Source organism: Perognathus longimembris, chromosome 25 (genome assembly GCF_023159225.1).
Source record: "Perognathus longimembris pacificus isolate PPM17 chromosome 25, ASM2315922v1, whole genome shotgun sequence".
Classification (NCBI taxonomy): domain Eukaryota; kingdom Metazoa; phylum Chordata; class Mammalia; order Rodentia; family Heteromyidae; genus Perognathus; species Perognathus longimembris.
In genome coordinates this window covers 3,189,008-3,260,331 of record NC_063185.1, presented here as the reverse complement: position 1 = coordinate 3,260,331, position 71,324 = coordinate 3,189,008, and the positions used below count along the sequence as shown (strand labels likewise).

The following is a 71,324-nucleotide window of genomic DNA, read 5'->3' as shown; positions in this document are numbered from 1 at the left end:
TTTCCTTGCCATACACCAGGTGGGCAACATGTGAGGCAGAAAGCCGAGTTCAGGTGAGTCAGATCGCCCAAAGGAAGGCGTTGGTGTCTGGCAGGGATCTGCAGAGTGGGCGTGGAATGGCAAAGCCTGAAGATGCACAGTTAATGCAGCTCCACTCCCAGTGAAAGATGGATACTGGAGCTAACTAGCACCATCTTGCCATCTTGGTGGGTGCCGAGTACTTTCTGAGAACTCTGGAGGGGATCTAGGACATCCTTTGATCTACAGACATGTTATGAATTGTTAAGCTCCAGGAAAGCCTTGCTCCAGAGAATACTTACTCTGCTTGTCCTTGATTACTCCTCCCCTAGATAATTGGTCCTTGAGTCCCTGATTGTTCTCCTAGATGGTTTGCTCTGCTTAGGTAGAACACTTTCCACGTTTAATTCTTCAGAAGGTTGTAAGGGAACTCGGTCTTGAGAAACAGAGAAGCCACCATTTTGAGAGGCTGAATTGGGAATCCTTGTTGGAAAGCTGGTGACTGCAGGTGGGCTCCTGTCCCAAAGACCTGCAGTCCCTCAAATACACATCACCCAGTCAGAAAACTGAGCCATGTGAGTGAGAGAGGAAAGAAAGAGCAGAAACACAATACCAACACACCAGATCAGCCCCAATGGGGAGCTGAAGTGGGATGCCCTGTTGATCAGGAGACACAACACAGGAACACGAGGTTTGGCGTCATGGCATCTGAGCTGGGCTAGGCTTAAATAGGGTCAGCATCAGAGGGCAGGGTCACAGGAAACTCAAGAGTCTCACAAGTTCAAAGGACAGGACTGACAGGTCCAGTAACCTATCACCCAATACCCCACTCCTGCCTCTAGGAATTAAGGACTGCACATCACCTGGGGTGGGACTTCCCCTTCCTCCTCCATGAAGACAAGATGGTGCCAGTTAGGCTGAGCCAAACCACTTCAACACTGGATGTGATTTGGGCCTACGTAAACTGTGTGCTGGCTGCATTTGGGGCTGCAAGTTCTTTGGGACCAGAGTCCACTTGTAGATGCTGGCATTTTAATAAAGGCTCCCAATTCCATCTCCGAAAGCGTGGCTTCTGTACCTGGCTAATCCAGTTCCCCCATCCTATCAGGCAATGTCAGCAGCGTCATGGTGAACCACGATGGCTGGCACAGAGGGGATTAGAATACACTCCTCAGTGTGTGGGAGAGGGCCTGGGGGGGGGAGCCCCCCCACAGGCTGGCTGCTCGCTCTCTGGTGTGTCTGCCTCTCTGTCTCTCTGTGTCTCTTACTCTGCCTTTCTGTCTCTGTCTTTCTCTCCCTCTTGCTATGTGGTGTGTCTTCCAGCTGTCTCTGTTTCTGTCTGTATTTCTGTCTGTCTCTCTTTTTATCTCACTCTGTATCTCTTACTCTTTCTTTCTGTCCCTGTCTCCCTCCCTCCCTCTCTCCCCCTGTCTGTCTGTCTCTGTCTCTCTCTGTCTCTCTGCCTCTCTGTCTCTGTCTCTCTCTCTGTTTTGTCTGCCTCTGTGTGTCTGTCTCTGTCTCTGTCTCTCTGTCTCTGTCTCTGTCTCTCTCTCTCTCTGGTTTGTCTGCCTCTGTGTGTCTGTCTCTGTCTCTGTCTCTGTCTCTCTGTCTCTGTCTCTGTCTCTGTCTCTCTCTCTCTCTGGTTTGTCTGCCTCTGTGTGTCTGTTTCTGTCTCTGTCCCTCCTCTCTTTGCAGCTCCAGGTTTGGAGATGGCTTTTCCAAAGGAAGTGCCTTCCCAGCAGAACCGTCCCCCCACCCCCCCCCCATGGCCCTGGCACCCAACATTGGCTTAAGGAAGCAGCCATTAGTGCAGATGAAATGAGCAGTTGCATATGGGCAGAGAGGCCCTAATGGGCATCGGATGCCTTAATTACACCCTTTCCAGCACCCTGGACAGCTCAGTGATGAATACAACAGATGGACAGACTTAGCATGAGCGGCTTCCTCACTCTCCTCTCTCCAGACCCACATGCTTCTCCTGGCACCACCCTCCCCCCCTTCCCGGTCACCACAGAACACCAACAGGCCTTCGATGTCACAGAGACACAGGTGACAAAAGATGAGTCTCTAAATTCCATTATCTGGAAAAGCCGCATAGCTAGAGTTATGTAAGTGGGAAATCATTGACGTGTGTGTGTGTGTGTGTGTGTGTGTGTGTGTGTGTGTGTGCGCACACACGCCAGTACTGGGATTTGCATTCCACATAAGCTTCACACGCTTGCTTAGCCTTTTCTGTTTAAGGCTGGTGCTCTAGCCCTTGGGCCACAGATCCACTTCCAGCTTTTTTGTTTTGCAGGTCCATGGGAGATAAGAGTCTCGTGGACTTTCCTGCCCTGGCTGGCTTTGAACCACGATCCTCAATCCCAGCTCACCTGTGTAGCTGGCATTCCAGGCATGAGTCACTGGTGTCCAGTTGAAGCATTTGGAGAAGGGATGAGTTGATGATTGCTGGAATGACCCAGCACTCTGGAGAGATCCTTGGGTTTCTTGTGAGAAAGGGTGAGAGTTCAGCTCACCCCATCCTGGTGACAAACACCCAGAAACCTGGCTGGACAAGCAGGCCCAGGGATCTTTGGGGCCCCAGAGTCCATGCAGAAAGGGCTCAATGTGCTTAAATCCTAGGATTCCAGCTCTGCCTTCCCATACCCATTGGGTTTTCTCCTTTATAAACCTTTTTACTGAGCGTATTCACAAAAAATAGAAAGCCTCCACAGTTTGAAGTCCATTGGAGACCCAAGCAGGTTATTGACTTCTGACCTGGCCCTGGGAAATCTTTTTTAAGTTTGTGAAGCAGGTGGTGGAGCAGAACCTATTTTTAAATATTTCACTAGGCTTACTATGGCTTCTCTTCTCGCAGAAATGTCAGGCCACGTCTCCACTCTCCCAAGTCACTTCGCGTCTCCATGGTGGTGAATTACCAGCTCCTGCTGCCCTTCCACCAGCCAAGTCCATGTCCAAAAGGTATCTCCTTTCAAAGATGGGCACTGGTGCTCACGCTTGTAATTCCAGCTACTCAGAAGGCTCAGATCTGAGGATTATGGTTCAAAGCCAGCTCCAGGCAGCAAATTCCCTGCGATTCTTGTCGCTGATGAGCCACCAATAAAGCAGAAGTGCAGCTGTGGTTCTAGTGGTAGAGCACTTGCCTTGAGCAAAAAGTGAAGGGACAGTGCCCAGGCCCCGAGTTCAAGCCCCAGAATCTGCATTAAAGTAACAACAAAAAATAATGAAGTACTGGTTACGTCTGCTAAGCAGGAAGAGTCTCTCATAAAGAAGAGGTGAGCAGTGTTGAATGACATCATGGATGGGATGAGTTTGTCAGACTTATGTCACCTCACGCTTTGGGCTTTTATTCTCTCCTCCTGCCCCTGAGCAGAACACCTGTTGACCGTGTGGCCTCTTCTTGGCATTATTTTACCTAATTCTCCCAATAACTTCAACTATAGGTATTTGATCCATTTTTTTTTCTGTAATTGGGGAAATCGAGGCTCAGAGAGGTGACGTAACCTGCTCTAGGGCACATAGCAAGAGGGTCAGCGCTCTTGGTCTTTCCCCAAGTAGAATATCTATGGAAGTGGGTCAGCTGGTTCAAGGTTTCACAAAAGAATGAACTAATTGTGTAGCACTATGATCTGACTGAGGGCAACCCTCCAAACCCCGTGGGCTTGGAACTGAGTTTCCCAGAGAGGCAGTGTTGAGTGAGGCTTCATGGTAAGCAGGATCTGGGTTCCAATCCTGATTTTTGTTCTTGATGATTTTTTTGTGCCATTCTTGGGGCTTGAACTCAGAACCTGGGAGCTGTCCTTGAACTTTATTCATTCCAGGCTGGTGCATCTGCCCCACGTCTAGCTTTTTGGTGGTTCATTGGACATAAGAGCCTCACAAACTTTCCTGCCCAGGCTGGCTTTGAGCCTTGATCCTCAGATATCAGCTTCCCGAGTAACTAGGATGAGAGGTGTGAGCCCCAGCAATCAGCTTCCAATCCTGGCTACACACACACACACACACACACACACACACACACACACACAGCGCACTCCTTTGAACTGCAGATCTTGTTACAAATAAACATCATGTGTGCACATTCCTCACAGTCCATGAACATTTCACTGTCAAAAATTCCCTCAAGGGGCTGGGGATATAGCCTAGTGGCAAGAGTGCCTGCCTCGGATACACGAGGCCCTAGGTTCGATTCCCCAGCACCACATATACAGAAAACGGCCAGAAGCAGCGCTGTGGCTCAAGTGGCAGAGTGCTAGCCTTGAGCGGGAAGAAGCCAGGGACAGTGCTCAGGCCCTGAGTCCAAGGCCCAGGACTGGCCAAAAAAAAAAAAAAAAAAAAATCCCTCAAGAAATGAGAATGGCCAAGAGACATATGAAAAAGTGCTCTAATCACTGGCCATAAAAGAAATGCAAATCAAAACAACATTGAGATTCCATCTCACCCCAGTAAGAATGTCCTATATCAAGAAAACTAACAATAACAACTGTTGGAGGGGATGTGGCCAAAAGGGAACCCTACTTCATTGTTGGTGGGAATGTAAACTGGTTCAGCCACTCTGGCAAGCGGTATGGAGATTCCTCAGAAGGCTAAACATAGAACTCCCCTATGACCCAGCAGCCCCACTATTGGGTATCTATCCAAAAGACCACAAACATAATCACACTAAAGCCACCAGCACAACAATGTTCATCACAGTGCAATTTGTCATAGCGAGAATCTGGAACCAACCCAGATGCCCCTCAGTAGACGAATGGATCAGGAAAATGTGGTACATATACCCAATGGAATTTTATGCCTCTATCAGAAAGAATGACATTGCCCCATTTGTAAGGAAATGGAAGGACTTGGAAAAAGTTATACTAAGTGAAGTGAGCCAGACCCAAAGAAACATGGACTCTATGGTCTCCCTTACAGGGAATAATTAGCACAGGTTTAGGCAAGTCACAGCAGAGGATCACAGGAGCCCAATAGCTATACCCTTATGAACACATAAGATGATGCTAAGTGAAATGAACTCCATGTTATGGAAACAATTGTTATATCACAGTTGTAAATACTTTCAACGTGCCATATGTAACTGTAGCCTCTATTATTGATGATATTCCTGTATCACCTTCCTGTGGTTGTACCTACACTATCTCTGTATCTTATCTGAGTATGTTGGAAACAGTGTATACAGGTATTAGAACCAGGAAATTGGAAGGGAATCCCAAAATCGAGAGACACAGGGTAAAAAAAGACAACTACAAAAGCAATACTTACAAACTGTTTGATGAAAATGAACTGAACAACTGAACAACTTGTGGGGGGAGGGGGAAGGGAAAGAGGGAGATGGAGGGGGGGGGGGGAATGAGGGACAAGGTAACAGTACAAGAAATGTATCCAATGCCTAATGTATGAAACTGTAACCTCTCTGTAATTCAGTTTGATAATAAAAATATATTTTAAAAAATTCCTCAACCAGAGACTCCAGTAGCTTACTTATGACAGCCATCCTAGCTACTCAGGAGGCTGAGATCTGAGGATCACTGTTTGAAGTCAGTCAGGACAGGAAAGTCTGAGAGGCTCTTAATGCCAATGAATCCACAATCAATCAATCAATCAATAGATCCAGGAGCAGAGCTATGGCTCAAATGGTAGAGTGCCAGCCTCAAGCAGAAAAGCTCAAGGACAGTGCCTAGGCTCTGAGTTCAAACCCCAGGACAGGAACACACACACACACACACACACACACACACACACACACACACACACTTCTACCAAGTTTTCAACCTGAACTGAACTTCAAGAAAGAACTGTCCACTGTAATCCATGTATTGTCTGAAACAGAGTCAGAGTCCAGCTGAGAGAGGGATCCTAGAGCACCAATCACCAAAATAACAGCTACACCTCACCTCTCAGTTGACATAACAAAGCAAGAGTTATTTCTCGTTGCTGGAGGCAAGGAACAGAGGACTGGGAGAGTCATGTTTTGTCCCCAGCTCACATGTGCAGAGCAGCTCAGGTGAGAACTTCAGCCCCATTGCATGGGGAAGATGTCCAGTAACCAGCGCTGTGTGGCCCCCAGGCCTACAGGGCCCCAGACAGATGGCCTGGCCCACCACAGAGAGGAAGAGGGGTCAGCATGCTCTGCCAGCAATGGGCACTGGGCGGTCATTTCCTACAGATGCCAGGAAACTCGTGTCTTACTCATCAGTACAACCTTTCTCTGTTTCTATCTCTCTAACTCAGTGTGTACTTATTTGTTTGCCAGTCCTGGAACTTGAACTTAGGTCCCTGAGCTTCTCTGTGCTCAAGGCTAGTGCTCTACCACTTGAGCCACAGTGCCACTTCCAGCTTCTTCTGTGAATGTGGTACTGAGAAATGGAACCCAGGACTTCATGCCTCCTAGGCAAGCACTCTACCACTAAGCCACATTCCCAGCCCTCTCTGTGTGTCTTTTTATCTGTATATCTCTGTGTCTGTCTCTGTGTCTTTTTCCGTTTCTATGTATGTTTCTTCCTGTGTCACTTTCTGTCTCTGTCATCTCTCTGTCTCTCTATCTCTGTGTCTGTCTGTCTCTCCCCTCCCCTCCCTCTCAATTTCTCCAGATTGGCTTGTCTAAAAATCTGCCAGGTATCCACAGAACTCCAGCTGTTACTATTTCGGGAGTGGGCAGTGGGCAGGAGAAGCCCTTCTGCAGAATGAGACATTGTGCCCTGAGAATTGAAATATTCCTTTAAAGTGAAATGTGATGGAGATTTTATGGACACATTTAAAAAAATAAAAGTCACTGAGTTTATGAGTACAACAATATCAAACTGAAAGATAGAAGCAGAGAGGGCTGGGAATATGGCCTAGTGGCAAGAGTGCTCGTCTCATATACATTGAAGCCCTGGGTTCAATTCCTCAGCACCACATATATAGAAAATGGCCAGAAGTAGAGCTGTGGCTCAAGTGGTAGAGTGCTAGCCTTGAGCAAAAAGGAACCAGAGACAGTGCTCAGAACCTGAGTTCAAGCCCCAGGACTGGCAAAAAAACAAAAAGATAGAAGCAGAGAGACAAAGGATGTGTATTATCCTCTATACATTCTCTACTCGGCTATCTCTGCATTACATACCTAGTAAATGAAAGTGATCCTCACTTATGTCTGTCTGTCCATGCATTCATCTATTTATCCATCTACTCATCCACCCACCCAACATCCATTGATCTATCATCTACACTTCCATTCAATCATCAATTATTCATCTATCAATCAGCTTACTCACCCATCTACCTACCCAACCATCCAACCACCCATCGTCCATCCATGCTTCAATCCATCCACTCATCCACCTACCCAACCATCCATCATCCATCCATCATCTTTCCATCCATCCATCATCCACCTATCATCCACCCATCTATCCTCCATCCACCATCTATTCATCACCTATCCATCATCCATTGTCATCCATCCATCGATCCATCCATCCATTATCCAACCATCTGTCATTAATCCTTCATCATCGGCTATCCATTCATCATCATCCATCCATCCATTCACTCACCACCCACCTAACCTTCCAACATCCATCATCCATCCATCATTCACCATCCATCTGTTATCCAACCGTCTACCCATCATCCATCTATCCATCCATTCAACCAACCATCTCTTTATCATTCAACCATCCTCCAGCCAGCCAGCCATGTAATCACACCACCACTTGTCTCCTTGGGTATCTGTTGGCTGGACTCCAGGCAGCACTTGACTTCTGAGGAGAGGGCTACCCACACGCCAAACCACCACCGTGAAGGAAGTGTTCCTGAAAGCCCCCTTCGTGGAAGGCTTGGTCCTACTGTGTTAGCCTGAGCAGGCCTCGGAACCTTTCAGAGGAGGGGCCTAGCAGAAGGAAGTCAGGTTGCCCCCTTGAGGGGGAACCTGGGTCCCAGCCCCTCCTCTTCCTGTCTCTTCACATCCAGGCCTCGGACCACCCGCCTGCCTCCTGAATGAGCTCCCTCCATGACATACAGCCTTGCCACAAACCCCAGCGCAGCGAACCTGGGGCACAGAGGAAGCCCCCCAAAACCACCAGCCACGAAGTCTTTCGTGGCCGATGCCTTGTTACCATACAGGAACGTTGACTGACACGCTGGATTAACCAACAATCGGTGGAGGTCTTGCCAGCCTCCTCACTGGGGTGCACAGCTTGCATTTGCCATCACGTACCCCCCACCCAGGTCTTCTCTCCCAGGCCTGTGGTCACAGGGCTCTTGAAAAGCAGCAACTAATTGCTTGGACACCCAACTGCACCATTGCCATGGCAACGACAGGCCGTCCGGTGACGCATCCCTGTTGCTAAGCAACGCAGATCTGCTCCTGCATCCCAGGGCACCGGAGCTGATGAGGAGGAAGTTCATCTTTGTCTCTCCGCCAAGAAGGAAGTGATAATAGGATGACAGCCATTTATTCGGTAACCTAGAATGGACTCGTGGGTTCTGCCATTAGGGCTATTAATACATAAGAATGCATAATCCAATCTGAGAAGCTTCCTGCACTTTGAGCCCCAAACACAGTGGGGCCAGTAAGGTCTAAGCTTGTTTTTTCTTAATTCCTGTGGCCAGCTACCTTTGTCCAAGAGGCAGGGACAGCATGGGGACACGAGATACCGGCAGGGAGAGCCATAGTGAGGTCCACACAGAGAGAACTGGAGGAGAATGACTAGGCTCCTTTACAGAATCCAAATCACAAAGGAAATAAACCCCACCAAAAGAACATTTAGAAGATATGGAAGTATTCATCATGACTCCATGCTTCACGGCTATTTCAAGAAGTTGTGATCATTCCACGGGCTGCGGTGGCTCAAACCTGTAATCCCAGCTATGTTGAGGGTGGAGATTGGGAGGATCAAGGTTTCAAGCCAGCTGGACAGAAAAGTGCATGAGACTCCATGTCAAGGGAAGAAGCAGGGTGTGGTGGCGCCTGCCTGTCATTCTGGTGACAGTGGGAAGCAAAAAAGAAAATTATGAGAGGAGATTGTGGCCCAACAGCAGGTCTGGACAAGGAGTGAGACTCAAAAATAACTAAAGCAAGCCAAGTGTTGATTGTCTCACACCTGTCATCCTAGCTACTCAGGAAGCTGAGATCTGAGGATCATGATTGGAAGCCAGTCCAGGCAGGAAAGGCCATGAGATCTGGTCTCCAATAAACCACCCAAAAGCAAGAAATGGAGCTGTGGCTCAAGTTGGTAGAGCACTAGCCTTGGACACAAAAGCTCAGGGACAGTTCCCAGACCCTAAGTTCAAATCCTCCCAGTACCAGCACACACGCGTGTGTACACACACACACACACAAAGTTGGACAATAATTGGGAACTGAATACATTATTCTTTCTACTAGTCTACATCTGAAATAGACCATGATATTTTTTTTAAGATCTTGAAGAGGGCTGGGAATATGACCTAGTGGTAGAGTGCTTGCTTCATATACATGAAGCCCTGGATTTGATTCCTCAGCACCACATATATAGAAAAAAGCAGAAGGGGCGCTGTGGCTCAAGTGGTAGAGTGCTAGCCTTGAGCAAAAAGAAGCCAGGGACAGTGCTCAGGCCCTGAGTTCAAGTCCCAGGACTCACAAAAAAAATCTTGAAGAACACACCCTAACAAAACGAAACCCTAGTATACACCTTGAATATGCATTGGACACACTTTCCATTAGCTTGAAACAGTCACAGAAGATTCCTTGACTGTGTGGAGCTTCCATTTGAGCAAGGAGAAAAGGACTTAAGACACAGTTCAAGTGGTAGAGCGTCAGCTATGAACAATAGCAAAAAACAATAAAGCTAAAGGACCATGCCCAGGCCCAGTTCAGGCCCCTAGTATTGGCATCCAAAGGAGAAAGAGAGAGGGAGGGAGGAAGAAGAGAGGACAAAAGGAGAGAGGAGAATAAGGAAGAGAAGGGAGGAAAGAGAAAAGGACAGGACAGTAAGGCCTTTGGTGTGGTGGCGGGAGGGGCTTGCAGGGGGCAATGGCAGGGTGGGAAGTGTGTGGAGTTGGTTTCCGGGTGGCTCCACTGGTGACGGAGCTGGTGGATTCTGGGTAAGTGCTGCTGCCCAGCTCGCCGGCAGGTGGGATGTGCAGGTGTGTGGAGAAGCCACCCGGGCCTGGGGTACGCCACCCGAGCGGCCAGAGACGGGCTCTGTGCCATGGGCGATGCTGGCACAGAGCTGACACTTCTCCCTCACGTCTGGTGAGTCCCGAAAGGCTGTCCAGGATGAGGACGGTGGCACTTAAACACCGCCCCTTGAATTCCAGTGCCTCTGACTGCACAGTGCTCCAGAGCCCTGGTATTCCTCTCATTAAGCTCTGTGTTAGTTGTGGGAAATGTAATGACCTGAGAGCGAGAAAAATCCACAGAGGCACGGCTAATGGTGGGAGAGGAGTTTTATTTACAAAGGAGCTCTATTTACAACCCAGAACCAGAACCTTATCCTGGACTAATTACCCAGAACCCAGAATCCAGAGAAGCCTGGATCTCCAAACCTCCCACAGCCTCAACCTCTAAACCTCTGAAGGACTAAGCAAGCTTCCTTATATTTCTCGTTCTTGCAGGCCTCATCTGAGCCTCTCACCTCTCACCTATCCGCAGGCCTCAGACACCTCCACAGGTGCCAGGCCTCTCCTAAGGCCTCAGACACTTCTATAGACCCCAGGCTTCTCCTCAGGCCCCAGACCCCTACTCAGGCCCCAGGCCTCTCCCCAGGCCCCAAGCCTCTCCTCGGGCCCCAGCCCTTTCCTCTGGACCCAGGCCTCTCACCTCTCCCATTCCCCGGGCCTCTCCTCGGGCCTCAGGCACCTCCGCAGGGCCCAGGCCTCGCCCCAGGCCCCAGGTGCCTTTCAGGCCCAGGCCTCCCCTCAGTCCCCAGGCCTCTTCTTGGGCCCCTGGCACCTCGGCAGGGCCTCAGGCCTCTCCTCAGGCACCTCCGCAGCCCCAGCCCTCTCTGCAGGTCACAGGCACCTCAGCAGCCCCAGCCCTCTCTGCAGGTCACAGGCACCTCCGCAGGCCCCAGGCCTCTGCTCCCCACAGACCTCTCGGCTGGCTGAGCTCCGCTCAGGCCAGCCCTGTTCCTCTGCTCAACTCCTCCTGCAGACATCTCCCCTTGCTTCTTTCTCTCCTTCCCCACTCCCTACACACCATGTCTCTCCCTCTCCACACACACAACCCATCTGCCGCACACCTACACACACACTCACACACCCCACACCAACGCTGGCGCACACCTCGCACACCTCCCCACACTGCTGTCCCCGTCCTCACAACCGAGCCCATTACATAGGATCCCTCACCCGCCCCGCCCCCATCCCCGTGCGCCAACTGCTCTCTGATGCCCCGCCCCAAGCCTCTCACTGACCAACCACCTAAGACTGCTCCTGGGTGCCACGCCCCTCCCTGATGCCACACCCTCCCTGGAGGTACAACCCCTCCCAGGTGCCACGCCCCCTCCCAGGTGCCACGCCCCCTCCCAGGTGCCACGCCCCCTCCCGCGCCTGATCCCAGGGGCAGTGACGTCGGCGGCGTCGCGGGCGGGCTGGCTATCACAGCAGGCTCCCGCCGTGGCGGCCTCCCCGGGCGCCATATTGGAGCCCCTCTGATGATAGCTGTGGCGCTTTGGAGCCTCAGCGTGTGCCCACCCATGCTCTGAGCCCCAAGCCTGGGTGACGACGGTTCGAGGCCAGCCCGGGGAGGACGGCCACACTCCGTGGGACTCCTGTCTCTAATGCATCGCCAGGAAGCTGGAAGTGGAGCTGTGGCTCCAGCATCAGGGCACCAGCCTTGGGTGGACAGAGCCCGGCCCTGAGTTCAAGCCCCGGGACCACCACTACAGCCACATCAGTCAGCACAGCCTGTGTTAGGGACAGGGGCGGAGGAGGAGCTGATGGGATTGTCACAGAGGGCACGGGGAGAATCCTGGGCAATGCTTAGAACCCGTAAGTGCCACCATTCATTATAGCACCCAAGACCGGGTCAGCTGGGCATGAGATCTCAGCCTAGTAACTGGTCCCTGCCTTTCTAGAATGCTCCAGAACTTTCTAGAAGGCCTAGAATGTTCCAGAACTGTAGGAGGCGTGGTGGTAACTAACCAGTGCCCTGCCCACCGGCGGCAGGGTGTCTAGGCACTTCACCTAGGGGTGCTGATTTCTACTGCTGTCTGAACTGTCACCAGGTCCTAGAAGTGAAGACCCCACCCCCACCCCACCCCCCGCCATGTCTGAGTCCCACCGTGTGGAAAATGGTTCTCCGAGATTGGGAGTGACCACCAGAGCCCAGACATGGTCCTGGGTTGGTTCTGATCCGACTGTCTTGGCCTGAAGATTTGAGAGTCCACCCTTCAGCCGCCTCACCAGCAAGGGGGGCTGGGAGCTGGGGGTTAGGGGCCAGTGGACACTGAGGCTGGCCCTCTCCTCCCACCTCAAGAGTCATTCCCTAAGACCGAGGGCAGGTGGTCCCCAGAATATAATAAGGAGATTTATTTATTTATTTTTGCCTGAAATAGGGTACCTGAATGCTGGCCAGGCAAATAATATAATTCTTCTCAAATGTTATTTGAACAATAGATTTCTTTTTTTTTCCTTTTTAGCCAGTCCTGGGGTTTGAACTCAGGGCCTGGGCATTGTCCCTGAGAGTATTTGTGTTCAAGGTTAGCACTCTACCACTTGAGTCACAGCACCACTGTGGCTTTTTCTGAGTCGTTTATTGGAGATAGGAATCTCATGGACTTTCCTGTCTGGGCTGGATTTGAACCACGATCCTCAGATATCAGCCTCCTGAGTAGCGAGGATTATAGGCATGAGCCACCAAGACGCCAGCCTTTTCTTTTCTTCTTCTTGTCTTTCCTCCTCTTCTCTTTTTTCTTTTTTGTTGTACTGAGGTTTGAACTCAGCGTCCCATGTTTGCTTGGCTCACTTGTTCAGTTGGAGCTCTACCACTTGAGCCAGGCTTCCAGCTCCACTTTTTTGCTGGTTATTTTATTTTTAGAGAGAAGAAGTCTCGTGAATCTTTCTTCTTCCCAGTTTGGCTTCGAACTTTGATCCCCCAGACCTTGGCCTCCTCAGTAGCTAAGGTTGCAGGCGTGAGCCTCCAATGCCAGGCTCCTGTGCATCTAAATAGCCAGTCAGTCCTCTCACCGCCGAAGGAGCTCTACACACTGCTTGAGACCTGTCTCTCTTTGGAGGTGCAAGTGGCCTTTATCTCCGTACCTCAGGCCTTTGGCAGGCAGTCTGCACCCCAGTTTTACAGCAAGCTCCTCGCTGTGCCTAGAATCCCATCTATTGAAGCCTGAATGTATTCCCTGGGCTCATCACGAAAATCTCCTCTTTGCTAAATATGGCCTGGTAACCGTAGCAACAAGAATTATCTTCTTTCCAGAAAGGGAGCAAGATGGCAATAGTGAAGAACAATTTCTCTAACAGATGAAGGGTTTTGTGCCGTTTCTTTTTTGTTGCTTTATTTTTCTTCTTTGTTTTTCCAGTCCAAGTCCCAGGACCTGAGCACTGTTCTCTGAGCTTTTTGCCTCAAGGTCAACACTCTACCACTTAACCCACAGCTCCAATTCCCGAATCTTGGTAGTTCCTGGGAAATAAGAGCCTTGCAGACTTTCTTACCTAGACTGGCTTTGAAACTGGATTCTCAAATCTCAGCTTCCTGAGCAGCTGGGATGACAGGTGTGAGCCGCTAGTGCCCAGCTTATGCTGAGTCTTTCTCTAGGCCTGAGATCAGTGTTCTGTATAGAGATGAATTGAAGACAGGACATTCATTGCCCGCCAGCACCCTGCCATTAGCTAAGCTCATTACAGTTCAAGCCCGAAGTCAGGCATTGTGGCTCATACCTGTAATCCTATCTACCCGGGAGGCTGAGATCTGAGGATCCTAGCTCAAAGCCTGCACAGGCAGGAAAGTCTACATGACACTTGGTTCATGAACTATCTCTCAGAAAAAGCCAGAAGTAAATCTGTGGCTTAAGTAGTGGAGCACTATGAACTAAAAAAGCTCAAGGACAGTGCCCAGGGCCTGAGTTCATGCCCCAGGACTGGCGCACACAAAAAACAAAATCACACCAAGTCAGCTGTGCCCAGACGGTCTCCTGCTGTCAGTACCAATGCTTGTGACCCCAGTCCTCCTGGTGTTGACGCCTGCCTTTCCTCTCTGGGGTCGTAAGAGCCGGAAGCTGCCAGGCGGAGGCACAGAGGTGGGTTGCTGGCTTGCCTTCATTGCCTGTCCCATGCCAACCTTTTCTCACTTGGTTCCTTGGCTTTTGCAAATGGTCACTCCCCAAGGCCCTTTGTGGAATTACTAGATAGAACCACAGTTGCTCTGTGTTGGACCCGGGTAACTGCAACCGTAGTCAGCACACGGGGGATGCAGAGGCGAGTGGACCAATGCACGCTTTATTTTAGGAGGGCCAGGGTTTATATAGGGTTAGAGATCCATTCACAACTTCAAGAGTAAAATTAATACAGAAAGATATCCATTTCAATACAAAAGTCGGGGATGTGGCTATTACAAAGGTTTTCGCTACTACAAAGGGTGTCTACTACAAAGAGCTTAGCTACTACAGAGATTGTTGATACTAAAACAAAGGATTAAACCAGTCAAAGCAGAACTCTATCACCTAGCTACTATTTATCTTTGACCATGACTTCTTTATTTACTATGAGGAGACTTCCCTATTTACTGTGAAAAGCTTTCACTAAAGCAGCTGGGCAAGCAAGTCTCCCCAGGGAGGCTCTGTACAGAGGAGGAGAGTCTCATGACAAAGGTGGCTTCCTCTGGCCAACAAACACAGGAGACTTCTTTAATGGAGATTTTTCCCCATAAGCCTATTAGTTTGCTAATAAGGCATCAGAACTTCTGTGCCAAGACTTAAGTTTCCCACTGGTCAGAGAAGTTATTCTCCCACAGCTCTGGGTGGCACCCAGCCTGCAGGGAGCTCATTCCAGCAGGAGCCAGAAGTAGAGGACAGCATTTCATGACCACCATCACGGCCTTCTCTATCATGGGGGCCCAGGCCTAGAGAACCCCCGCAAGGCTGTCCACATTCGAACCCTGAACCCCACCAAATCTGATCAAGTCTCAGTGGGAGGGGTGGTGTCTCAAGACCCTAGGGAGAGAAGCCAGTAGCTTCCTGTCATCCTAGCTACTCCAGAGGCTGAGATCTGAGGATCGTGACTCAAAGCCAGCCTGGGCAGGAAAGCGTGTGAGACGCTTATCCCCAAGGAGACACCAAGAAAGTGGGAAGTGGGGCCGTGGCTCAAGTGGTAGAGTGCCAGACTTGAGCAAAGAAAACAGGACAATGCTCAGGCCTTGAGTTTGAACCCCAACCCTGGCTGGCACACACACACACACGCACACGTGCATGCATGCAAGCCCATATGCACACACACACGCACTATAACAAGGTCTGGAGAACAAGTCATCTTACAGTAGAGAAGGCTCGTTTGGGCTGCCAGTTTTCCGTTGTGATCGTGGGCTCCATTCCTTTGCTGGAGGCTGGGTAAGGCAGGCCGGGGTCGTGGAGGAGGAAACCCACCCACCCACCCACGGGGGGGGGGGGCAGAGGCGGGCAGACAGACGCCCCTCATCCTGGCCTTCACCCCTGGCGGTGTCCAGACCCGTGGGCGCCGCTGTCGGGCACTGGGATCCGGCGGACAAGCCTGGAAAACCCAGACCTAGACGACGGGAAGCCAGCGCGGACGCAGGCGCCACAGACACACACCGGGTGGGCCGCCATAGCGCGGAGGACGCGCCGAAGACGTAGAGGACCAAGCGGGCAGTTTGCGCGTAGACGTAGATGACGCAGGAGACGTAGGTCACGACGTGGGCGGAGTTTGCACATAGGGGACGTAGGCGAAGTGGGCGGGGTCAGGCGGAGCGGCTGGCGGAAACGACGTAGCCGGGGCCCACCCAGGCCCAGGTGTAGCCGTGGACGTGGACCGTAGATGCCGAGGGCGCCGGCGTCGTAGGGCACGTGCGCACGAACGTAGTTGACGGCGACGTAGGCGGGGTCGTCTGTGTAGGCACCGTCGAGGCAGAAGGAAGCGACGTAGAGGACCACGACGCAGGCCACGGTGTAGACGTAGACGACCACGAGGGCCGGTAAGCACTGAGGCCAAGGACCGAGGCCTAGACGAGGTAGTCCGGCGCGGACATCCATGGGCGTCGGCGTCGTGGACGCAGAGGACGTTGACGTAGACGACGCTGTAGGCGTAGGTGGCGTAGATGATGGCGTGGATGGCACGGGCGCATGCGTGGACGGTGCGGCCCCGGGCTCCCCTGTTCCTGCGATGCAAAGCGAGGCGGAGGCGCAGCGGTAGGCGCGGGTGCGCAGACGAAGCCATCCATCCATCCACGGATCGGGTGGCGTCGATGTGGACAAAGGAAGAAGGGTGAACGTTGGCATCGACACAGATAGCCACATTGGCACAGACACGGGAACACACGCAGGCCATGGGGGGAAGGCGCAGCCGTGGACGTATCTGTAGGCCTAGGCCTACCTGTAGATGTAGGCACAGCTGTAGGCCGGGCTGGGGCTGGGGCCCGGGGCATTGCTGTAGACATAGACATAGCTGTGGGACTAGCCTAAGCCTGGGCTGGAGCTGGAGGCATCACTGTAGATGTAGACACAGCTGTAGGAGGAGATGAAGCTGAAGCTAGAGGCCTAGCCGTAGACGTAGACACAGCTGTAGGAGGAGCTGCAGCTGGGGCTGGGGCTGGAGGCATAGCTGTTGGATGAGCTGGAGCTGAGGCTGGGGCAGAAAGCAGAGCTGTAGACGTATACAAAGCTGTAAGAGGAGCTGCAGTTACAGCTGTTGACATAGACATCGCTGTAGGAAGAGCTAGAAGAGCTAGAGCTGGGGCTGAAGTCCTAGTTGTAGATGTAGATACAGCTGTAGGACAGCCTGGGGCTGGGGGCATAGATATAGATGTTGACATAGCTTAGGAGAAGCTGGAGCTTAAGTTGGAGCTGGGCCTGGGGCTGGAGACATAGCTATAGGCCGAGCTGGAGGCATAGCTGTAGAGGTGGAGACAGCTGTTGGATGAGCTGGGGCTGGGACTTGAGGCATAGCTGTAGATGTAGACAGAGCTGTAGGACAAGCTGGATCTAGGGCTGGAGGCATAGCTGTAGATGGAGACATACCTTTTGGATGAGCTGGAGTTGGAGATGGAGACATAGCTGTAGGTCGAGCCGGAGCTGGAGCTGTAAGCAGAGCTGTAGAGATCCTGCTAAACCCAGAGATGCAGAGGCAGTAGCTGGTGAGGGCGATTGCTCAGGAGGGCTGAAGGCTATATATATATATATATATATATATATATATACATATATATATATATATACACTTAGATGTAGATGTGGAGCTGGGTGTGAACAAAGGCGTGCACAGGGCGTCACTGTAGGCATGCACTTAGGAAAGAGGTGTTGCCTAAGGAATAGAGCTGAGGCCCCGAGTTCCAGCCTTAGTGTAGGTAGGGAGGAGAGGGGTGGGGGGAGACCTGAGGGAAGAGAGTGAAGAGGGGATGCAGAAGGAGGAGGGGGGAAAACAGACACAGACAGACATGTGTTCACCAGGAACCAGCAGAGAAAAAGACTTCTGAATGGCAACCTGGCGTGTGTGGGCGTGGCTTTTTCCAAAAGCAGACATCTTTCTTTTTAGTTTTGTTTTTCTACCCTCCTGAGCTGGCCTTGAACTCACAATCCTTTCTCCACCTTCTAAGTGGTGCTGGGATTATAGGCGTGTGCCACCACACCCAGATAGAAAACCCATTTCTAAACCTTTCATAGTGACTGAGGAACTGGAGCCCACAGGGTCAGCAGAGGGTTGGAGGGGACCCCACTTCCACTAGTGACCTTGAGACTCACAGTCTCACAGATTCCTCCCTTCCTCCCTCCCTCCCTTCCTCTCTCCCTCCCTCCTTCCCTTCCTTCCTTCCATTCTTATGCTGGTACTTGGGCAGGGAGGGCTTCACATTTGCATCGTCACTCAAGACTGGGGCTCCACCATTTTCAGCTGCATCCCGGGACTTTCGTGGGCTTTCCTGCCCAGTCAGTCAGGCTTTGAACTGACATCTTCAGCTCTCGGCCAGCTGAATGTCTGGGATTACAGGTGTGAGTCACCAGCTCCTGGCTTCACCGTGGCCATTTTTTATTCTATCACAACAGGCTCAGAATTCAAGAACAATTGCTACCAGTGCAACAGCTGGTCATACATAGTGGATTTTTAGGCAGAATTGTTGAATCTGGTGGTAGAGCCGTTCATGGGTTTCCCCATTCCAAACCCTCCCACTGGGAATCACTTTCCCGGGGAAGGACAGCATTAGGAACACTTGATGAGCTTTTGTTTGATGAGTTTTATTGTCGGCAGAGGATGAAAACATCTGTCTGAATATCTTTTTCTTCAGAGCACACGAGGACACATCAGGATCCATGCTTCCTTAGAGAACATTGAATCCACCCCCTCTCCTCAGTGCCCTGATGAGAAAAATGATGCCCAGAGAGCCTCAAGGCCTCTCACTTGATGGCCAAGGTGGGGGGGGGGACCCCTTGCTGATGGCCTTGGGTGTGGAACATGCTGGCAGATCTTCCCAGGGGATCTGACTTGTTGAAGAGCTCCCCTATCTCACACTGGATGCCCGGAACACCGGACATGAGCTAGCCCTTGCTGTCATCTGTAAGGTTGAGAGATAGCCCCCCATTTCATAGGCAGGAAACACCCCTTCCTTGTCTGTGATGACAAACCCCTCCCTTCAGGACCCCAGGGCCTTCATAGGTGTCTGAATCGGGTCTAGCTACAGACTCTCAAAGCTCGGATGGGGCTTTTTTTCATGCCAGTCCTAGGTCTTGAACTCAGGGCCTGGGCACTGCCCCATGTTTGTTTTGCTCAAGGCTAGTGTTCTACCATTTGAGCCACAAGCTCCACTGCTGGCTTTTTGTTGGTCCATTGGAGATGGGTCTCATGGACTTTACTGCCCATGCTGGTTTCCAACCGTGATCCTCCGATCTCAGCCTCCTGAGTAGCTAGGATACCAGGCATGAGCCACCAGCAGAAATCTATTGCCTTTTAGTTCCAAAGGCAACTAACCACAAGCTGTCATCATATTGTCCAGGGGTCAGAAGGAAAGGACAAGCTGCCCCAGGTCCTTTGCCTGGGCTTGCTGCTTGCCATCCGCCTGAGAAGGAGATCAGGGCAAAATGCCCACTGATCGATGTCTGGAATAAATTGTGGTAAGTGTGGCATGATGCGAAACAACAAGAAAATTATTTCAAAGCCAATAGGACCAAAGATTGTGGCAAAGAAGAATACTAAGTAAAACAGATGACAAAACACATGCTCACTTGTGAGGAATACTCACTATATTTATTTACTTTCAAGCAAAAGGAACACCCAGGGTGGTTTCTACAAACAGTGCCAAGAAGCGAGGGGGAGTGGAAGAGAGTCAAGAAAGCAATTGTGTGTGTGTGTGTGTGTGTGCGTGTGTGTGCGCGCGTACGTGCGTGCCAGTCCTAGGGCTCAAACTCAGAGCCTGGGCACTATCCCCAATCTTTTTGTTGTTGTTGTTCAAGACTAGCATTCTACCACGTTGAGCCACAACTCCACTTCTGGCTTTTTTGGTGGCTCATTGGAGATAAGAGTCTCATGGGTTTCCTGCTCAGGCTGGCTTTGAACTGTGATCCTCCCATCTCAGCCTCCTGAGTAGCTGGGATGACAGGCATGAGCCACCAGCACCCAGCACAATTCTCACTTGGGCTCACACACTGGCTGGTTCAGGTCAGCAAGATCAAAGCCAGGATAGATCTTTTCCCCTCTGAAATTGTGGAGAGAGGACACTTGCTTTCTTAGATTTCACTTAAAGGCAGTACTTAAAATAAGCAGGTCAGAGCGACCAAATGGAGTTCAGTGCTAATTGGCAAGCTGAGGGGTGAGTAATTAATTAATCTCTTCTCAGTGTGAGCCAGGCAGGCAGCCTGCCTACTCTGTGAACCGTTTGTTGATTCCCCTGAAGCTGGCTGCTGACTTCTGTCACGCCTCCTTACTGCTTTCCTAGGGCGACAAGTGCCTTCTTGTCTTTCCTCCTTAGACTGTTTGCTCCTGTGTGCACTCCAGGCAGGAACTGATCCCTCCCCGTGCTTGGCTCAAGGTCAAGGGCACAGTCTTATGTACCTCTGGCAGCCAGGGCGTCCCCACTGCTTTGATAAACATTCCACCATTACTGTGCAGAATAGAATCTCCAGATTCTCCGTTTATCTGGTGCGGAGATTGTGTCGGTCTGCTTTCTACGGCCATAACAAAACACCCAAGACAATCTATTTAGCAAAGAAAAAAAAATGCTTGCCACGCTCCAGTGGCTCACGCCTGTCATCCTAGCTACTCAGGAGGCTGAGAGCTGAGGACCATTGTTCAAAGTCGGCCCAGTTAGGAAAGTCTGTGAGATGCTTAGCAAAATGTCAGAAGCAGAGGTATGGCTCAAGTGGTAGAGTGCAAGCCTTGAGTGAAAAAACTTGAGAGAGCACTCAGACCCTGGGTTCAAGCCCTGGTATTGGGTAAGCAGAGGAGAGGTATCAAGAGCAGGTACCGTCATTGTAAGAACTTAATTATTGGATCTTTGGAAGGATAAAATAAGACAGGATAAACTCATAAACCCAAACCTGCCAGACAGTGAAATGAGGGCAAAGAAATAAAAAGGAGGAAAGAATGAGGGCTCTGGGCGCTGACTGCTCACACCTGTCATTCTAACGACTCAGGGGGCTGAGATCTGAGGATCACGGTTCAAAACCAGCCTGGGCAGGAAAGGCTTTGAGACGTTTATCTCCAATGAATCACCAGAAAACCAGAAATGGTGCTGTGGCTCAAGTGGTAGAGAACTAGCCTTGAGCTGAAGAGCTCAGAGACAGTGCCCCGGCCCCAGGATTGACCCTCAAAAAACCCAAAAACAACAACCAAGATCCATTTCTGCCCGGTGTCAAACAACAAACAACACACCTCTCCACCCTCCCCACCTGTACCCCTAACAGTGGCTGCCCCCCCAAGATGGAGAAAGGGATCGCTGGTCCCTCTTGCATTAATGTCCCCAGCAGGGGGTCATGGATCTGAGTCTGGCTTTCTTCCCACAGCCTCTCCTCTGCAAATCACAGGAGACATTTTCCTCCAGGCCCCACAGGGAAGCTGTTTGCTCCTCTCTTAGAAAGGCCACCTTGTCAGCAGGAGTCACACAAGGACCAGTGCCCCCCACTGGGCAAGTCTCTGCTGGACTTTTTCTAAGCGCATGGGTTCATGGGAAGGGCAGCTGCGAATTCAGTGGGAATGAAGAGGGAAGAGGAGCAGGGGGTGGGGGTGGGGGGCGGAATCCTACTAGGACAACCAGTCAGACATTTTGTAAGACTCGTTCCTGGTCTAAACCCCATGGGGCACCGTTGAAAAGAAATGCCTTCTCCTGGTTATAAAAGCTCATTTCTAAGCTGCAGTGTGGATACGTCCCTTTGCCTTGTAGAACAAATCACCACAAGTTCAGTGATTTGCCAGCGGGCCGGTAGCTCACACCTGTTCTCCTAGTGGCTCAAGAAGCTGAGGTCTGAGGGTTGCACTTCAGAGCCAGCATGGGCAAGAAAGTCTAATAAACCACCAAAAAGCTGAATGTGGAGATGTGGCTCCAGTGGTAGAGTGTTGGCCTTCAGTTAAAAAAATGTGCAGGGGACAAAACTCAGGTCCTGAGTTCAAACCCCAGGACTAGCATTAAAAAGGAAAAAAAAAAATCCAGGTGCTGGGGGCTCACTCCTGTCATCCCAGATACGCAGGAGGCTGAGATCTGAGGATCACAGTTGAAAACTAGTCAAGGCAGGAAAAGTCCGCGAGACTCTCATCTCCATTCAATCACAGGAAAGCCGGAAGTGGTGCTGTACCTCAAGTGGTAGAGCACTAACCTTGAGTAAAAGGAGCTTAGGGACAGACAGCAGGGGGTGTCCAGAGTTCTAGGCCCAAGAGTTCTAGGCCCAAGAGAGGCAAAATAACTAATAAATAAGCACACACACCTGCAATCACTGATAGCTGCTTGTATGACTCATGAAGGGTGGATTGCGTGCCTTTTTGTGTTCTCTGCCCTGTCTCCCATGCCTGCTGTCTCCAAAGCCTGCAGTGCTGTCTGGGCCCAAGAAGGTGCCCATCAGGTGTGAATGAATGAAACTGGTAACTGAACCGGTGAGTGAGCAGGAAAAGCACCCTCAAGACCTGGCACTCTCACTGTCTGAACCAGGATGGAAATTCATCCCTGTTTATTCATGAATCAGGCTTCACTGGTTGCCTTCAGGGCTATCACTCAGCTGGTGATTGTAGCAGGGGGGAATAAAAGAAGAACACTTAAAACATTTTTTTTTCCAGTCCTAGGACTTGACTTGAGGGCTTGGGCTCTGTCTCTCATCCTCTTTTTGCTCAGGGCTTAGTGCTCTACCACTTGAGCCACAGCTCCACTTCTGGCATTCTCTGAGTAGTCTATTGGAGATAAGAGTCTCATTGATTTTTTTCCTGCCTGGGCTGGCTTTGAACCGAGATCCTCAGATCTCATCCCCCTGAGTAGCTAGGATGACAGGCATGAACCACTGGCACCTGGCTGAGCTCTCTACTTGTGCAGTAGCTCTTCTCAGCTCAAGAGAAGGGAAATGACAACGCCCCTCACACCAAAATAAAATTTAAAAATCCCCAGAGTGAAGCCATTTGCCACTTTCCCATAGATTGACAGGACATGGTCCCAGGTTCAAATCCTTATGCTAGGTCTGGGAAGCCAGGATCAGATGGGCTCCTGGGGGCTGCATGTGCTAACAGAGCAGAAGCAGAGGGGCTGGGGATATGGCCTAGTGGCAAGAGTGCCTACCTCATATACATGAGGCCCTGGGTTCAATTCCTCAGCACCACATATACAGAAAATGGCCAGAAGTGGCGCTGTGGCTCAAGTGGCAGAGTGCTAGCCTTGAGCAAAAAGAAGCCAGGGACAGTGCTCAGGCCCTGAGTCCAAGCCCCAGGACTGGCAAAAAAAAAAAAAAAAAAGAAGCAGAGAGAGGCACCCCCAGACTTCCCCATCCAGGACCTGCATCACCCCAGGGAGGGAAAGAAGCCATCTGATTGGCCAGCAGGACAAAGCTGCTTTGCATAAAATGGTCCAGCTGGCTCCTCTGAAGAGATGACCTTTCAGCGGAAAATTAGAATGAACCGTGTGACCAGTCCAGCAAAATGACAAACTACCTTGTTGTGGTGGGGTTTTTTTTTCCCCCTGTAGCAATTATTTATGCTGAGTACTGTGCTTAAGTTAAATGAATGCTGTGCTCACATTTGAAGTAATTTGCAGTTGGCCTTCTAAGTCTGCAATTTCCAAAGCCAGGATTTCAGCCAATGCTAGATCAAAAAAAAAAAAAAAAAAAAAAGTTAAAAAAAAAAAAAACACATCAGAACTGAACATACCCAGGCCTTTTCTCTCTCCCCATTCTTCCCTAAAGGATGCGGTGTAACCAGTATTTCTGCCACAGTTACATTACAGAGGGCATTTTTATAATGGATGTCAATAAGATAGAATCGAGTGTTATGCCATTTCATTCCTGAGCCTTGAGCAGCCTGGATGTGGGGCTTCATTAGGGGCTTTGGAGCCAAGCTCCCGCCGACACCAAGAGATAAGTCTGTTCCCATTTCATTGATCAAGAAACCGACGCTTGCTATGTACAGATAATCTGCGTCCTTTGCATTTGGAACGTTGGGGTCTCTGAGGGGTCTGTAAGGGGCCATGAGGTCACACACGTTATGGAGTAGTGGGCATATAAAAGGGGGGGCCAGGGAGCCCCTCGTCTGCAAGGCGGAGACTCAGCCACAGATAATGGTGGATTACATGGCTGGGGGGTCCCAGCACAGCTCTGCTATGCTTGCAGTGCTGGGCTTTGGGCCCGGCTGCTCCCGGCTGAGGAGAGGGCTCCCTTGTTCCCCTCATCCCCTCACTCACCTCCCATTACTTAGGGCACCATTGATCCCAGAAGTGATTCAAAAGAAGGGGGGGGTAAGCCAGGCCTCAGGGGCTCAGGCCTGTCATCCCAGCTACTCAGGAGGCTGAGATCCGAGGATCAGGGTTCAACGCCAGCTTGAGCAGGAAGGTCGGTGAGACTCTTTATCTTTGGCGAACCACCAAAATGTGGAAGTGGAGGTGTGGCTCAAGTGGTAGAGCACCAGCCTTGAGTTAAAACAAAAGAAGGCAAGGGACAGCACCCAGGCCCTGAGTTCTAGCCCCAGTATGGGCACAGAACAGGGGGTATGCCCCTAGGCAGTAGCCATGTAACCCCTGTACCTTCTGAACCCCCAGTACTTCTTTGTCTCTGATCCGTCTGTAAATCTTCAACCCCCCCCATCGCCCCTCCCCCCTCAGCCCTCGCCACCGGCTCTACTCCCTGAACAGCCCGAGAATAAAGCCTGGTAGGCCTGGAAGAACAGCTCTTCTCCCGATTCTTGCTGACACCAGCTTCCAAGGCAGCCTGAAGCCCTCCCTGCCGCCTTGAGGAATGTCACAAACAAGGCTGCCACAGGTCAGGCCCTGGCAGACTTTGAAGGGGCCAGCACTGCAGGGCAGGGGCCTTTCTGTACCAGGAATGTGCTTCTTTTGTTTTCCTTGCCTCTTCAATGAAAGTGCACAAACCATTTATTTAATTTAATTTAATTTATTTATTTTATTGCCAGTCCTGGGCCTTGAACTCAGGACCTGGGCACTGTCCCTGAGCTTCTTTGTGCTCAAGGCTAGTGCTTTACCACTTGAGCCACAGTGCCACCTCTGGCTTTTTCTGAGTAGTTTATTGGAGATAAGAGTCTCAGGGACATTCCTTTCCCGGCTGGCTTCAAACTGTGATCCTCAGATCTCAGCCTCCAGAGTAGCTAGGATGACAGGCGTGAGCCACTGGCACCCAGCTACAAAGCATTTCTCTACAGCCAGTCAACAAAGATTTTTTCCTTTGTAAGGAAGGAAAATGGAAAAACAACATCATCAACAAAAACCCACCAAAACTAATAAAAAATATATGTTGCTGTGCAGTAAAGGAATCATAAAGGAGATATAACAATGATTGAAAACAGAGCCAGCATGGGCAGGAAAGTCATTGAGACTGTTATCTTTAATGAACCACCAAAAACCCCTCCCTCCCTTCCACACACAGGGCCTGGGCCACTGTCACTGAGCTTTTTTGCTCAAGGTACACCACTTGAACAACAGCTCTACTTCTAGGTTTTTTTGGTGGTTCATTGGAGATAAGAGTCTCACAGACTTTCCTGCCTGAACTGGCTCTCAGATCACAGCCTCCTGAGTAGCTAGGATTACAGGCATGAGCCACCAGTGTCCAAATGATTGATTAATTGATTGGTGCCAGTCCTGGGGCTTGAACTTAGAGCCTGAGCCCTGTCCCTGAGCTTTTTTGCTCAAGGCTAGCACTCTACCACTCACACCACAGCTCCATTTCTGGCCATTTTTGTGGTTATTGGAAATAAGAATCTCATTCGGGACTTTCCTGCCGGGTGTGGCTTTGAACCACAACCCTCCGATCTCAGCCTCCTGGGTAGCTAGGATGACAGGCGTGAGCCACTCTGGGACCCAGCTCAACAATGGGATCACCCATTTTGTTGGCCTTGTGCTCTTTATCTCCTCTGAGCATTTGTATTTCCTGAATAATGAAATCCCCAGTTGTCTCTCTGATGACAAGCTGAGACTTGGCAGCCAATTCTAGCTGTGGCTTTGGGGACTGTTGGCATAAGAGTTGCATTTTTTTCCCCTACAAACTTGACCTCATAAATTCTCCCTGCACAGCTGGCTGAGAACTATGGGATGACAGGTTTTCTTTTTCTTTTTTTGCCAGTCCTGGGCCTTGGACTCAGGGCCTGAGCACTGTCCCTGGCTTCTCTTTGCTCAAGGCTAGCACTCTGCCACTTGAGCCACAGCGCCACTTCTGGCCATTTTCTATATATGTGGTGCTGAGGAATCGAACCCAGGGCTTCGTATACGAGGCAAGCACTCTTGCCACTTGGCCATATTCCTGGACGACAGATTTTCTATATCTCCTTTCTATCACCAAACTCAAGGAGAATTCCTGATGCTCTGCCCAGCCCCGGGGCTCCGGGAGGGCTAGGGGAAGCCCTTTTAGTTTTGCTTCTGCCAAAATTTGATTCCCTGAAGAAAAAGACAGCACCGTTGCAGATTTCCCAGAGATGATTAGGAAGAGGGACCTGTCCGCCAAACCATTGTGAGTTCAGTCCCAGCAGGAATTTAGAAAGACTCTGTTTGTCTAATGACAGAAAGTGGCTCACACCTGTCATCCTAGCTACTCAGGAGGCTGAGATCTGAGGATCATGGTTCAAAGCCAACCCCAAGCAGGAAAGTCTAAGATACTTTTATCTCTAACGAACCACCAAAAAAGGCCAGAGGTGGGATTGTGGCTCAAGTAGTAGAGCTCCTGCCTCCAGGAGAAAACACACACACACCAAAAACCTCAGGGACAGTCCCCAAACCTTGAGTTCAAGCCCCAGGACTGGCAATGAACATAAAAAAACAGAACAAGAAAACCAGAGAAGAGCAATTATTTTTAAACTGTTGATATTGAGTTTACTGCTAGGCTGTATCTGGATATATTAACATATTTGTGTATATGCCATGGCAGTATGCAAGAAATCTTAAGGAGACAGAAAAACCGATCTATTTCTTTTTGTAGTTGTTGTTGCCAATACTGGGGCTTGAACTCAGGGCCTGAGCACTGTCCCTGAGCTTCTTTTGCTCAAGGCTAGCACTCTACCACCTGAGCCACAGCACCACTTCCTGCTTTTTCTGTGTATGTGGTACTGAGGAATCGAACCCAGGGCTTCATGCATGCTAGGCGAGCACTCTGCCACTAAGCCACGTTCCCAGCCCTGATCTGTTCCCTTTGACAAGCGCCAAAAATGCAAATGCCAGAAATCAGTGTCTGGAACCTAGCCTCAAGCAATGCGCACAAAGCACGTCATCATTCTGCAGCACTGCTAGCTGAAGGGCTGTGTTTAAGAGCTAGTGTGGTGATTTGGGCTATATTTAGAAAGACAAGTTTAAAATACTCAATTTCTCACTGCTTCTCTCCGGGGAGAAAACACCAGCTGGTAAGGAAGGCCAACCACCATATTTGTGTGTGTTTGCAAGCTCGATCTTTTATATAGTCATTGAAAAGAAAGCTACGACACTGGGAACTGTAGTTTATAGCATTGCTTCCTACGTTTCTGCCTTTCACTTGTTAATTTATTCCCTTTCCAGTGAGTGCTCTGTCCCCTGTTTCTACATAAAGAACATCTTTAAAATGCAGCTTTGTTTAAGAGTCTGAGATCGGAGTATTGTGGCTTGAAGCCAGCCCAGGCAAGAAAGTCTATGACACTCTTATCTCTAATGAATGATCAGAAAACTGGAAGTGGCACTGTGGCGCACGTGGTAGAATGCTAGCCTTGAGCAGAAGAGCTCAGGGACAGCGCCCCTGTCCTGAGTTCAAGTCCCATGACCGACAGAAAAACAAACTCAGCTTTGTAGCCAGACACTGGTGGCTCACACCTGTCATCCTAGCTACTTAGGAGGGTGAGATTTGAGGATCATGGCTTAAAGCCAGCCCAGGCAAGAAAGCCCATGTGACTTTTATCTCCAATGAATTCCCCTCTCCCCCCACCAAAAAAAGCCAAAAGTGGAGTTGTGGCTCAAATGCTAGAGCACTAGTTTTAAGCACCAAAGCTCAGGGACAGCACCCAGGCCCTGAGTTCAAGCCCCAGGACTGATACACAAAGTTTAAAAAAAAAATAATTTTAAAAATAAGTATGGCGATGAAAAGTTATCTTACACATTCTGAATGATTCCACTCATTTAAAATTCAAGGAAGATCAGATTAAGATGTTTGCACAAAAGCTGGGCACTGGTAGGCAGCTCACCCCTTCATCTTAGCTGCTCAGGAGGCCGAGATCTGAGGATCGTGGTTCGAAGCCAGCCCAGGCAGGAAACTCCATGAGACTCTAATCTTCAAGTAGCGCTGTGGCTCAGTTGGCAAAACACCTCAGGGACAGAACCCGGGCCCTGAGTTCAAGCCCCATGACCAACCACCACCACCATCAGCAACAAAACGATGTTTGCACAGCATTTCATTATTGCCTAGCAATGCATATCTTCAAGCATGGCCCCATGACTCCTTTGGTGGGGGGAGGGGTGCCACAGTTGTGGGTGTTGGTTGTGATGCGACCCCAACAGAAGGAGCTGGTCTGGGCTCCTGCCTCATCTTCCCTCTTTCTCCTGCCTCTCCATCTCATCCTCCACCGCTCCTTCTCCCAGTGTTTCTTGCTTCATTTTCTGAGAAGAACTGTTCCACCCAGAGAGGCTGTGGCCTGGGCAGGACAATGCCCACTTCTGGGGGATGGGGGAGGAGGAGGCAAGAGCAGAAAGCAGCTGGCACCTAGGTGATGAGGTACAGGGTCCAATGGCAGCCATGCTAGGACCCAGAGTCACAATCAAGTGAAGGATCACAGGAGCCTGGTGAGAGAAGAAGAATGCTTCCGGCAGGTCTGGTGTCCCCAGCAGCCTGAGGGGGCAGCCTGGATCTGGTGTGGGTGCTGGGTGGGGCTGCCTGCCTGGCCCAACACCTCAGCCTGCAGTTCCCCATCGCCCCCCCTCATCCCGCCTGCTCCTTGGTCTTTTTTTCTTCTTTGGCAGGTATTTGTCTCCACGCGGAAGATGTCTGTGAGCACTGAGCAGTGAGCAATGTCATAGGAGCTCTTCTGTCTGTGCTCTTTCATATATTTGTTTGTTTTTGTCAGTCTTGGGGCTTGAACTCAGGGCCTGGGCGCTGTTCCTGAGCTCTTTGCTCAAGGCTGGCGCGCTACCACTTTGAGCCACAGCGTCACTTCTGGTTTTCTGGTGGTTTATTGGAGATCAGAGTCTCATGGATTTTCCTGTCCTGGCTGGCTTCAAGCCTCAATCCTCAGATCTCAGCCTCCTGAGTAACGAGGATGACAGGCGTGAGCCACGGATGCCCAGCTTTTGTGCAAACATTTTAATCTGAACTTCCTTGAATCTTCCATGAAGGAAATGATGCAGAACGTGTAAGAGAACGCTCATGACCACTGGCTTCGAACCCTGATCTACTTCAGAGTAGAGTTGTGCACCCAGATTGTCTCTTGCTTGCACCCCTACACCCTGAGTCGCCCTGGGCAAGTGTCTTTCTGTCTCGAAGCGTCAACTTCCTCATCTCTACAAAATGGGCGATTGGCAAGGAAGTGGGACTCGGTCCTTGGAGGTTGTAGTTAGTTCCCAGCGCCATCACTGACTCAGAACAGAGGCAGGTTGACTATGCATACAGCACTTCTCTGGATCAGAATTGACTTAGAAGAGCCTAGAAGGCTCGTGTCATTTGTTCATTCAGTCATTCATTCATTCACTGAGATTTTCCCATGCACTGCAGTGGAACCCAGGTGTCACAGTAAATAAAGGTCTGCAAGGTACAGAATCCCAGCACCCAGTGGACAAGGCTGTGTGAATGTGAATGGACAGGGAGGGCTGCCAGGGTGACAGCCATTGCCGCGCATATCCCTGATGGAATTTTACTTATCCATCTGAAAGAAGGATATTGCACCATCCGTCAGGAAACGGAGAGACTTGGGGAACAATTATATTATAGTGAAGGAAGTCAAACCAAGAGAACCCAAAGTTGCATGGCTTCCCTCATGTGTGGCAGCTACATTGTGCCTACAGATCCACACAAGTGAGTACGCACACTGGGTGGTGACAAATGTATGTGCTGAAGTCTGGGGGACTCTAGGGGACCTCAAATAATGTCATTCCCTAGAAAGACAAAGTCAAAAAAAGCTCAACAAAGTAAGTACCAGGAAATGTTACTTGTGTGGGGCGTGGCTAAGGGGAGAGGGCAGATGAATGAAGGGGGAAAGGGGAGAATGCGGTGAAGAATTTATTGTATGTATCATAAAATTATGGAAAGTAGGATTGGGATTGTGGCCTAGCAGTAGAGCGCTTGGCTAGCATGCGTGAAGCCCTGGGTTCGATTCCTCAGTACCATGTAAACAGAAAAAGCCGGAAGTGATACTGTGGCCCAAGTCGTAGAGTGCTAGCCTTGAGCAGAAGAAGCCAGGGACAGTGCCCAGCCTTGAGTTCAAGCCCCAGGACTGGCAAAAGAAAAAGAAAAGAAAGAGCTGGGTGTTGGTGGCCTGTCATGCCAGCTACTCAGGAGGCTGAGATCTGAGGACTGAGGTTCAAAGCCAGTCCAGGCAGGCAAGACTCTTACTCTAAACACAGCCTAAATTCACCGTGGACCACATGGGCACAGCAAAGGCACACAGGTGAGAAGCTAGCTGACCCCCTCCCTCCTTCTAGACTGGGGTGTGGGGTTCCCCCATCCTGCTTTGTGCAGCCCTTCTCCCCAGCTCCTTGCTTTCCAGGACCTCCAAGCCTGCCCTCCACCTATCCAATGGCGGCCTCTTCCTTCCCTTGCAGGCTGCCGTCCTCCATTCCTCCACCACAAGCAGGGCACCCTCCCCACAATCTCCCAAGTCAGAACCCATGCCGTGTCTCCCCCCCCAACCCCCAAGTCCTGACACCTGTTGAATAGAAGCTCCCCAAGAATGGAGGCCCTAGGCTGGGTGTCATCCCAACTACTCAGGAGACTGAGAGCTGAGGATCACAGTTCAAAGCCAGCCCTAGAAGGAAAGTCCATGAGGCTCTTCTGTCCAATAAACTATACCCCCAAAAAATCCAGAAGTAGAGCTGTGGGTCAGGTGGTAGAGCGCCAGTCAGTGAGTGAAAGCATCAGATATCAAGTTGGAATCCCGATCTCAGATTTAAAAAGAAGAATAAACAAAAACAAATCTGAATATAAAATACCTGGATGTTAAGAATTAGTTGGGCAGGGTGCTGGTGGCCCATCCCTGTCATCCCAGCTACTCAGGAGGTTGAGATCTGAGGATCATGGTTCAAAGCCAGCCCAGGCAGGAAAAGCCTGTGTTACTCTTTTTTTTTTTTTTTTTTTTTTTGGCCAGTCCTGGGCCTTGGACTCAGGGCCTGAGCACTGTCCCTGGCTTCTTCCCGCTCAAGGCTAGCACTCCGCCACTTGAGCCACAGCGCAGCTTCTGGCTGTTTTCCGTATATGTGGTGCTGGGGAATCGAACCTAGGGCCTCGTGTATCTGAGGCAGGCACTCTTGCCACTAGGCTATATCCCCAGTCCCTGTGTTACTCTTATCTCTAATGAAACACCAAAAACAAATCTCAAAGTGGAGCTGTGGTTTAAGCAGTAGAGCACCAGCCTTGAACACAAAAGCTCAAGGACCGTTCAAGTCCTGAGTTCAAATGTCAGGAACAGCAAAGTGACACATACACAAAGTAATTGGTTGAATTGTTTATTAATTTCCTGAGGCTTCCAGGACAAATAAGCACAGAATTGGGTGGCTTAAGCATTCTCGAATGGCTGGGAATGTGGCTTAGTGGTAGAGTGCTTGCCTCGTATACATGAAACCCCGGGTTCGATTCCTCAGCACCACATACACAGAAAACTGCCAGAAGTGGCGCTGTGGCTCAAGAGGTAGAGTGCTAGCCTTGAGCAAAAAGAAGCTCAGGGACAGTGGCCAGGCCCTGAGTCCAAGCCCCAGGACTGGCAAAAAATAAAAATAAGAAAATTCTAGAACTATAGTGTCTTGGAGCCCACGGTGCAGATGCTGGCATTCTAGCTGTTGGTAACAGAGGTGGGCTGTTTCCAAATCCGGACTTCCATGGAAAAAGGTGTGTTATTTTAGCCTCCCGGAACCCTGGATTCTCATCATCCCAGGGTGAGTCATAGCTCACAAAATTATTATGACTCAAGGAGCCAAATGCATTTAAGTATTGTGTGTGTGTGCGTGTGTGTGTGCGCACGTACACACATGTATGCACATGTGCTGATCCTGGGATTTGAACTCCGGGCCTGGACACTATCCTTGAGTTGAGTCTCTATGCTCAAGGCTGGCGCTCTACCACTTGAGCCACAGCTCCACTTCCAGCTTTTTACTGGTTCATTGGAGATAAACGGCTCACAGATTTTCCTGCCCAGGCTGGCTTCGAACCGTCATCCTCATATCTCGGCCTCCTGAGTAGCTGGGATGACAGGTGTGAACCACCAGTGCCAGGTGCTTTTCAACAATGTCTGAACCCCCATTTGAGAGTAGTGTTCTTTTGCATTAGGAGGTGCCTGACCCCCACAGCAGCCCTCCCTTATTTTCTCAGGACTTGTGTCCAAGAGGTGGGAAATAGACTTCAGGGCTGGCTTTAGGCCCACACAAGCAGCTTACATCTATATTGTCCAGAAAAAAAAAATGGGTCAGAGAAACAAGAACTCAGTAAAAATACTACTTCTCAGGCACAGAAATGCAATAGCGACTTTCAAAGATTTCCCCTCCGCCTTCTGTTTTTTGTTTGTTAGTTTTTGTGTTCCAGATGCAGTTAAAGACCTTCGTTGGGTCCTGTTTGATGGCTCATGCTTGTAGTCCTAGCTATTCTGGAGGCTGAGATCTGAAGATTGCAGTTCAAAGCCAGCCTGGTCTGAAAAGTCCCAGGGACATTCTTATGTCCAATGAACCACCCCCAAACTGGAAGTGGCCCTGCTGCTCAAGTGGTAGAGCGCTAGCTTTGAGGACAAAGAGACTCAAGGCCAGCACCCAGGCCCTGAGTTCAAGCCCCTTCACCACCACCACCAATGACAACAAAAGATCTCTCCTCTTGTCCAGCCCAAATTGCTGCGTCAACTCATCATTACAGAAGAGGAGATGGAAAGCCAGCAGCAAATTTGTAAAGGTATTTTGTGTTCCAGATCACGGAGTTTCTCTCCAATTTTCACTTGTTTATATTCTCTGGTCCCATTCAGAGTTGTGGGCGTGGGGACGGTCCACATATGTGTGGAATCTCACTTCCTTCCCTGGGTCCTGCCGGAGCTGTGGGTATCCCCAGTCCCGTCTCCTAAGGTCATCCCACTAACTTCTCCGGTGGGGTGAAGTCCTCCCCAGGGACTACCCTGAGGCCCGTGGACCCAAATGAAGATGATGGAATCACAGACTTGTGACACAGCTGGCTGTGGAAGCGCATGCCTATAATCCTGGCCCTTGGGAGGCAAAGGCCTGGAGGACTGGGAAGTTCAAGGCCAGCCTGGATAATAGAGTGAATTCTAGGCTAGGATTTTTGTGAGACCTTGTTTCCAAGAGAAGGAAATGGACCAAGGAAGGGTGGGAGGGGCGGAGGCGGGAGAGAGAGCCAGGAGGAGGGGGAAGCAACTTGGAGTAATGACTCTTAGGATCTAGGTCTTGAGACAGATCAATTCTATAGCAGGACAATTCAGCTGGAGGCAAGCAGCATGTGTTGCCATGGAAACCAACCTTTTCCAACAGCTGCTCAAAGGGTGATTTTTTTTTCCCCCTTAAAGAATGGAAATGTAGGGCTGGGAAAATAGCCTAGTGGCAAGAGTGCTTGCCTCATATACATGAGGCTCTGGGTTCGATTCCTCAGCACCACATATAAAGAAAAGGCTGGAAGTGGCGCTGTGGCTCACATGGTAGAGTGCTAGCCTTGAGCAAAAGGAAGCCAGGGACAGTGCTCAGGCCCTGAGCCCAAGGCCCAGGACTGGCAAAAAAAAAAAAAAGAATGAAAATGTAGCTGGGCACCAGTGGCTCATGCCTGTCATCATAGATACTCAAAAAGCTGAAGCCTGGGGATCCTGGTTCAAAGCCAACCCAGGTGGGAAAGACTGTGAAACTCTTATTTCCAATGAACCACCAAAAAAAAAAAATCTATAAGTGAAGCTGTAGCTCAAGTGGTGGAGTGCTAGCCTTGAGAGAAAAAGAAGACAGCACCCAGGCTCTGAGTTCAAGCCCCAGGGCCAGCAGGTGCGTGCATGCATGAGCATACACACACACACACACACACACACACACACACACACACACTCAGCCTATTCATTGCAGAAAAAAAAAGATTTTTTTTTCTTTTGTTCCAGTCCTGGGGCTTGAACTCACGGCCTGAGCACTGTCCCTGGCTTCTTTTTTGCTCAAGGCTAGCACTCTACCACTTGAGCCACAGCGCCCCTTCTGGCCTTTTTTTGTATATGTGGTGCTGAGGAATCGAACCCAGGGCTTCATGCATGCTAGGCAAGCTAGGCCACATTCCCAGCGCCCCCCCCATCCCAAATAGCTTTGATCTTTTTTACTTTCAATTCTTTTGTGGATCCTGGGGCTTTAAACTCAGGGCCTCTCACTCAGATTTTTACTTTTATTTTTATTTTTCTGAAGACTAATACTGTACCACTTGAGTCACACTTATTTGGCTTTTTCCTTTTTTTTACTGGGTTCACTGGAAATAAAGAGTCTCATAGACTTTCCTGATCAGGCTGACTTGGAACCATGATCCTCAGATCTCAGCCTCCTTAGTAGCTGGGGTGACAAGCATGAGACCAGAATGTTTAAACATGTGTTCACTGAGACTTTGACTTTGTGTAATTAAAAATGCCCCGTATATAATTTACATGTTCGCCATGTGGATCAGGTGGTGGGCCCTGCCCCATTTCCAGCTCACCGTCCCTAAAGTGGCGGGCTGTCCCGGCTGCATGAATGCGAGCACATGTGCAGTCTACTCATCAGCTGGGAGCTAATTCTTCCAACTGTATCCCAAGTCATTCCTGGCCTCCAATAGCAAATGGCCAGCCAGCCAAGGTGCACAAGGTGCCTGGCCCCAACTACCAATGGGACGGAATGAGGAGAGGCTAAGTGCTTAGGGATGGCAGCCTGGAGACTAAGGGGGGGGGGAAGGGGGGAGACAGCCTGCGGGTCAGAATCGGAGCTCCGCCGAGTGCTATGAAGCTAGCTGCTCCTCTCGTCCCTTCCCCTTCCTTCCCTTCTTCCTCCTTCTCCTTCTCCTCCCCCCTCCCTCTTTCCTGTCAGTCCTGGGGCTTGAATTTAGGGCCTGGGCACTGTCACGGAGCTTTTCCACTTGAGGCCAGCACTCTACCACTTGAACCACAGCTCCACTTGTGGCTTTTTGGTGGTGCACTCTGTTCTAGCAGTGCAGACTAAGACTGTGACTCACTGAACACATTCTTCATCATACACAGGTCCATCCAGCTATCAGAATGGGGGAACCAGAAGGTGCAAAAAAAAAAAAAAAAAGTGGGGAATATTGGGTTGCAGTTGACCCAACAATGGTGGGTAAAAGAAGAGGCTCTAAAAATCATGTCGGGACCTAAGATGACACAAGCTCCTTGTCAGAACCATTTTAGCCTCATGACCCAAGTCTAGTTCAACCCTAACAATCCTCTGTGCTGCACCCCCACCCCCCGCCACAGTTCCTTTAAGCTCTCCCCCCACCCCCTCACACACACACCTCTACCACCCCAGCATTCTCCTCAGGCCCCACAGAGCAGAAAATAGAAGACATTTGCAGTTCACACCTGCCATCCTAGCTACTCAGGAGGCTGAGATGTAAGGATCATGGTTCAAAGCCAACCTGGGCAGGAAAGCGCATGAGACTCTTATCTCCAGTGAACCACCAGAAAACCAGAATGCCACTGTGGCTCTATGTGGTAGAGCACTATCCTTGAGCAAAAGAGTTCAGAGACAAGGAGTTCAAGCCCCATTACCGACCAACAAGAAAAAAAAAATAGCTGAGGAAAGTCAAGGTTCTCAGACACATCTATCTTTATTTGTTTTCCTGTCAGAAAAAAAAAATCAAGAACAACAACCTCCTCCCCCCAAAAAAGAGAAAAAAAAATACTTCAGCCTCTGCTACCTACAGACAAAAATAAATAAGTACACCACAAAATTATAAAGCGCTCAGCGGTTTTGCAAGGGACAATTTGTTACTCGGCGTCAGAAGACGGATGAATTTACAGGTGAGTCAAAGTGATGGGAGAAAAGGGGGAAGAAAGAGGGGAAAATCACGTGGGAGCATCTGAGCTATTCTAGTCTGTTCCCTAGCTGGGGTGTATGATGATTTAGGCAATGTAGCAAGCCACGGTGGGGGCGGGAGGGGGGGATACCCATTAAATGGCCTGTGAGAGACTCAATAGGAAATATTTAACACTTGTCCAATAAGCAATTCTTCAAGCCAGTTGGGCCAAGGGCTAGAATGTTCTAGGCATGGTAGTGGCTGGCTGAGGCCAGTCACTAGAGACAAGAGATTCTGGTCAATGCGGGGTGCCACTTTCTTGTCAAGACTTTCTAGAGCTTTCTTGGGAGTTCAGACACCTGTCCCCTGATGAACGGGCTGCCTGCTTTAGGGTTTGTGGGTGTGGTAGGCCCCATCTCAACGCTGACCCCCCCCAGGTCCCTGTCTAGAATCCAAATTGTTCCTATGGGTTTAGATTTTGTTTTGTTTATTGTTCTGGGTAACAAGTAGGCCAAAGGTTTCATCTTGCAGCCTCTTCTCCTCCCCCATCCCCTTATCCCCCTCCTCCTTCCATCTCCTCTTCCTCCCTCTCCTCTTTCCCACCTTCTTCTCCCCCCTGCACCTCCTCCTTCCCACCTTCTTCTCCCCCCTGCACCTCCTCCTTCCCACCTTCTTCTCCCCCCTGCACCTCCTCCTTCCCACCTTCTTCTCCCCCCTGCACCTCCTCCTTCCCACCTTCTCCCCCCTGCACCTCCTCCTTCCCACCTTCTTCTCCCCCCTGCACCTCCTCCTTCCCACCTTCTTCTCCCCCCTGCACCTCCTCCTTCCCACCTTCTTCTCCCCCCCACCTCCTCCTTCCCACCTTCTTCTCCCCCTCCACCTCCTCCTTCCCACCCTCTACCTCCTCCTTCCCACCCTCTTCTCCCCCTCCCCCTCCTCCTTCCCACCTTCTTCTCCCCCTCCCCCTCCTCCTTCCCACCCTCTACCTCCTTCCCACCCTCTTCTCCTCCCCCACCTCCTCCTTCCCACCTTCTCCCCCCACCTCCTCCTTCCCACCTTCTTCTTCCCCTCCTCCACCTCCTCCTTCCCACCTTCTTCTCCCCCCCACCTCCTCCTTCCCACCTTCTCCCCCCTGCACCTCCTCCTTCCCACCTTCTTCTTCCCCCTCCACCTCCTCCTTCCCACCTTCTCCCCCCTCCACCTCCTCCTTCCCACCTTCTCCCCCCTGCACCTCCTCCTTCCCACCTTCTTCTCCCCCCTGCACCTCCTCCTTCCCACCTTCTTCTCCCCCCTCCCCCAGCGATCTTGAAAGCAGGACAGGGCCCGGGTGCAGATCTGTAAGAAGTAAGCAAACGACAGGGGCCTGCTCGGCTACACGTGGCCGGGGCCGCCCCCGTGGGCCCTGGGCCTGGGAGCCACAGCCTCCGCGCAGGAGGCCCAGCGAGGCCGCGAGGCCCCGACCCTCCCCGCCGGCCCAGCCCGGCCCGAGGCCGCGGCAGCGCTCATCGTCTTGGGGGGGTCTCTCCCTCTCTGGTTTTCTATTTTCCTAACAAAGAATAAGCAGTGGCGTTGAGATCTCGCGTGGGGACGATCAACGGGAAACATGCCTTTGTACAAGGGTCGGGGGTGGACGGACGGACGGACAGGCGGCGAGGGACGGACGGACACACTGACCCAGACAGCTCCAACGCACGAGAGGCTCCGGGAGCGCCCCGCCCCGGGGACAGTGACGCCCCATGATTGGAGTTTAGCCTAGCCAATGGGGGCCCAGCACCCGCCCCCGCCGCCAACACATGTCTCCTCATTGGAGCTTGACTTAGCCAATGGAAGCCCAGCCTTCCATTTCCCCCCCCCCAACCCCGCCCAAGAGGACACTGTTGTCTCTTCATTGGAGCTTGGCTTAGCCCCGCCCCGGAGGACAGTGTCGTCTCGTGATTGGAGCCTGGCTCAGCCAATGGGAGCCCGTCCGCCCCGCCCCCCCGCACGGGCCTCGCGGCCTCTAGTGGCCCTGGGTCTTGGGCGGCTTGGGCTCGTGGATGACGGCGGCGGCCGAGAGCCAGGGCCCGATGGCGCGCGCCGTGCTCTGCCGCGCCGCGCTGTAGTGGCTGATGACGGTGTAGAAGCGGCTTCTGGAGCTGGGGTCCTGCGAGGAGTAGTAGGCGTCCAGGGAGGCCGGGATGCAGCGCTTGTGCTGGGGAGGGAGAGGCACAGTCAGGGCTGGGGGCACGGTGGGGGGGGGGGGCTTCCGACTCCCCATCTCCCTCCCCCACACCATCACCATCACCATCACCATCATCATCACCATCATCATCACCATCATCATCACCATCATCATCATCATCACCATCATCACCACCACCATCATCATCATCATCACCATCATCATCATCATCACCATCACCATCATCACCATCACCATCATCATCATCATCACCATCATCACCATCACCATCATCATCATCATCACCATCATCACCACCACCATCATCATCATCATCACCATCATCATCATCATCACCATCACCATCATCACCATCACCATCATCATCATCATCACCATCATCACCATCACCATCATCATCATCATCACCATCATCACCACCACCATCATCATCATCATCACCATCATCATCACCACCACCATCATCATCATCATCACCATCATCACCACCACCATCATCATCATCATCACCATCATCATCATCATCACCATCACCCCCATCACCACCCCCATCACCCCGAAGGACGACATGTTTGGGCCCTGTCACCGATCTCCATCCCCAGACACATTCTGTCTGTTGCCAGTAGCATGAAGGCTGGCACGGCCCATTATCGACAGGGCACTTTATTTCTCTTATTCTTAAATTATATGTTCATTATCTTGAAGTTGTCGTTATTAAAAACAAAAATCACCACTCAACAAGTCCGTTTACAAGTACAATGCATTGTGATGGATGTCATCCCTTTCATCATTGCCGCCCCCCCCCCAAACCCTTTCAACCCTTCCCCTCCCCTCAGTGCTTAGTTTCTTAGGATCTGCCTGGAATATTTCAACTGCATTCGCCACCCCCTCCCTCCTCTCTTCAATCCTGGCCCCACCATCTTTCAACCACCAGTTTCCTGGTATTCATTTTGTTGGGCTGAATCAATCTTTCCTTCTTTCCTTCCTTCCTTCCTTCCTTCCTTCCTTCCTTTCTTCCTTCCTTCCTTCCTTCCTTCCTTCCTTCCTTCCTTCCTTCCTCTTTCTTTTTTTGTTGCTGGTGAGCCTTGAACTCAGGCCCTGGGCTCTGTCCCTGAGCTTTTTTTCACTCAAAGCTAGTGCTCTGCCACTTTGGGCCACAGCCCCACTTCTGGTTTTCCGGTGGCTCATTGGAGAGAAGAGTATCACAGACCTTCCTGCCTGGGCTGGCTTTAAACCATGATCCTTGGATCTCAGCCTCCTGAATAACTAGGATGACAGGCTTGAGCCACCAGTGCCTGGCTTGAATCTGCTTTTCTAAGGTGTTAAATGATTTCAGTTCACCCCCTACCAACACTTACGTTTTGGTGAAAATAAATATTTGCAAAGAACACTTTGTGTGTATTTGTACATTTATAAATTAGCTCCCGCTGCCACCTCTGAGAGAGCAATGTGATCTCAGCCTCCCGAGTAGCCGGGATGACAGGTGTGAGCGGCCGGCGTGGGGCCTAGGGCTGACCTTGGCCTGACATGGATTCACTCCAGGGCCCCCCTGCCTGCTGGAGTCAGGGACCCCCAAGGCTGCCATCGCCCAGATCTCGCACCCGGTACCCCGGGGGAATTCCCCTACCTTGTACACGAATCCCTCCGGGCAGCTGTGGTCGTAGGTGAAGGCCTTGTACACCACCAGGAACACGATGCAGGCGAGAAAAGCGAGGGCCAGGCTGACCAGGATGGTGACCTGCGGGGGGGGGGGGAAGAGTGAGTCGGGGGGAGGGTCAGAGGGGCCCCAGCCCCACCTCTGGTGCCCAGCCTCCCCCCCACCCCCTGTCCCCGGGGCTGGGGGCCATGGAGGGGCGGACCCCCACGGTCAGCTGCCAGTGTGACCTTCAGAGCACCCTATCATCCACGCGGGCCTCAGTTCCCCCACCTGTGGGATAATCTAGGGAGCTGTGCGCGGCGCGCACGCGTGCCAGTCCCGGGCTCGAACTCGGGGGCCTGGGCGCTGTCTCCGGGCTGCGGTGCTCACGGCCGGCGCCCCAGCACCCGGAGCCCCAGCGAGTGTGCCGGTGTATCGACGACCCTCAGGCTCCGGACTTGGCACGTACGGGTATGTCTGCGCGCATGCGCCTGTGTGCACACATGCCTGGGTATGTCTGCGCGCATGCGCCTGTGTGCACACAGGCCTGGGTATGTCTGCGCGCATGCGCCTGTGTGCACACAGGCCTGGGTATGTCTGCGCGCATGCGCCTGTGTGCACACAGGCCTGGGTATGTCTGCGCGCATGCGCCTGTGTGCACACAGGCCTGGGTATGTCTGCGCGCATGCGCCTGTGTGCACACAGGCCTGGGTATGTCTGCGCGCATGCGCCTGTGTGCACACAGGCCTGGGTATGTCTGCGCGCATGCGCCTGTGTGCACACAGGCCTGGGTATGTCTGCGCGCATGCGCCTGTGTGCACACAGGCCTGGGTATGTCTGCGCGCATGCGCCTGTGTGCACACAGGCCTGGGTATGTCTGCGCGCATGCGCCTGTGTGCACACAGGCCTGGGTATGTCTGCGCGCATGCGCCTGTGTGCACACGTGCCTGGGTATGTCTGCGCGCATGCGCCTGTGTGCACACATGCCTGGGTATGTCTGCGCGCATGCGCCTGTGTGCACACAGGCCTGGGTATGTCTGCGCGCATGCGCCTGTGTGCACACAGGCCTGGGTATGTCTGCGCGCATGCGCCTGTGTGCACACAGGCCTGGGTATGTCTGCGCGCATGCGCCTGTGTGCACACATGCCTGGGTATGTCTGCGCGCATGCGCCTGTGTGCACACAGGCCTGGGTATGTCTGCGCGCATGCGCCTGTGTGCACACATGCCTGGGTATGTCTGCGCGCATGCGCCTGTGTGCACACATGCCTGGATATGACTGCGCGCATGCGCCTGTGTGCACACATGCCTGGGTATGTCTGCGCGCGTGCGCACGCACTGCGGTCCCTCCCAGCCCCCCCTCCCTCCCGCAGGGGGGGGCGCCTGGGTCCCTCGCCACCTATGGACACGCACTATTAGGAGTGAAGGAGCGGAATGCATGAGATGACTGATCAGACAGAACACCAATAAACAACAGGTACATGAGTCATTTATATATAAATAGGTAGGACAGATGATAGGGCAAATGACAGATTACACAGGTGGTAGGTAGATAATAGAGGTAGGTAGTGATAAGGAAGCTATAGATGATTGATAGATAAATGACTTTGCTGGATCACATAGCGGATAGATGATTGATCAGATTGATGATAGATAAGGTGGGTCGATAAAATGGATAAAATGAGATCGATGATTGGTATACAGATAGATGATTGATAGATAAATAAGATAGATGATAGAGGAAATAGATAATAGGTAGATAAATGATAGTTGAGATAGATGATAACTAAATGCATTAATTGATAAATCAGATGATAGATTAAGATACTATAAAAATGGGTGATTAGTAGATCAGATCAGTAGTTCAGTTCAGTGATAGATAATACAGATAGGTGATAGATGAAAAGATTATTAGTGGATAAATCAGCTAGATGATAGGTAAGAGAAAACAGGTTATGCTGGTTGATAGGTCAGCTAGATGATAGATAAGGTAGATGATAGTAGATAGATGGATGGAAAGAAGGGTAGTGAGTGGGTGGGTGGATGGATGGATGGATAGATGGATGGATGGGTGTGAAGATGGATGGATGAGTGGATGGATGGATAGAAGGATAGATGGATGGGTGGGTGTGTGGATGGAGAGAGATGATAGAGACAGAGATAGAGACCATGGAGTGTTCTGACATTCTCATGGAAGTGGAAGGAGAGAGATTCTGTGGAGTGAATTAAGTCAGGCTCAGAGGGGCAAAGGACACCTGTTCTCCTTCATGGCGGAGGGGTTAGATCTGAATTAGAAATCTAAATTCCATATTATAAATCTGTACTGAAGCACACGCAGGGCCCCCTGCTTCCATTCCCAAACACACTGAAGCGTGGTATGGCCATGGCATAAGTTCTCTGCACAGCTCACTTACAGCCTAGCAAAACAGAAGCCAGGAAGTTGGAACTTGGGGTGTGGCCTTCCTCCAAGCCAGGGAGATTGACAGCTCAGCCACTCCAGGTACCCTGATCACTCCTGACTTGTTGTTGAGACTCAAGACCTTGGAAGCACCTTAGGGTCACTTCTGCCTCATCCTCCCTCACCCAGCCTCAGCGGAGCAGGCAGTGGGGTGCAGCTTTGCCCCCGCTTCGCCACGCAAGCAGAGGAAAGGCCGGATGTATGTATTGACCTGTGCTGTAGTAAGATCACGCGCATGATCTGGGCTCTGGGGCTCACGCCTGGCATCCAGCTACTCAGGAGGCTGAGATTGGAGGATCGAGGTGCGAAGCCAGCCCGGGGAAGGAAAGTCTATGAGATTCTTATCTCCAATGAACCACCAGCAAAAAAAAAAAAAAAGCTGGAAGTGGAACTGTGGCTCAAGCGGTAGAGCACCAGACCAGCTTGGAGCAAAAAAAGTGAAAGGATAGGCCCCGAGTTCAAGACCCAGTACAGGCATAGAAGGGCAGAGAGAAGGAAGGAAGAGAGACAGAGAGAAGGAGAGCAGGAGAGACAAAGAGTAGGAGAGAAACACACAGAGAGACAGAGAGACAAAGAAAGGGAGACAGAGACAGAGAAAGACAGAGACAAAGAGACATAAAGAGGGGAGAGAGGGAGTGAGAGACAGACAGAGAAAGACAGAGAGGTAGAGACAGAAAGAGAGACAGAGAGGACACAGAGAGAGAAAGGGAGAGAGAAGGAAATGGGAGAGACAGAAAGGGGGGAGACAGAGAGAAAGAGAGACAGAAAGACACAGAGAGACAGAGAGAAAGAGAGGGGAGAGGGACAGAGAGAGACAGAGAGGTACAGACAGAGAGAGGGAAAGGGGAGAGAGAGAGAGAGAGAGAGAGAGAGAGAGAGAGAGAGAGAGAGAGAGAGAGAGAGCACAGACAGCCCCCTTCCCACCAGGCCAGGCCTCTACCATAGCCATGGTTGGCCCCAACTCCTGGCCGTCAGCAGATGTGGCCCAATGGCTGCTCGTCCTCCTACAGCACCTGCCCGGAGGCGTCGGCAATGCACCTGCTCACGTCGGGGAAATCAAATCTCATGGAGACATTTAGAAAAGAAAAGCAACAGAGCTGCCCCCCCCCCCAGGTATCCATCTTTGGTACCCAGCACCTTGAAGCCTGCAGAGGCAGAATCAGGCCGACCCGCCGACACCTTCTTCCTAGCTGAACCCCAAAGAGCTGAGCCTGGGGCACCCAAGAAAGGAAGGAGAAAGAGGGGATCATATTGCTAACTTGGTGCTTAACTGGAGGAAGAGGAGTGGGGGGTGAGGCTGGGGGCTCCCCCACTTGGGCTGTGGTAAAGCCAACTCTGACAGTTCACCAAAGCTCCCATCCCTGGACATCCAGGAACCACCTCAGGGCAGGCGGGGTGCAGCCAGGGTGTCTGCCATCACCCCCTGTCTTCACAACTCCCAAGCACCCACCTTACACATAGGGAGTCAGAGGTGGACAGAACAACTTCACACCTGTGAAAGGCAACGCAGAAGTCCCACTACCCTGCCCTAGGTCACCCTGCCTAGAAACCTAGCCACACACTGGAGTATTTATTTATTTAGTGCTGGTTCTGGGGCTTGAACTCAGGGCTTTGGGTGCTGCCTTCAAGCTTCTGTGCTGAAAGCCAGCACTCTACAACTTTGAACCACAGCTCCACTTCCAGTTTTCTGGTTGTTCATTGAAGATAAGAGTCTCATGGACTTTCCTGCCTGGGCTGGCTTTGAACCACAATCCTCAGATCTCAGCCTCCTGAGTAGCCAGGATGACAGGCATGAACCAGAGGTTGAGATGCCTGTCCCAACCTCTAGTATTTTATTGCCTGACAGGAGAGAAAGACATGTGAGGAGACAACAAATCAAAGGCCCAACTCTGTCCAAAGACGGTAAACATCGCCATCTTACAGGGCCTGCTTCATAAAGCTCAAGAAACAAAAGAGAATATGAGTCATCCTGGGGCTTGACTGTGCACCTGACTCAGAAACAGGAGTCTGATGCACACAGACACATAAAATTAAATTTTAAAAAAAAAGACATTTGGTTGTCTCTGTGCACAAAGCCCAAGGCTAGGGGCTGGGAATATGGCCTAGTGGTAAAGTGCTCGCCTCATATACATGAGCCCTGGGTTTGATTCCTCAGCACCACATATATAGAAAAAGCTGGAAGTGGTGCTGTGGCTCAAGTGGCAGAGTGCTAGCCTTGATCAAAAAGAAGCTCAGGGACAGTGCTCAGGCCCTGAGTTCAAGCCCCAGGACTGGCCAAAAAAAAAAAAGGAAAGAGCATAACACTAAGCCTGAACAACAAAGAATAGCATTAGAAAGAAAACCTAAGTCAAGCACTGGTGGCTCACACCTGTCATCCTAGAGATTCAGGAGGCTGACATCTGAGGGTTGAGGTTCAAAATCAGCCTGGGCAGCAAAGTCCAGGAGACTCTTATGTCCACTGAACCACCACCAGAAAACCTGAACTAGTGCTGTGGCTCAAGTGACAGAGTACTGGCCTTGAGTGAAAAAGCCAAGGGACAGTGCCAAGAACCAGCACGAAAAGAGAGGGAGCGAAAGAAAGAAGAGGAAGGAGGAGGAAGAGGAGAGGAAGAAGAGGAGGAGGAAGAGGAGGAAGAGGAGGAGGAAGAGGAGGAGGAGGAAAAGGAGGAAGAGGAGGAGGAGGAGGAGGAGGAAGAGAAGGAGGAGGAGGAAAAAGAGGAAGAGGAAGAGGAGGAGGAGAACATGAAGATGAAGAAGAGAAAAGCAAACACAATCTCATTATATTATTTGAGCAAAAGTGTTACATGACATATTAGCAGGCAAAATCTACATCATGACCCCCTGAGTTCAAGTAAGGATGGCTTCGTATTCAAAATCCATTTGTATAATTCAATGAAGGAGACCAGCTGAGTGTGGGGGATGGGTGCAATGTAAGCGACACCCACACATCCACATCCGGGACCCCAGATCTGAAGTTGCTGACCAATGCAATAGACAAGAAAACCACACAGGGAGTCTAACTCCAGACAACATGACAAGAAAATAGTATCCAAAAAGGAGGAGCAAGGGGCCTCTGCCTGGTGACGCCATCATCCCTCAAAACAGGAAACCCAAAGAAACAAACTCTGCAAACGAATCATTAGCTATAGTAATAAGAGAAGTCGGTAATGCCTGTGGCAAATACATGTGCCAAAATATTCAAAGGTAAAGGCCCCGGGTTTAGTTCTGTGGGGATGTGAGTATCTGTCAGGCCCTGAGCTCAGTCCTCAGTACTACAGAGATAATTTTTATTATTTATGAATTTTACTATTAATAACTTGCTGCTTGTTGCAGTAATTTATTGCGAATCGTATGTATTTGTTTTGTTATTCATTTGTTAACTGTATTATTTTATTTAATACAAGCAATAACTGATACCCTGCACAAATATGAACCAACATTAATAATAAGCATTACTGCCAATATTAATATTTATAACAGAAAGGAATATTTATAAATATTATTATAACATATGTATATATGTACACACACATACATACATACGTACTCCCCAGGCTTGAACTCAGGGCCTGAGCACTGGCCCTGAGCTTTTTTTAGCTCAAGGCCGGTATTCTACCACTTGAACCACAGCTCCACTTCTGACTTTTTTGGTGGTTCATTGGAGATAAGAATGTCATGGGCTTTCCTGCCCTGGGCTGGCTTTGATCTCTGGTCCTCAGCTCTCAGCCTCCTGAGAAGCTGGGGTGATGGGCTTGAGCCACCAGCTTCCCGCTTAGTGATTTATTCTTAGCTCTGTGCAGACAGCCCCCCCTCTTCTTTGCTCACTGCCTCTGGGCTGAGGCGACCAGCGAGTCACCGAATCCGAGTTGGGGTGACAGGAAAGGAGTTTGTGAGGATGGCGGGAGTGGGTGCTGAGCCCCTTCAAATCCTCCTTCCCTCCCGAGGGCTGCGAGGGCTCCTCAGCCTCCTGACAGGAGGCTGGGACCCAGAGCGGTCGCCATGACAGCGGGTTTGCTTTCATTTGGGACCCCAGGGGTGACGAGCTCACACACACACTCATGTTCTGTGTCATCTTCCCTGACAGCTCCAGAGGCTGAAACAGTGCCATGTGAACAGATATAATCACATTCAATATCATCACTCGTTCTAGTCCTGGAGGCCCAGAGACCAAACTCAGGTTCTGAGACAAGGACTCAATATCTCTCTCGGGGAAAGATTGGTTCTCTCTCCCTCTCTCTCCATCCCTCACCCTCCTCCACTCCCTCTTTCTTCTCTTTCTCTCCCTCTCCCTCCTCCTTCCCTTTCCCTCCCTCCTCTCTCTCCTCCCTCTCTCCTTCCTCATTCTCCCTCCATCCCTCCATACTTTCCCTCTTTCTCTCCTTTCCCTCTCTCTTTTTTCTCTCTCTCCTTCAAAACCACAGGTCAGGACTTGGCCAAACAGTGAATTCCAGGTGAGAAAAAAGAAAAACCCCAAAAGCCAACGCTATGCTTGGCAAGCACAGGAACAGGCAGGATTTGTTTAAAACGAATCTAACCATCCCCTTTCAGCTTCATTTCATCTCGCCTTCCCCAAACAGGCAGGATCTCCTCGGATTGAAAGTCAATAGCAGCAGTGTGCATTCATGTGTGTTCCACAAACACACACCTGAACACACACACACACACCCCTTTGGTCACCAAAGCCTGGTTCTGACCCTTACATGAGGGGCGACTGTCCTCCCGTGGGGTCATCTGCCCCGGGGTGCACCAAGGGGACCAGAATAGTGACCCACCTGGGTGGGTATACGGGAGGTGGATGGAGACGTAAGTGGTCGCTATGTGTTTTAATTTACACCATGTTGTTTCCCTTTCTGTCCATGTCTTCTTTTTCTTACCTGATCTGATCTGAGAAAGCCTCACACATCACCATCATCTGGACCAACATCCCGGCCAGCGAGCAGGGCAATGCCAGGGGCATCGAGGCACCGTGGGGGGCTGGGGGGGGAGGGAGCAAGGGAAAGACAGAGATTGCAGGGGGTGGGGAGCGAGGCTCCCAGGTGAGAGGAGGGGACAAGGGCAAGCCAGATCGGAGCTGGGTGACTCGGGAGGAAATTTGGGGTGTCCGTGGAGGCCCAGGAAACTCTGTGTGCCAAGAGTTGGAGGTGAGAAAAGGCAGAACTGTAGGGGCATGAAGGGGGCCAGGGCCAGAACCCCCAGTGCTGGAGAGTTTACACCGTTGTCTGCAGCAAGGAGGGAGGCAGCAAAGATTTCTCAAGCAAAAGACGAATCTGGGTCATCAGAGGTGGTGGGGTTGAGCAAGGGAGGGGTGAGCTAGGGCTGGCCTGGAGGTAACTGGGGAGCAAGGAGAGGCCGTGTTGGTTGTGATTCAGGGCCCAGGGCTTGCCAGGCCTGATTCCCCCCAAAACACAGCACAGTGGGGAGACTTCATCCAGTGAAACAATTTTCTATATCCAATGTTTTCTGTCTCTGGCTCCCTGTCTTTCTGTCTGCCTCTTTGTCTCTCTCCCTGTCTCGTTTCTCTCTTTCTTCTCTTGCTCTCCATCTCCAGCCTCTGTCCCTCTGTCTCAAGACTTTGATGAAAACTGATGAGGCCTCGCCTGCCCCGGAAACAGAAGTCGGGGAGAAAGATGGATGACTAGGAAGGAAATAAATGATCATTTATTCATTCTTTGAAGGCATGCCCAGAATTATCTCTAGATGGTGCAACCAATTTACCAAGGTCAGAGGAGTGAAGGAATTTCCCAAGGTCATGAGGCTAAAGAGGACAAGGTCATGGCCTGAGATCTGGAGACCCACTCACCCTCCAAACCCAAGTGCTCCCCGTTACCTTTCATCTCCTTGGAGCAGTGTCTTTTGCATGCAAAACTCAGTTCCCACTGCTAGACCATACTTGGAACAAAGAGGCCGGAACTATGGATGGAGAGAGAAGTACCCTCCTTGCCCAACAGTCCCTTCAAGGATTGTAGTAACCTAAACTGATCCAGTACCAATGCCTTCTGTACCGAAGAGAGAGGAATCATTCCTTAAATTCCTATTTAGGTATTTAGAATACCTTATCAGTACCTTCAATAATAACTCTGGCACCCAAATCTATAGTAATAGCAATAGACATAACTTGAGTTATTAATGCATCCTATAAACCCAGTCATCTACTGGGTACTGGAGGCTCACACCTGTCATCCTAGCTACTCAAGAGGCGGAGATAGGAGGATCAAGGTTTGAAGCCAGCCCCGGGTAGAAAAGTCCATAAGACTTATCTCCAATTAACTACAAAAATCCAGATGTGGAGCTGTGAGTCAGGTGCTAGTAGAGCAGCAGCCTTGAGTGAAAAAGCTCAGAGACAGTGCTCAGGTCCTGAGCTCAAGCCCCATGACTGACAAAAATAAAATTAAAAAACATCTCCTCCATCTTGGGCCTGGGAAGGTGGCTTAGTGGTAGAGTGCTTGCCTAGCATGCATGAAGCCCTGGGTTCGATTCCTCAGTACCACATATACAGAAAAAGCCGGAAGTTGCACTGTGGCTCAGGTGGTAGAGTGCTAGCCTTGAGTAAAAAGAAGCCAGGGACAGTGGCCAGGCCCTGAATCCAAGCCCCAGGACCGGCAACAACAACAACAAAATCTCCATCTTGTAACCACTCACTCTTCTGTACAGCTGTGCCCAGGTTCTTCTATTATTTACTTCTATTATTTACTTCTTGATTTCAAGTGTAATGCTTATCTGTGGGGGTTCTTAGCCAGCCAGCCATGCCAAAGGTCTGAGTCCTTAAAGAATAGAGGCCCCTCCTCCAGTGGGAACATCCCACTCACTTGACCCGCCTTCTCTCCCAGTAACAATCTTGTTTGTTCGCAGCATCCATGAGAACAATGTTCGCCTTTGCCTCCAAAAGAACAATCCCCCCCCCCCCCATCACCACTGTGCTTTCTAACTTCCTTGTGTCAGCCATCGCCCTGGTAACCAACTGGTAAACCTGGCTCCTTAGCAACAAGAAGGGATGACGCCACCCCTTGCTTTAGGGTAACAGAGCAGAGACCCCCCCCCACTACCCTCCCCATCCTCCTCCCCACCCAGCCCTCCCCACCTCCTCCCACCCTACCCCTTCACACCCTCCCCTACCCTCCCTACCCCACCCCTCCCCACCTCCTCCCACCCTCCCTCTCCCCACCCACTCCATCCCTCCTCTCGCCTTGAAGGAAACACCTTGATGATATCTCCTATGTTCCCTGAGTGTCTGCTCACAATCTGACAACAGGGTCGTTGTGTTTCCAACACGACTGACTGTACTTCTGCAGCCTGTCTGGGGGGATGGAGGAAAGGGAACCCAGAAACTCTGCCAGCCCCAGTTCTCTAAAGCTAAACTGTGACTCCTCTGGCTTCCAGCCCTCTTTCTATAGCTGGAATCTCCATCCTTAGCTGTGACTCCCTCTTCCCCCACCCACCATCATCTCCAAGATTCCTCAGGGCTCCTCCCCAGCCTCCTGCTTCTCCTCTCCCCTTCCAGGCTGAAGGCCCCTCCCCCTGCCCCAGATGCCGTCAGATACCAAGAACACCCCCATACCATTCCTCCCAGCAGAAACCAGCTCTGGGAAATCTCACCTCCATGGCTGCCCTCCTGGTTCCGAGCATCTCCAGAGCCGACTCAGCTCAGCCCTTCAGAGTCTTCATTCCTCCTCCCTGCCCAGCCAGGGTCAGAGGGAGCAAAGCCAAGCTAAGGAATGCTGGAAGCTTCATAGTAGCAGAGGACTTTCTTCTGTCCTCCCTTCCACTGTTCTGGAACCACAACCCCCTTCCCTTCCCAGTTCCACGACGAATGGGGGCCCCACACGGGAAGAGGAGGGAGGGGAGCACCCACAGGCTCCAGGAGTGACAGAACAGCTCTTCTCTCTTAGAGAACTCATCTCCATGCTCACTGGTAGGTACTGACCGACTGCAGGAAGATGGCTAGAATGGACACACCAGGCAGGCCCAGGCCAGAATGCCAGCCTTGTCACCACGCGGCTGCACAAGCGGCTGGTGGGAGCCACCATTCATCTTTGAGAAACAAAAGTCCTCCCTCAGTTGTGGGCTACAGCCTCCCGACGGATGCCTGAATCTCAAATGCTGACCTCTGTATCAATCATGTCTCTACACCGATGTACCTATGGTAAAGTCCAGCTCGTAAATTAAACACAGTAGGAGATGGACAGCCACGGTAACATGCTGTAGAGCTTAGCAGATTCAGTGTGTGTGTGTGTGTGTGTGTGTGTGTGTGTGTGTGTGTGTGTGTGTGTGTGTGTGTGTGTGATTCCTGGGACTTGAGCTCAAGGCCTGGGCGCTGTTCCTGAGCTTTTGTGCTCAAGGATAGTTGGTGCTCTACCACTTGAGCCACAGCTCGCCACTTGCAGCTCCTTGGGTGGCTCTTTGGGGCCGGGAGTCTCATGGATTTTCCTGCCCAAGCTGGCCTCCGACTGTGATCCTCCGATCTCAGCCTCCCGAGCAGCTAGGATCGCACGCACGTCTGACCACCAGTACTAGGCAAAGTGCAGCATTTTCTTTTCTTTTCTTTGTAAATAAAAACTTAAAGAAGCAACTTGCTATTTCTTTTCTTTTCTCTCCTTTTATCCTTTTCTTTCGGCATTTCTAATGTTCATTTCCAGAGGTCCCTGATGGCAGCAGGGCCTGGTCCACGTTCCTAGCTCTGGCTGCTATGGCTGACCTCCTTCTGGCCTCAGGGCCTTTGCATAAGCTATGTGCTCTCACCCCCACACATCCTGGTGCCTACAGAATGCTCACGTCCTTCTCCTATCTCAAGGCTCCTGAGTGACCCCCCACCCCCGGGGCCTGTCCCTGAGATTCGTGTCCTTCCATGTCACAGCCCCGCTCCGTGGCTGTGACTTGAGACCGCTCACAATCCAGCGTGCATCCTCACAAGCCCTCCACACCCACCTCTGCCAGCACCCAGAAAAGCAACCCCTGGGTCTATACCATCAAGATGTCAGCTTTCCACCCCCTCTGACTCTTTTAGAGCTGATACAATCATCTCATCTCGGCTGACTAACACTGGACGTTGTGTGGGCATTGTGATCGACGGCGGTTCCTGAAAGTGGAGGAAGAAGGAGGTGGGTGGGGCAGGAAAAAGAGGGGAATAAAAGAGACATTTATCCAGGAATTGTGGACAAATACAAACGCTGGCAGGGAGGCAGGGGTGAGAGGGAGGGAGGAGGAGCAGGGTGTGTGTGTAGACATCTGCTCACACTGCTGGTGGGAATGCAAACCTCTGTGGAAGTCAGTATGGAGACTCCTTGGAAAAGGAAACACAGAACTACCTATGGTCCCGCCACACGCCTTGGGCATCCAGAATATTATGGGTCAAGACACCGATCAGGACTGAGGGTCTCTATTCACCACAGCTAAGTTATGGAAACAGCTCAGATGCCCCATGGGCGGGTAAGTGGGTTTAGAAAATGTTATACAAATATTTACAACAGAATTTCACTCAACGGAAGAGGAATCTTGGTGAAGCCAGATCTAAAGTACACAGGGAGGAGGGAGGAAGGAAAGTGGGAGAAAACGAGCAAGGGGTAACAATGTTCCACAAGATAGGTACGCATGCCCTGACTTATGTAACCGTAACCCCTCGGTACATCACCTTTATAATAACAATTAAAAATTATTATTGCCATCAAAAAAAAAGAGAAGAGAAATAATGTTATTTACAGGGAAATGGACTTGGAGAAAAATGGTGTTATGTGAAGTAAATTAGGCTCAGAGAGACCAAGGAAGCGTGTTTTCTCTCCTAGGTGGAAGCTGGATCTAATGATGAACATGGATGAAAACACACACAGGGTCCTATGCAAAGAGACACAAAAGCACGGTGAAGGCAGAGGAGGATGCAGTGATGGAATCCTTTGAACAACGAACCTACACGAACAAGTGTGCAGCTGGGACAGATGTTGTCAGATGGGGTGGTGAGTCCAAGAGGAGGGAGCAGACAAATAGAGGAAAGGTGGGCAAATGGAGTCACAATATTCAATGTATACATGCAAAAATGAATCCAGGTCACTTGAGGGGAAGGGGTGGGGCTGGGAGAGATGGGGGAGGGGAGAAGAAGGGGGGGAATTGATCAAGATGCATGAGACTCATAAACTGACATGTTGAGTTGAAAATTAAAAGGGGGAGGCATTTATCAATGATGGATTTTATCTCTATATGCTGGATTACAAAGACAAGGAGGGGCTTCAGGAAATTCTGCCTCCACTGCCTGTGTCCTTCCCCCTGGCCCCTGGTCGGGCCTGCTCCTCCAACCATGGGGGTCTGTGCAGGGAGCTGACCACAGCCAGCCTTGCCATGAACTCAGGCCTTCCCCCATCACCCACACTGACCGTGAACTCCGCGATCTTCGGCACCCGGAACTTCCCTTTGTTCTTCTGCTCGGGCTGATACTCTGTTCTCGTCTTCACGATCACCTGGAAAGTTCAGCCAGGGTTAGCATGCATGGAGAGTAAGACTTCTCTGGTCCTGGTCCCTTCTCCTAAAAACTAGCAACGGAGAATGCCCCCATACCATCCCCCAAACACACACAGGATGACAAAATTCAAATTACTCCTATCATGCTTCCCCATGTCCCCAGTACGGACATCCACACAGGAGGAGTGTGTGTGCGTGTGTGTGTGTGTGTGTGTGTGTGTGTCTGTGTGTGTGTGTGTGTCTGTGTGTGTGTTACAATCCTGGCCTTTGAACTCAGAGCCCGAGCCCTGTCCCTGAGCTTTACCATTCAAAGCTGGCACTCTACCCCTTGAGTCACAGGTCCATTTCTGGGTTTTTTTGGTGGTTCTTTGAGGATCAGAATCTCTTAGACTTTCCTGCCCGGGCTGGCTTCAAACCACAATCTTCAGATCTCAGCCTCCTGAGTAGCTGGGATGGCGAGCTTGAGCCACCAGTGTTTGGTTTTCATACTTTGGCTTGTTTTTAAATGCTGGGCGGTAGTGGTAGCATGGCTCTCAGCTGGCTACGTGATGATGCGGTGGTGGGGAGACTATCACAGGGCGCTGTGTGGCTGAGCAGGGTGCTTGGGAGGCAAGGTGCGGTTTAGGCACTTCAGGTTTATGAGATGTGCTTTCAGTGTAAGGGAAGTTTACATGGATAGGATGCTATGGGACAGGCCTGCCCATCCTCTCCTCCCTTGGAAGCGCTGCCATCTTGTTCTGTGTCTCTTTCTCCCCCACGGTCCAGTCTTTCTGTTCCCTCATCAAGATCTAACTCTTATCCCTGGGCTCTCTGAAATAAGGATACTGGGTCTAACTGGCACCATCTTGATCACGTGGCAAATAGGGAATAGGGTTTAACTGGCACCATCTTGTCTTCTTGGTGGATGGTGAAGGGCAGGCCTGAATCCCTAGAGGAAGGGAAGTCCCACCCCCAGGTGATGGGCAGGCCTGAATTCCTAGAGGAAGGGTTGGGGACTTGAACAATAGGTTACTGGACCTGCCAGTCCTGGCCCAACCAGCTCAGCTGCCATTTTTTTGCACGTTGCCTCCTGTCTGGGGTCATCATGGAGTCCCACTTTGGCTCTCCAGTAGCGTTGATGTGGTTTGTTGAGATTGTTTTCTGCTCTCTCCTACTCATAGCTCATGTCTCTGTTTCCTATCTCAGCTTCCTAACTGTGTTAAGTGTATCCAAGGCTGCAGGTTTGGGGGGGGACATGTGTCACTCGCAGTCACTTTCTAATCAAGCTCTCAAGGGGCTGGGAAGGTGGCCTAGTGGTAGAGTGCTTGCCTCCCACGCACGAAGCCCTGGGTTCGATTCCTCAGCACCACATATGTAGAAAAAGCCAGAAGTGGCGCTGTGGTTCAAGTGGTAGAGTGCTAGCCTTGAGCAAACAGCAGCCTGTGACCTCTGAGAATGTGACATGGAAGTCCTGTGTCACACTCCATGTTGGGATTTCCTAAAGCTGGATCCTGGCTGTGTTCTCCCCTCCCACAAGCCCTAGGCTGGGCGCTTTCCTGCTCGAGTTCATCTTTTATTTTCTGGGCTTCCTCATGTGTGTCTCCATTCAGACCTCACCCAGCACAGGTCTCGCCCTGCTGGACGTTGTCCTTGGATCAAGGAATCCCCAAGGGCTCTGCTCCGGCCCCAGGCCCCAGGCCCCCAGTGCACCGGCTCCTGCCCCTCCTGGTGCCTGTGGCCATGGGACTCCGGAGAGCCTTCCAGGTCCCAGTTCCACCTGTGTCCGTCCCTCTACCCTTCCCACCTTCCCCTCCCACGGCCCAGATCCAGTCACTGTCCCCACCCGAAAGAAGCCTAAGAAAAGCAACTTTGGAGACAAAAGGAGGGATCAGGAACCCCCAGACAGATGGCCGCTGCCCCTGGACCCGAAGCAGCAGCTTCAGGACCTCAGTGAGGATGGGGAGCCAAGGGGGAGCTTGCATGGGGGGGGGAGGGGCTGGGGGTGGAGAAGCACAGTGCCCCCTCCACCTCCCTCCCCTTTCCTCCTCTCCCTCCCCCTCCCCCAGCCCCCCATCGCTGGGAGCTGTGGGAAGCTCTCGGCTTAGTTCCTAGGCCAGGAGACAGAAACATCCTTTTCTTTTTATGTAAGATACAGCAGCAGTTACTTAAAAAAAAAAAAAAAGTCTATGAAGAAGAATGCAAATGTCAGCCAATTGTTATGAATTCTGCCTAGCAGGAATCTGCCTGCAGAAGGAGGGAGGGAGGGAAGGGGGAAGGAGGACAAAGAGATGGGGGAGAAGGGGAGGGGAGGAGAGAGGGGGAGATGGGAGAAGAAAGGGAAGGGGAGGAAAAGGGAAGGGGAAGGGGAAAGGGGGAGAGGAAGGAGAGGGAGGGGAGGGAGAGGGGAAAGGACAAAGGAGGAAGAGGAGAGGGAGGAGGGAGAGAAGGAGGGTGGAGGGGAGGGAGGAGGGAAGGGAGGGAGAGGAGGAGGTAAAGTGAGAGGTTGGAGAGAGGAGAGCAAAGGCAAGGAGGAAGGGGAGGGAAGGGAATAAAAGCTTTTTTGGATATTCTTTTTCCTGCAGTAAAAAATAATACACGCACAAGCGTGCTTACACACACACACACACACACACACACACACACACAGTGCCCTGAGCACCTTGATTTATAACAAAGAGCGAGGTGGGAACATTGTCCATTGTCTTTTTATCACTAAAATCGATAGACTTCAGGAAAATGGAATTCCAGATTGCCAAATATCCTGCTGGGGGAGGGGAGCGGCTGACCCAAGGCCTTGCTTTGCTCCTGAAGCTAAGTTGTCTTCAGTTATCTTCATGAATCTTCCCCCATGTTAGCGGTGAGAATCATGGCTTTCCGCTCTTGGGGAGGCCTGGGAGGAGGACGTGTCTACAACCAGGGCGCCCCTCCGTCCTCCCCCATCTCTCCCCGTGTGACACGGGGGCACCCCACTGTCCAGCGGGCCGCGGATCTGAACCCCACATAATTGGCACTGGGAAATGGGGCCCATAATTCATCCCAGGAGACCCCTTGTTGGCTGGAACCCCTCAAGGGAAGTGGACAGCCAGGGCCAGAGCGAGCATGGAGCGGGGAAGGTGTAAAGCATAGACCATGGAAACTGAAGGATGCACTGCCAGGATCCTCAGCTCTCGGGGAGGTTTGCACATGGAGAGGTTTGCACACGGGGGAGGTTTGCACATGGGGAGGTTTACACACCAGGGAGTTGCACACAGGGAAGGTTTGCACATGGAGGGTTTGCACACAGGGAGGTTTGCATACAGAGAGGTTTGCACACAGAGGGGTTTGCACACAGAGGGGTTTGCACACGAAGGTGTTTGCACATGGAGGGGTTTGCACACAGAGGGGGCGTTTGCACATGGGAGATGTTTGCACACGAAAGGGTCTGTACATGGGGGAGGTTTGCATACCGAGGGGTTTGCACACAGGGGTGGTTTGCATACTGAGTGGTTTGCACATGGCAAAGAGGATCAATCCAGGAACAGAGCTGCTGACAAGAGCATGCCCGGATTGTCAGGAGCTAGACTCGCACAAGACAAAAATAGCCATGTGCCAGGCGCTAGCCGGGTTGTGGAGAGAGAGGGCAGCGCTGCCAGCCAGGTGCCAACCAACCATACCGGGCTCTGCCTGGAGAGCCCCTCCTCCTGACCCCATTCCTCCAGGCACTCCCTGCCCGCCAAGGTCGCCTGGGGAGTTCGAGGTCAGTCTGGCCAAGGCTGAGCCCCATGGCCGTCTCCTTGCCTAACATCCCACATGGCATTTTTACTATTTTATTGTCTTGGTGTTTGTGGTACTAAGGTGTGAACTTGGGAATTCTGGCTTTTGTGGCTAGCTACGCTGGTGCTCTACCGCTTGAACCATGCCCCCAGCCCTGCTTTTTTTTTTTTTTTTTTTGTCAGTCCAGGGCCTTGGACTCAGGGCCTGAGCACTGTCCCTGGCTTCCTTTTGCTCAAGGCTAGCACTCTGCCACTTGAGCCACAGCGCCAGTTCCAGCCATTTTCTGTATATGTGGTGCTGAGGAACCGAACCCAGGGCTTCATGTATACGAGGCAAGCACTCTTGCCACTAGGCCATATCCCCAGCCCCTTTTGTTGGTTATTTTGGAGATGGAGTCTTGTGACCTTTCTCTGAGTAGCTAGGGTGACAGATATAAGCAACAAGTGCCTCACTGATGTGTCATATATAACATACAGCTTAGTTCATGTATCATTTATGTATTGTATATAGTATGTGTTTGCACCCATACACTATATGGTATATATAACATAAATATATCTTAGGTTATATATTATATATAGCATAAATAAAATTGTGTATAAATACATAATACATATTAGTTATATATAATACATATATTATATAATATACATATGTTATATACATATATTACACATAACATAAATATATCTTGTTATATGTTATGTATAACATATAAACGTGCATAACTACATAATATATCAATGTATAACATGCTATATAATGTATGTAATATGTGATACATGACACATAGCATATGTGATATAATGTATATGTTGTATATCATAATATATAATCTATATATAACATATAACAATATAATGTAATGTATGTGCTATATTAATGTGTATTGTAGATTATATGTGATATAATGGATATTAGTATTATAATGGATATTAGTATTATAGTATATAATAGACATATTACATATACAGTATGCACATAGCATGTACATCTATAGTATAAGCATATTATAGATCATATATATAGTATGATATAAAATACGCAGGCATTGTCCCTCTGGTGCTGAGTTCACCTCTCCACCCTGCAGTTACTCCTCCCTTGGGTGTGGAACTTGGGCACATCATCCCCACTTCCCAGACGGGGAAGTTGAGTCCCAGGGAGCAGGAGCAGCTCGGCAGCTCGCGTGGCCGCAAGGAAGCAGAGCGGAGGCCTGAAGGAAGGCTTGGTGAGCGAGGCCTGTGGGCGCTACAGGATCCGGGGCCGTGGGCACAGCCAGCAAGAGGGGTGCTCACACCTAGTTTGAGTCCCAGGCTCAGACAAAAAAGTGAAAATTAGGGGCTGGGAATATGGCCTAGTGGTAGAGTGCTTGCCTCGCATACATGAAGCCCTGGGTTCGATTCCCCAGCACCACATATATAGAAAAGGCCAGGAGTGGTGCTGTGGCTCAAGTGGCAGAGTGCTAGCCTTGAGCAAGAAGAAGCCAGGGACAGTGCTCAGGTCCTGAGTCCAAGGCCCAGGACTGGCAAAATAAATAAATAAATAAAGTAAGAAGTAGATAGATAGAGTACAACTTATCTACAGATCACTGAGTTGTCCACTGAATTATACATATGCATATTATATATGTATATATATGCATACTGAATCAGTGAATGAACACATCAGTCCTGTCTCTAATGAGGGAAGGTGACGTTGAGATCTCCGGAGGCTGAGATCTGAGGATCACAGTTCAAAGCGAGCCTGGGCAGGAAAGAGCATGAGAATCTTATCTCCAATGAACCACCAGAAAACCAGAAGTGGAGCTGTGGCTCAAGTGGTAGAGCGCCAGCCTTGAGTGGGAAGGAAAAAATAAAAAAGGTCAAGAACAGTGCCAAGGCCCTGAGTTCAAGCCCCAGAATAGGCACCAAAAAAGAGAAAGGAAGAAAGAGAGAAAGAGAAAGGAAGAGGGGGGAGGAAGAGGGGTGGGGAAAAGGAAAGAAAGAAGGAGAAAAAGAGGGAGAGAGATTGGGAGGGAGGGAGGGAAGGAGGGAGGGAAGACAAAAATAAAAAATAAAATAAAACAAACAAGCCAGCTGTCCCAAGAGAAGTGATGGCTCCCTGAGCTGTGTCTCGGGGCAAGGAGGCCCCGGTGGGTGCCGGGGAGACGCCCTGGGCTCCGTGCCCTTTGCCAGCTGAGAGCAGCATAGCCCACCACTCGGGAGCCCAACACCCGGGGACTTCATGGTCCTCTGTGACGGTCGACCCTTGGGCTACTTATTCCTTCTGGATGTCTAGTGGGAGAAAGGACAATATGCCATCCCACTCTCTCTGAGCCACGTCCCTAAGACCATGTCCACATTTGTTCCCCGTTCCCCTGTTGAGTGAATAGTGTGTTCCTTTCACAGCTGAAAAACAGCACAAAGGCCAGGCACCAGCGCCTCACACATGTCATCCTAGCGACTCAGGAGGCTGAGATTGGAGGATCACAGTTCGAACCCAGTCAGGGCAGGAGAGTCTATGAGATGCTTAGGTCCAATTAACTAACAACAACAAAAAGCTGGAAATGGAGCAAGTAGTAGAGCACTAGCTTTGAGTGAAAAAGCTCAGAGAGAGCACTCAGTTCCTAAGTCCAAGCCCTAGGACTGTGAAAGAGGAAGGGAGGGAGGGAGGGATTAAAAAATGTGGGGAAAAACCCCACACTACAAAGCACAACAACATAAGACCCAGAGAAGTTAAGCACTTTGCCTGAAGCCATAGTCAATAACTAGCTTCTCTGGGTGTTGGAACGACCCAGGATTTGGGATTTCTTGCACACATGGAAGTTTGCATTTCATACATCATGGGCCCTTAAATGTCTCCATCCTTCTCCATAGCATCCAACTACACTTCAGGGCGGGTTTCAACAGACTTCATCAATAACACGCATTCCGCCCAGAGACTGGCAGCTGGCTTGCGGATCATCTGATGTACCTGGATTTATTTTATTTTATTTTATTTTTTGCCAAAGTCAGATGGTGCCTGTCCGTGGCTAGCTTTCTACTGACCAGCTATCCATTCGCCTCAGGTACAGACCCGGGCTGCCTTGTTGATTCTTTCTTTGCTAACTCCTAGACTATAGTCAGCTGTCTGAGCCTGTTCCTGTATCTGTAAAGGTGGCATGATAGGATTTCAGACAGAGACACAGACAGACAGACAGACAGACACAGACACAGACAGAGACACACACACACACACACACACACACACAGCTTTTAAAGAAATCTGGGGTGCAGTGGTTACTCAGCAAAATCAAGGTAGCTGGACCCCAAAGGCATGTCACAACTAGGGTGCTGGCTGGCCGGGTCCTGGTTTCTTGGAGCTTGCTGCCCTCAATAAAGCCACTCAGTGCTTCTTTTTGAGTCAATTTCTTCCCTCAGCAAGTAAGAAACAGAAATTGATTTTTGTTTTGCTGTTTTGTTTTGTGCTGGTCCTGGGACTTGAACTCAGGGCCTGAGTGCTGTCCGTGTGTGTGTGTGTGTGTGTGTGTGTGTGTGTGTGTGTTGCTTCATTGTTGGTAAGAGGCTCATGGACTCCTTCCTGCCTTGGTTGGCTTTGAGCCATGATCCTCTGATCTCAGCCTCTTGAGTAGCTGGGATTATAGGCATGAGCCTCCTCACTGGTGCTCCAACTGCAGTTCACTTCTCAACTAGACAGGCCCTCCAGCGAGGGGACCACACAGATCTGACATCTGCTCATGGAGCAGAGAGAAGAGAATCTCCCTGAGCCAGCCTGGAAAGGAGGCTTAGCACAGCCCCCCACCTCCCTCTGGTGCTATCCCACCCCCACTAGTATCTCCTGAATGAACCCAGCAGGGGAAGCCAGCTGGGCCCTTGCCACTTGTGCCTCTTCTCCCACCATTCACTGTGGAGCTGCTGGAAGAAATGGAGTCACCTTATTTTTTTTTTTTTTCAGAAGAGAGTAACTGCTCCAGTGCTGCCTGGAAAATTATCAGGGAAGAAAGTTCTAGAAGCATGAGACAGAGCTTGTCCTTTGTCCTTAAGCTACAGCACAGTAGACAATGTGGCTTTCATAAAAATAAGAGCCTGATTTTGTGATTCACCTCCCCCAAGCCCTTTCCATACCAGGTGCTGGTAGCTCACACCTGTGATCCCAGCTACTCAGCACTCAGCCGGGGCTGCTCCCTCCCTGTGACTTCACTGGCTAAGGAGACAGACCCACGAAGCTTTATCCTTGCTTTCATTAGGTACCAAATTCTTCCACAGCTTCTATTTGGGCCAGGGCTGGCTTGTAATGTCTCTTCTCCATCAGATGGATGGCTCTGTGGATGTGGTGGCCACACTGGCTTTTTGTGGCTCTGTACACTTAGCCTAGGCACAAAGAAGCTGGCGGACTGACTGGATGGTTGTATGGATGGACAGGTGGATGAAGGAGTACGTGAGATGGAGGATGGATGAATGAATGATGGGTGGGTGGATGAATGAATGATGAGTGGGTGGGTGGGTAGATAAGTATGTGGGTGGTGGATGGATGGGTGGATGGATAAATAGGTACAGGGGTGGGTGAATGCATGTATGCATGGGTGGGTGAATGCATGTATGCATGGGTGGGTGGGTGGGTGGATGGGTGAATGGGTGGGTGGATGGGTAGATGGATGGGTGAATGGGTGGGTGGGTGGGTAGATGGATGGATAATGAGTAGATAGATGGATGGGTAGGTAGATTGATGGATGGACAGATGGATGGATGAATAGTTGGGTGAATGGATGGTAGATGAATAGGTAAGTGGATGGATGAATAGATGGGCAGATGGAGAAATAGGTGGATGAATGGATGGATGGATGGATGGATAGATAAATGCATGGATGATAGATGGATGGATGAATGAAGGCATGGATGGATGGAGGATGGATGGGTAAATGAATGGATGGATGATAAAGAGATGGATGGATGAATAAATGGGTGGTTGAATGGATGGGTGGATGATGGAGAGATGGATGGATGAATAGGTGGGTGGTTGGATGGATCAATGGATGGGTGGGTGGATGGGTGGATGATGGAGAGATGGATGGGTGGATGGATGGGTGGATCGATGGTAGATGGGTGGATGAATAGATGGGTGGGTGGATGGATCAATGGACAGTTGGATGGAGGCTTTGTGGCATGGAAGGCAGTCAACTGCAAAGGTGCTGCTGAGGTACTGGTGCTGAGCCCACTGGGCTTCCAGTGCTCCGTCTCCACTCCACCTGTGGTCCTTAGGTGACTCACTCCAGCACCCCACGCCTTGGTCTCCTCCTGGGATAAACAAATGCACTAACTCCCCCTCCCCCCCAGGGCTACTGGGAAGATGGTGCAGAGGGGAGTGGGCTGCCCATCCCTCGCCCAAAGCAGTGCTTTGCCACAGGTGTAGTTTGAGTCCCCAGAACCCCTATGCCCAAATCTGGGGTGTTCAGTGGAGCAAGGAGGAGAAGGTATGGATCCCCTAAGAGACGGGAGCATTGGGATGCTGCTCACACCAGAGATGGGCCCCAGTTAGTTCCTGGGAGAGTGAATGGTTGGAAAAAGGGCTGAGATCCAGCCCCAGTACCACACGCCTGTTGTCCCAGCCACCCAGGAGGCTGAGATCTGAGGATGGTGGTTCAAAGCCAGCCTGGGTAGAAAAGTTCATGAGACTCTTATCTGCAGGGAACCAGTTAAAAAAAAAAAGTGAGAAATGGAGCTATGGCTCATGTGTGAATTACTTGCCTGGAGTGTCAAAGCCAAAGTCCAGCAAGAACATGAGGCCTCGAGTTCAAATCCTGGTATTGGTATGTGCCCACGTTGCACACACACAGGTAAGTCTGCTTCCGGCCTCTGCCCTGTGTCCTGTCTCACCACGTGAGATCTCCCACGCTCCCCTCCCGCTGCCATCTGCCATTCACAACAAAGACACAGCGGGCTCGGAGCCAAATAAAGCCCTTTCTCTTATCCAGAAAAAAAAAAAATCCGTGTATTTTGGTTGTGAACAACAGAAAATGGACTGGCCCGCACATCCACTTCATTCAGACGTCACTAGGCTTTTTTTTTTTTTTCTCGTAATGGTTTGGATTTTGTACAAATAAAGAGAATACAGTGGACGAATGCCCGGACAATTTGCAATATTACCCGAGAGCTGCGTTTTCTCTTGTCTGTGTTCCCCAATTGGGGGTGCGGGGGGGGGAGATAAACCCCATGACTTTACGTAGGGGCCTCAAAGTTTCCTTGTTTCTGATAGCTTAGTTTCAAATTCTCTAACTGGAGTTTCATCAAAGGGCTCACAAAGGAATTGGGGTCTCACACAATCACCACCACCCTAGCCTTGTGAAGTGTCCCTCCCTGTCCGTTTACCTATGGGGAGGCTGAGGCAATAGGGGAAACTTGCTCAGTTCCTCTGGTCACTATCCTATATCCTGATCGAGAAAAAAACAAAACAAAACTGGAATTCACTCTTCACACATCTGTTCTGTCAAGATCACAAGATGTTAAATATCCCCAGGAGGAACTAGGAATACGGTGCTCTACTTCTGAGAACAGAGTGCCAGGCACCAACCAGTAGCTCACACCTGTAATCCAGGCTACTCCGGAGGTTGAGATCTGAGGAGCGTGATTCTAAAGCCAGCTGAGGTAGAAAAGTCTGTTGGGACTCTTGTCTCTAAGGAAGCACCAAAAAGCTAAAAGTGGGAGCTGGGGCTCAAGTGGTAGAGTGCCAGCCTTGAGTGGAGAAAATAAAAAAAGAAAAGCTCAGGGGCAGTGCCCAATCCCCTGAGTTCAAGCCCCAGGACTGGCACACACACACACACACACACACACACACACACACACACACACACACACACAATCAAACACAGAGATTGCCTGCTACTGATGTAGCAAGGACCCAGTCCCGTCTCTTTGCTTGGAGATGTGCTATTTGGGGTGTTGGACATTCATCTGCAAGGACTTTTTTTTTTTAATGAGGGTGGCTCAGAATTGTCTTTCTGCCTGGCCATTCCTGCACCATTCCCTGGCTGGGGGGTGGGGAGGGGGGTGGCCAAGGGAGGGAGATGGGGGGGGGGCGAAATCTGTGCGCTTTCAAAACAAAATGACTCAACCGCCAGCCAATCAGCCAGGCTCTTTATCCAGCGCTGCCTGCGGGTTGGTTAACACACACACACAATGCCCTCCTGGAGAGCGCGGTGAGCAAAGGAGAAAAGGAACAGCAAAAAGATGGATTCATCTATTGTTCCGTCACATTCTAAAAACCCCCAGCTCTCCCAAGTGAACCCCAAATCCTATTTCTCCCACCTGTATGTATGCATAGCACCACACCACTCCCCCCACCCCCCCACCCCACACACAACGCTGGCTTTGTACGAACACCACCTCCATTTTTTTTCCCCCATGGATTTCTCCTGTCAGGAGATGTGCCATCAGCCAATGGCTCATCCCCAACCACGCCTCCCCGAAAGACACTCTCCCTCACTCCTGCTGCTCCCCTAAAGCCCTCCCGCCTCCTGTGCCCCCCCCCCAACACCAGCTACCTCGATCTCCCTGGGAGGCTTTTACCCTCCTTCCACCCCCAACTCCTAGGCAGCCTTTACCCTGTCCTCTCCCCCAGTCCTGTCCCCAAACCCTCCCCTCCCCTCCCCAACAGAGCTCAATTGTGCCCACCCGTGCAGGGGTGCAGGGCCCGCCTTCTCCCCACCCTCGCCGTGCCTGGCCTAGCATCCATCTACCACCATGCCTGTATTCAATCACTGTGCTGAATAAGGATTCGGTAAATGTATAGATGACACACACATATATATATATGACCTATCTATGTGACAAGTATATACATGACAAGTACATATATAACAAATATATGACCTAGTGACAAATGTACATGACAAATGTACCTATGACCAATATGTATGTGATAAATACATATATGACTGACATCTATGACATATATAGAGCAAATATATGGAGGACAAATACATAAATGACACATAAACATATATATGATAAATGTATGTGACAAATATATGATAAATAATATGACCAATATATAACAAATATATGTGGCACCTCTGTGACAAATGCATATGAAAGATATGACATATGACAAATCTATATGTGAGAAATCTCTATGGCAAATATATTTGCACGCACATGTATTTGTGTATATATATGATATGGAAATCTATATTTGCATGTTAGATCTGTGTGCATCTATTTGTATATATAGATACATATCTACATATCTATCCATCCCTACTCCAGGGGCAGGGCCTTAGCAATCAAGGCTTCTTGGATTGACTCTCATTCTCTGTCTTTAAATCTTCTCGACAGCCTGCGTGTGTGTGTGTGTGTGTGTGTGTGTGTGTTGTGTGTGTGTGTGTTGTGTATTGGAAACACCTCCTTAAGATCAGCAAAGCCCATTTTCCCCCTCCTGTCACCCGCCAGCAGCTTTATTTGTATTCATCCGCTGTGATTGCAAAATAAAACAATAAGGAGGGGGTGATTCATTCAATCAACAACCACCAAGAATACACACTCACCCGAGTCTGTGATGCCTCTGGGGTTTTTTTGGGAGGGGGTACTGAGGGTATGGGGGGGTTGTCTGGGGGGCTTCTGGGCTGCCCTGTCTCCGGGATGGGAAGTGGGGGGGGGGGCTGGTTACCTTCTCAGGCGCGGGCAGCTGCAGGTGGTCCACCTCCAGCGGGGTGATGAGGGGCACGGTCTGGAAGCCATCCTCCACCGAGGGCGGCTTCAGGCCCTTCTCGCTGGGGGTGCCATTGAGCTTCACCATCCTGGCGTTGTCTTCCCACCCTAAGACCAGCAGCGGGCAAGGGGAGGGAGGGAGGGAGGGAAAGAGGGAGGGAGGGAGGGAGGGAGGGAGGGAGGGAGGGAGGGAGGGAAGGGAGGCAGAGAGAGGGGGCTGACAACGGGGAACACAGCGCCCCACGGGCACCCCTTGCAAGCCACAGAGATGGAGCGCGAGTCCCACATTTCCATTGCCGGGATTTCTCAGGGCCACAGGCAAAAACTTCTTGCATCGTAAATATGTCGCCTAGCCTTCACTTGGAGGGTGGAGGGGAGCCAAGGGGCCTGAGTAATATATACCCAGGCCTACGGTAATACATATACATTAATATGTATTTATATATAACATATACATATATATGCAATATCCATTGCAAGCTTTAAAAAAGCCCAACTCTGCATATCATCCCAGAAGAACAGAACGAAGCTTCATGTTGCTGAGACTCCGGCCAGAAGGATTCTATCTTCCCTCGCCACCTTGCTATTTTATTATATTGCTATTTTATTATATTCCCCCCTCCCCCAGCCATCCCTCTAAAATCCAATAAATACATCCACTGTCTCTAGGCATATCTTTAAATACAGATTTGTACATGAGGTTTGATTCCACCTCTCCCCCCACCCCAATAAAAACCCAGGCTGGCTGTACCCTGATTCAGCCATGCAATGCCTCCATTTCCTCAACAGCAAAGGCCATTTTTTTGGGGAGGGGGTACATGGAAAGTTAGCACCCCCCCCATTTGCAAGCTCGACAACGAAATAAACAAATCACGATCCTTTCTCTCCAGTTCCCCAAACCCAAAGCCCAGCACAGCTGCCTTTCTCTGTCAATCCCTTTATTTGACAAAAACAAGGTATGGGTGTGGGGGGGGAGGGAGGCAGGGATGGGAAGGGATTTTGGGGGGAGGGGGGTACAACAAGGACACAAGAAGAACCCCAAGAAAATAACTACTTACTGTGCTGCACTCCTGGGGGGGCAGAGAGGGGCTGTGGAGAAGATTGGAGAGAGACCGTGGAAGCAAAGGAGGACAAATCAAAGAGCCCTCCGTCCTCCGCCGGAGCTGCTAGTGCTGAAAAGACAGCACCCCGCGATGCCTGGATCCCCCGCTTCTGCCAGAGAGGCGCCAGAGAGGCTGGCGGGCCAGCCAGCTGCCACCCGCCCCTCCCACCGGGCCCCGCACCTTCTGCCTTCTGGCAGCCCCTCTTGTTTCTCCTGGACGCTCACAAGGACTGCCTGGGACTGCAAAAAAGAAAAATGGTGACACCGTGGATTCTTAAAAAAAAAAAAAAAACCACCCCAAAATAGATTTAATTGATCATATGATCTTCAAGTCGTGGTAAAGATGCTTCTCCATCCATGTTTGGTCACATCACCCCCTTCCATCCTTCTCCCCATCTTTCCCAGCCCAACCCACTCCCTCCATTTGTCCTACCTCCCAAGTTTACATAGGGACATGGAATGTAACAACTGCAACTTTCCCTTTCCCTTCATTCATCTGCCCCCTCCCCTGGCCTCAGCCCCCCAACAACACAGGTTCAAGCTTTCTGGTTTGTGTTCTCTCTCTCTCTCTCTCCAGTCTCTCTCTCTCTGTCTCCCTCCCTCCCTCCTTCATTTCCTTCTTTCCTTTCCTCCATCTCTCTGTCTCTGTCTCTGTGTCTTGTCCCTGTGTCTTTCTGTCTGTCTGTCTATCTGTCTCTCTCTCTCTCCAGTATTGGAGCTTGAACTCAGGGCCTTAGTGCTGTCCCTGAGCTTTTTCCCTCAAGGCTAGCACTCTACCACTCTGAACCACAGTGCCACGTCCAGCTTTTTCTGAATAGTTTATTGAAGATAAGAGTCTCATGGACTTTTCTGCCTGGGCTGGCTTCAAATCTTGATCTCAGCCTCCTGAGTAGCTGGGATGACAGGCGTGAGCCTCCAGCGCCTGGCTCTGGTTTTTATTTTTGCTAAACTGTAAGTTAGTCATTCAAAGGAGTTACATCACTAGAATTCTCTCCTACATATACCATATTTTATTACTATGTGTATATACATATGAATATCCTGTATGTGGTTACATATGTACTTATAGTTTAGATCTAACTTCCTCTGGGTCTGACTGACTTCACTTACCAGAATCTTTTTCCAGGTCCATCCATTTCCTTGCAAATGACATAATCCCATTCTTCCTGATGGATGAGTGAAATTCCATTTGGGGTGTGTGTGTGTGTGTGTGTGTGTGTGTGTGTGTGTGTGTGATCCATTTATACATTGCAGGGCATCTGGACTATTTCCATAACTTGGTTATGGTGAATAGTAATACTGTGTTATATAAAATGTAATTGGAAGCCAGGCACCAGTGGCTCACGTCTGTCATCCTGGCTACTCAAGAGGCTGAGGTCTGAGAATCCTGGCTCAAAACTAGTCCAGGCAGGAAAGTCCATGAGACTCTTATCTCCAATAAACCACCACCAATAACAACAATCAAGTGATAGAGCACTAGCCGTGATTGAAAGAGCTCAGGGACAGCACCCAGGCCCTGAGTTCAAACCCCCGGACCAGCACCCAAAACAACAACACAAAAAGTAATTGGGAAAAGTAGGAACAACAACAACTGGGCATAGTTTTCACCTACACTGTAGGATCTATGGTTAGGAGAGAAAAGGAACTCATACTCAGTGTGTGTCTCCCACACAGTGGGCACTCTTCCAGCCTCGGACTTTCCCCTTCATTTGCAAATGGGGGTTTCTAATAGATGGGTTTGTGGGAGGCATGAATGACGAGCAGAGGGCAAGTGCCCACCCTGCTAGAACATGTGGCGTTGCTCACACAGTCACACGCTGGTCAGCCAAGGCCAGCTGAGATCACAGGGCTGGCAAAGCTCCAGCCCTAGAATTGAACTCACAGCCATCCAAGTTTATATCCAGCACCCCGTACTCTGCATCGTCCCGGTGAGTGTCTAAAATTAGAAAGGGCAAAGCCCTGGTGTGGACTTGGCCAAATTCTGGCTATTTGGATCTTGAATTGTGTGTGTGTGTGTGTGTGTGTGTGTGTGTGTGTGCCAGTGAGGCTTGAACCCAGGGCCTGGTTATTTCCCTTAGCTTTTTGTGCTCAAGGCTGATGCTCTACCATTTGAGCCACAGTCTACTCTCACCGTTTTACTGGCTCATTGGCGATAAGTGTCTCACAGATGTCCCTGCCCTGGCTGATTTCGAACCTTGATCCTTAAGTCTCAGCCTCCTGAATAGCTAGGATGACAGGATTTGAGCCAAAGTTCCTGATGCTTTCATTTTCTTTGTTGTTTCCATATAAACTTTTTTTCTCCAATAATTTGGAAGACACATGTAAAAATTAGATATTGATTTATTTTTTAACATGTCAAAGACATTTGAATCAACATTCATCTCCCAGCCTCAAACACACTTTTTTTTTTTTTGTCAATCCTGGGGCTTGAACTCAGGGCCTGAGCACTGTCCCTGGCTTCTTTTTGCTCAAGGCTAGCACTCTACCACTTGAGCCACTGTGCCACTTCTGGCTTTTTCTGTGTATGTGGTGCTGAGGACTCGAACCCAGGGCTTCGTGCATACTAGGCACTAGGCAAGCACTTACCATAAGCCACATTCCCAGCCCAGCACAAGTCTTTTATCTCCAACTGTAAAGTACAATGCTCAGCACACATTCTTCATTTTCTTCTCTTTTCCTGCATCTCTTTTCTCTCCTCTACTAATTCATTTAACTTCAGAAGTTAAACCTCACTCTTTTATGTCTCACTATTTTATATCTAGTCTCTGGGAAGAAGTCTCAGGAAGAAAAGTCAAAAGGAAATGAGGATATTCCCCCCATAAGATCTCAAGTGAGGGCTGGGAATATGGCCTAGTGGTAGAGTGCTGACCTTGCATGCATGAAGCCCTGGGTTCGAGTCCTCAGCACCGCATACACAGAAAAAAGCCAGAAGTGGCGCTGTGGCTCACGTAGCAGAGTGCTAGCCTTGAGCAAAACGAAGCCAGGGACAGTGCTCAGTCCCTGAGTCTAAGTCCCAGGATTGGCAAAAAAAAAAAAAAAAAAAAAAAAAAGATCTCAAGTGATACCTTATCTGAAAATAATTATTTTTATACACATACATTTGAAAAGACCTACAATGCTTGTGAGATCTGTTTTCATTCTATCTCAGCATTAAGGATTTTGTTTTGTTGTCTTTCCAATGAAAGAAATGACAAAGGCACTTGAAAATGTTTCTTTGTAAATCTTGTTAGGTTGTCAGTTGAAGAATGATGTTCAAAGTGGAATTGTTGGATAGAAAGAAGCTTTTGAGAAATCCACTCTGAGACCCTCCTAGAGGGCAGGCATAAAAAGAAAACTGCTCACACCATGGCTTAGGAGCTCTATATTTAAATTTCAAATAGTACAAGTCAGAAATCTATGGAGGGAAAAAGGTATAGTATCTTTCTTCTTAAAAAGGGGAAGGGGGCATTGCCTACTTTTGATTTAAAAGGACAACAGACAGGAAAATGGCAGGAAGCCCAATCAGAAACTTGGCTCTGGCTGAGGAGAAACAGATGGAGAAGAAAAATCTCTAAATAAAAGAGGTGAGTTCTAGGGGTGAACAGTAACATGGACTCAATGCAAGCAGAGCAACTTCCAAAGAGCCCTTCAATTAAGGGCTAGGAATCCACACAGAAAGACAGAATGCCTTCACAATGAAGCCTTTTTTAAAAAAGAAAGAAAGGAAGAAAAGTTCTTACTTTTGTTTTTTCAATCCTGGGGTTTGACCTCAGGGCCTGGGCTCTGGTCTTGGCTAGTGCTCTACCACGTGAGCCACAGCTCCATTTCTGGCTTTTTGGTGGTTCGTTGGAGACCAGAGATTCTCAGTTTCCTGTCTGGGCTGGCTTTGAGCCATGATCCTCAAATCTCAGCCTCCGCTCGGCCCCACACCCCAGTAGCTAGGATGATAGGCAGAAGCCATCCGCACCCAGTTTTTAACTTTTGTCTATCCTCAAAAAGCAGTGCAAGCAGGGTCAAGTGGCCCCTACCTCTCCTAACTACTCAGGAGGCCAAGACCTGAGGATTGTGATTCGAAGCCAGCCTGGGCCTCAGGAAAGTCCATGAGCCTCTTATCTCTAATGAACCACCCGAAATCCAGAAGTGGAGCTGTGGTTCAAGTGGTAGAGCACTCATCTGGAGCAAAATAAAAGCTCAGAGGGACAGTACTCGGGCCCTGAGTTCAAGATCCAGGACTGCCGCACACATACACAACCAACACACACGTACCAAAGCTGTGGGTTCAATTCCCAGGACCACCACAATGAATGTGTACATTACACAATCCTTGATCGTGATCGTAACTCCGTGCCACACACAAAGTGGGTCCCTCGACAATCCTTTTTTTAAAATCAATTTTGTGTCGTTTTTATGTGGTGCTGAGGAATTCCCGCATCCGGGTGGACACGGAGCCCTGCCGGGCCCCCTCCAGCCCCGCTCTGCTGCCTCCCACTCTCCTCGCGCCACCGTTGGAATGAGGACGCTTGGTCTGCACTGCTGTGTGTTTGAGATGTGATGGTTGGGGCGGCTCTGGGATTTGAACTCAGGGCCTGGTGCTCGGTGGGCGGAGCTTTTCGGCAGGGGCCCACCCTCGGGCACTGTTTTCTGCTGTCTTTTAGAACAGGTGTCCCTTTCCACCTGGGATGCACAGGAATCACCAGCGGCCCCGGTTAGGCTTCCCGCCGTGGCCAGCGAGCTCAGATTCCCTCCATGGAGCTGGGCTCTCGTGGGCCTTGCTGACCTTGCTCCCAGGGAGCCAGAGTTGCAAGCATGAGCCACCAGCACCCAGCTGGAAGTGAGATTGTGTGTGCATGTGCGTGTCGGTAATGGGGCTTGAACTCAAGGCCTGGGCGCTGTCACTTATTATTTTCACTAAGACGGGTGCTCTACCACTTGAGCCACAACTCCACTTCTGCTGTTTTGCTGGTTCATTGGAGGTAAGAGTCTCATAGACTTTCCTCTCCAGGCTGGCTTTGAACAGCAATCCTCAGATCTCAGTCTCCTAAGTAGCAAGGATGACAGGCCAGCCACCAGCGCCCGGTTCTGTGAAATCACAGCTAAGAGATCATCTGCGGTCTCAGAGGATCTTGAAGAGGGACTGAATGTGTTCTGCATTCTGGGCTGACCCTGAGCCTTTG

General features: G+C 50.5%; 1 protein-coding gene across 1 annotated transcript; it reads right to left on the bottom strand.

Annotated features, from left to right (window-relative positions):
• Positions 1–37,938: 37,938 nt before the first annotated feature.
• On the bottom strand, positions 37,939–65,157 carry Nsg2 (neuronal vesicle trafficking associated 2). The gene is made up of 4 exons (XM_048334204.1): positions 65,029–65,157; positions 52,572–52,655; positions 39,749–39,859; positions 37,939–38,130 (listed from the first exon to the last, which is right to left on the bottom strand). The coding sequence occupies exons 1-4, from the start codon at positions 65,155–65,157 to the stop codon at positions 37,939–37,941; spliced, it is 516 nt and encodes a 171-aa protein (XP_048190161.1).
• Between the last annotated feature and the right edge of the window lie 6,167 nt (positions 65,158–71,324).

What these genes read in the sequence shown, in the direction of transcription:
- Nsg2 (XM_048334204.1), bottom strand. Translation starts at nt 65,157, where the DNA reads ATGGTGAAGCTCAATGGCACCCCCAGCGAGAAGGGCCTGAAGCCGCCC. An exon ending in AGCTGCCCGCGCCTGAGAAG is followed by an intron (nt 52,656 to 65,028) that starts GTAACCAGCCCC and finishes TGAACTTTCCAG; the next exon opens with GTGATCGTGAAGACGAGAAC. An exon ending in CGAAGATCGCGGAGTTCACG is followed by an intron (nt 39,860 to 52,571) that starts GTCAGTGTGGGT and finishes CCCCCCCCGCAG; the next exon opens with GTCACCATCCTGGTCAGCCT.